General features: G+C 48.3%; 1 protein-coding gene across 1 annotated transcript; it reads left to right on the forward strand.

The window, feature by feature from the left end:
* Positions 1-3,451: 3,451 nt before the first annotated feature.
* On the forward strand, positions 3,452-58,009 carry BOC (BOC cell adhesion associated, oncogene regulated). Its single transcript, XM_033053007.2, is given in 21 exon segments — positions 3,452-4,020; positions 13,013-13,148; positions 34,773-34,940; positions 35,311-35,393; positions 35,395-35,590; positions 43,266-43,412; positions 43,707-43,850; positions 44,267-44,560; positions 45,373-45,645; positions 46,155-46,453; positions 49,100-49,259; positions 49,813-49,923; positions 51,137-51,343; positions 52,134-52,315; positions 53,434-53,539; positions 53,727-53,849; positions 54,500-54,721; positions 55,100-55,326; positions 55,905-55,984; positions 56,619-56,812; positions 57,793-58,009. Coding segments are annotated over 20 exon segments (3,462 nt in total). The 5' UTR covers positions 3,452-4,020; positions 13,013-13,087; the 3' UTR covers positions 57,978-58,009.
* Positions 58,010-58,936: the final 927 nt, after the last annotated feature.

A 58,936-nucleotide genomic window follows, 5' to 3' on the forward strand; every position in this document is an offset into this window, starting at 1 on the left:
CAATATATGTATCACTGCAAAAAAAGAGAATGATACCTTGGTGGAGCTGTGTTTCTTTTATATTGTTTTTATCATGTCTGAAACACGAGCAGTACTAATAAAACTATCATGCTACCAACCCCTCCCTCAGAGGGAAGAGCTAGCCCTGGTTCACTGCAATTTTTTTATTTCAAAATACATATGTTATCCCTTGTATGTGCTTGGGTTCGTGCATGAGGGGTAACATATATATTCTGAAATATAAGAAACTCCTGTGAACGTATGATATTTCTGTGTGAAATCAGGATGAGCTTGTCACAACCAAGTCTATGTCCCTGACTTGGACCCTAGTGGTAAAACTAAACTGACATCAAGTTGGTTTAGTTTGCGCCAGTAGAGATTTCCTAATATAGGCAGGCCCCATCTCTTGTCCTTTCATCCCACCCTCCTCTTTAATTTGGCTGAGTTCTGATGACTGAATCACTTTCCCCTTTGTTTCTCTGATTTCTTTCCTAATCTTCTAGCCCTGAAAGATGCTTAGTTCCTGAATCCCTATACAAATACACTTTCCTTTCTAAGCTTCTCACCAGCCAAACAAGGTTTTATTTGTTTATTTAATTTGACATCCCAGAGAGAAATGATCCTGTTTCCTATGGATTATCGAAGTAACAAATAGCTTTACAAGAGGGTAAACAAAGTAAAACTCCTGCTGAAACTTCTTTGAACTGGGGGCTTTCTGTTCACATCCCTTCATAATGTGAGTCTTTTCCCTCTCCTCTACAGAGTACATAGATGACTTTCTGGTCACTTTGGACCATGGCCACTCCTGAAACTGAGCTAGTCATCAATTCCTCATCCATCCTTCCACAAACTTACCTTGAATTTCCAACAACATGACCAGACAGCTTTGAACTCACTCTATTATGGAGCATTTTATTGATCTTGTCTTTGCTTCACAGCACAATTCCCCTCATCAATTTTTCATTTTTGCAAAAATGCAGGGTTAGAGGAACCTGGCAGTGAGCCTGGGAGCCTCCATGGAGGTAGGGATACCACAGCGATTTTTATTGGGAGTTTTGCTAACTCAGGCAGCAGACATGATACACCTAAAGCAGGACTCTGCAACATACCTCCTGCAATGTACATTTCTGGAGAAAAATAGACAAAACAACAAAACTCAGGTATGAATCTGGGCTAAAATTCGTAAGGACTGAGAGCCAGAGCTGCTGAAGAGCTGCTCCCAGGACAGCAACCCCAGCAGTGTGCAGCTCACATTTTTTCAGGGCACTTAGGTTTGGTGGCTGGGGCCTGGCTGGCTTCCCCCCACCCCCAACATCCCTTTCTGTTTATTACTCCTGCTGTAATTGGGAGGCATGTGTGGATGAATTAAACATAGCAGGACAGATGAGAAAACTCTCCCTCTTAGCTGGCTGAATGAGCAAATTTAACTGAGCCTGTTACCCACTGAGTATCGTGCCGACATGCCAGAGTCCGGTTTCCTTTGAGCTCGCCCTTTCATGCGGAGTCCCTCTGTGCCCCCTGCCTTGCTCCTCACAATATCAAACAGCTGGAGTTTCAGCGGCCCCAAGGAGAAGCCTTTGCATCCAACAGCAGCAGCAGTGGGAATTTTGTCTGAGATCAGAGAGCAACAGGGCCAATATGGGCAAATTGGTAGCCGAGGATCAGGGGGGCTCTGGCATTTCCAGAAGGAGATGGGACACCCCCACACCCCAGCCATGGGCTGTGCTTGGCCAATGCCCAGAGTAAAAGTCTCCTTACGCCTGAGGAACTGGGGTTAATGAGAGGGTTTCGGCTTTCACAGTACTTTGAGCTTCAGAGAGGCCAGTAGCATCCAGAAGTCGGTTCTGGCGGGGAGTTTGAAACAAATGCATGCCAGTTTAGAGCAGGCATCCCCAGTTCAGCAACAACAGAGCTTCCTGAGAGCAGGACTGCCACTGGCTTGTCCAGGCATGCCAAGGGGACAAGCAGCACCCTGTTTTGTCCCAAGGCATTTGTTTTGGGAGGCAGGTGAGAAGAACAGCATATGAAGGGCACTGCTGCATCCATGTATTCCCTCAGTCTCAGGGTTAAACAGCGAATGTAATCCTGCAGGGCTGCAATCTTTCCTTTCATACTGTTGAACAAGCCCTGGGGCATTTCTTTGCACAAGGTAGCTCTAATTTCTGCTCCCTCACCCTTTTCTTCCCACCTCCGTAAGCCTAAAACTAGTCAGGGCTAATTCAATTCCTGTTTTAATTTAGGAGAGTTTATGACTTCTTTAAATTAGGAAACCAGCATTCTTCAGACAAGGCAGGTGCTAGAGGTCTTAGCACTTGTAAAAATTAGGCCACTTAGTGAGGTGTCTACATATGGATTTAGCACCTGAGGAGTGTGTTACTGAGCAATATATGGAAAAACTTGGAACCTTGGAAACTATTATTTAAAAGGTAATTAGAGAGCAAACTTAACATTTCAGTGGAAGGAAGTTTGTGTTCAACCTTACAAGTCTATGTTCAACCTGATAAGTTTACCCATTGAAATGAAAGTTGAAGAAGCCATCAACACACTCTCCCTTTGAACTCAAAAAATCCTACAGAAAAATCAGTTTTAATATTTTTCGTACCCATGTAATAAAACAAGGAAGTAAGAACCCCAAATACAAATAGAGAGATCCTATTAGAATGCACTAAATCCTTTGCATCATCCTTATGAGCAATGAGTAAACCAGGAGATCAGAACTCTCCTGAAGTGCCACTAAGCAGGAATAACTCTGAAACCCAATGACGACATGATGAAAAACTTCAACTCTTTCACCTTCTTTTTTGAAGACTGAAGGACTTCACGTTTAGAAACTACAGATCATGTTTGTTATCCATGCTCTTCTGTACATAGCAAAAATGTGAGAAATCTATCCTGACCTTTCAGTAACATAATTGTTTCAAGGTAATCTTTACTGAAGGGCCTTGAGAGACCGAAGATTTCCCTGCACTCTGGGTAAATTTAAGTTTTGGGGCATCTCCCTTTGGTGCACGGAGACGCAGTGAGGAAAAAGCGGTGGGGTTTAATCTCAGGGAGTGGTGTCACTGCTTTTCCTAGAAACTTGTGCCCGAGACACTTTCCGTGAGACCAATCACCTGCTAGGAAGCGATGGTTGGAAGAAAATACCTTTCCATCCTTTTGGTATTTATTACACTTATGACCGCTGAGGCTGGGGCGAGATGGCCGCCCAGGAGGGGCTCTCGGGGGGCTTCGTGAACCGCTGGTGCCACTCCAGCCTGCGGTGCCAGCCCAGGACCCCCGCAGCCTAGGCCAGGTCCGCCTTCCCCACCCACAACAACAAACTCTCCGTCCCAAGTTTCCCGCCTCCCGGCCCGGGAGCGTGGGGCGGCGGGGAGCGGCCCTGAGAGCCCGCGGCTCCCCGCTCACAGCGCTGGGGGACGGGGCTCGGCCGCTGCCCGGCTTTGGGGAAGGGGTTTTGCTTGCAGTTTTCTCCCTCTTCTGGCTCCTCCTCTTCTTCCCTCCTCCTCAGGGGGAGGGGAAGAAGGGAGGCTCTTGGGGCAGGAGTAGCCAGAGCAGGGAATTGTTTGGGAGTTCAGTCATCTAAAAGCCGTCTCCCGTATGGAGGGTCTGGCTTCCCGCATCCCGGCGCCTCTTCCCTCCTCCTCCTCCTTCTCCTCCTCCTCCTCCTCCTCCTCCTCCCGCCGCGCCTGAGCTCAGCGCGGCCCCCCATCTCCAGCGCCAGCCCGCAGAAAAAGCACAACCACCCCCCCAAACCAAGGGCCCCCTCACTTTCCCCTTCACCCCAAAACAGGCCTTTCCCCCTCTTTCTCTTTTTTTTTCTCTTTTTTTTTTTTCTTTTTTCCCCCCACCCTCTGTGTGCGTGTGTGTATGTGTGTGTCTCTGTGTGTGTGTCTGTATCTGTAGTGAATTCCCCGCAGATCCGGCCTGGAAGTTCCCAGCTCCTGGACTTAAGCCTCTTTGTTGCTTCCCTTCGTTGGGGCATCTTTGTGTTTCCCCCCGCCTGCTCCACTGGAGACCGCGGTGAGTCAAAGAGAAGGGGGCCCGGGCCTGGTGGTCCTGGCGAGGGCTGGGAGGTCGGACGGTGGTGGCGGGCGATGGGGCGCAGGGCTTTCGCCCCGTCCATCTTCAGGCAGCGGCAGAGTTTGGGAAGTTGGTGTGGGGATGTGAGGAAGGGAGTCTGCCGAGAAATATAAGAGACGTGACGAGGGAGCAGTGGAGACCCGCTGGTCCCCACGGGGACGGGACTTGTGTTCGCGCAGGCAGGTGAGACGTGGGGTCTCGGATGTTTCCCTCCAGCTCTTCCTCCTCCCCGGGTCGGACAGGACTAATGGAGGCCCCAGGGCACGCACTCGCTCCGCGGTGCTCCAGGGCTCTCCTGGAACTTCCCCAGAAACGTGGTGCACGACCTTGCCCAGTCCTCACTGCTTGCTGGCTGGGCGAGGAGACACGGTGAGCAGTGGAGAGAGGGAGAAGCTGTGCAGATCCATCCTCCATTGCTCCAACTCTTGTCAAAAGTTGCTGGGAGTTTACAGGCAAGAGCTGTCTCTGGCAGATGCGAAGGCATTTCGGTTTGTGCTCCGTGAGGGGCTGCTGCTGCAAAGAAAAGCGAGGGTGGGTAGTCTGTCTGCAAGTAGAATTTTTGTCTTTTTCTGTGGCCATAGAGTTTTTAACCCTGGTGTAAGGATGAGGAGTGATTTGGGTCAGGGGAAGTAATTTTCTGCCCGGCAGTGGGATGTTGTAGGATTTGTGCACGCATGCCTCCCTGCTTGGACTGCAACTTTGGCAGATCGTCTGGATGGTGACTGTAAATACAAAATGTGTTGGGGAGAAAGTGGGATGCTGAATTTGTAGCTGTGTCCAAACAAGACTTTATCAAGTGCTCTGAAGATACTAATACTTACTTTAGAAAATAATAGACTTGTAACCAAAACCCCTGGCTGGTAGAAGGTACTTAATACAAATCTATCTTTGAGCATTTCCCCAACTAATTCTAGTACCCCAAGTGTTATTTCACAGGCATTGTGTGAAAAGCAGTTCACATCTATTAAAGCTGGGCTTTTTTGTCCTTGTTTGTTTTAAAGAAACTCTCTTGACCTCTCTGCAGCATTATGTGAGTGGGATAACAGGAATCCATACACACACTCAGCACCCGTGTGTAATTCTCAGCATGTCTTAAATGTTTTTCTTGGTGCACAATTCTCTTAATTTCTACATTGCTACCATAGTGTCTTTTTGTTCATTTGCAATCTGCCATTAAAATTTCTTTTCCCATGGGCTAAAAAACTACCATGGAAAATATTAGAAGAATGTAGGCGTTTTGTGAGTAGAATTTTATCTTAATTTTTCTTTTGAAACTGACTCAGTGAGCCCACAATTAAGAGAATGGTTCCTCTCTATTTATGGCTGTATGCTTATATGGCAGACACTTCAAGTTACTGGATTGAATACTAGGGTTCATGTCTTGGGGAAGGATTTCAGCAGAAACACATCATGGGTTTGCAGTGAAGATTTGTTTTGTTATTTAAGTGACATAAAGAAATGAAGGTGAAATAAATTCCCATGCTACTAGGAGTAAATAGGACAATTAGGAAAAGCTGTGAGCTCCCTGCTGGGTGCATGATATTCTCTGACAAGAAGTAAATGGAGTTTTGTTCCATGTCCTTTTCTTAATCCTCTCCTTCAGATACAGTTACAGGGACTCATCCTGCATATACCAAGGAGAGGAGGTGCCTGTAGATGTTTGCTCTGAGGGTTGAAGTCAGATACAGTCCTCCCTACTTCCTGCTGGGGAATGTGAGGCAGGTTCATCTGAGCAGTGCACAGAGGTCCTGTGCAGCTGGGAAAAGCAAGCTCTGTTTTCTCCCACTCATGCTCACACACCCGCACAGGACCATTATTTGAGAGTTATCCCAGTACAAGTAGCTGAGTCCACACATTTCTCCTCTGCTTGGCACAAGGAAGAAGTATTGGAACTGCATGATTCTGCATGTGTGTGCTCCAAACTAGCATGTGTAAGTTGTATGAGTTCTATGTATCCCTGCAGTCTGCAGAAAGCAGCTTTTCTGTGCCTTCTACTCATGTGATACACAAGCACAGAGCGAGAGGTTCTTTGAGATTGCAAAGTGAAACCCAGTGTCTTGTGTTTGCAGAGGTCTTTCCAGCCCTCAGAGTGTGAGACTCCTGGCTTGGAATTTTGCTTCATTGAAGGACAGGTGAATCATTGCTCAGTCCGCTTCACTGCTTGAAATTCTGCTGTGTCCTCAAAACTAACACCAGACAGATCCCTCCAAATCTTCAGTACCAAACTGGCAGCCTTGCAATGCCTTCAGGATGCTGGTACAGCTCCTCCTGGGACTAGGGCCAGCAGAATTGCCTCTTTGGGAGCCAGCTGGAGCCTCCTGCCAAGCAAGAAGCATCACGGGCATGGCTATGAAGCAAGCAGCCTGCTTTGTCCCCACTGTTGCAGAGGAGAAACTTCCTTTCCTGAATTAAGAAAAGTTATTAATTTAGGGCACATCTGAATTTTTGTCTTGTTAGTGAAACACTTGACTGAAACACCACCAGATCTACCTACCCATGTTTCCTGGCCTGTTCCTGAACCACATGCTCTTAGGAGCACAGAAACCTTGCAATCTGATAACAAGCATAGGAAAAAAAACAGCTATTGCGTCTTCTAGCGGGGATGTGGGGGGGAACATAGGTGACAGGACAGGAAAGGCACTTCAGTTGGAAGCATGTGTTTGAAAGTGGAGGTGTTTGGGCTGGGTCTTCAGCCCATGCACGTGCCCTATTGTGAGTTTGAATTTTCTCCACAGCCTGTGCCTTACTGTTCCCATACAGAAAATGGAACTGGACCCTGTGCCAATGGGTTGAGCGCTGGAAGGAGGGCCAGATACTGCTGTCTGTGTTGTCTCTTGCCAGCTGACCTGTACCCAGCCTCTTGTCTCTCAGAGCAGAAACTCAGGTGCCCTGAGGAGAACCTTCTTTGTTGTGCTGAGCCTCCTCAGGACTGCCACAGAGCTGGAGAGGCACCTCTGTGCCTCCAAAATCACTCTCTTCCCAGGCAAAGGCAGGCTGTCTGCCAGCATCTCACCTTGTGTGCCTCATGAAGCAGGGGAGCAATGACAGGGAAAAGTGTGTTGGGGACCACACTGGTTGTTTTAGCCTAGGTTGGCCTGCAGGTGGGTTTTCAGAGATTTCAGCTCTGCTGGGCTCAGTTTAATCATTCAGCCTGCAAGGTGTTACAACAGCAGTAAGCCAAGGTAACTCCAGGTTAACAAAAGTTCCTTTGGCAGTAAATAATGGTGGGTTGTTCATTTTAATATCTGATGCCGAGTGCCTCAGAGTCATGAGGCACAATTCCCTTGGACTTCTTTAATGTGCAGAGGTGACTTTGATATGTTACTGCTGGCATGTTACAGACCAAGGCTTGCAAATCTCTTGGTTTTAAAGTGTTACCTCCCAGGCTAAAAAATTTTGCAGTGTGAATTCTGCAGTTAGGATGGGATATCCCACAAGGAAAAAAAGTTCTCTTGCAAAATCTTTGGAGACTTCCTGTTTCTGGTTAGACTGAAAACATCCTGAGGGAGAAATACCTGCTGCCAGTGTGTTTCTGGTGCTCCTGTGGTCAGTCTCAGTTTAAGAGGTTGTTATGTAGTCCCAGTTCCTAGGCCACAAGAACGATTTAAGGTGAATAATAACTAAATGAATTGCAGGTCCTTAGGTAAAATGTGGGGTGAAAATCATCTTTCAGGTTTCTAAATGTACTTTGAGTAATTGTTCAATGTAAAGTGTCCTCATGCATCTTTTTCTGTTTCCTAATACTCAGTTTAGTTCCTCTTGGCTCCAAATCATACGACATCGTATCTGTTTCTTCATTGGCTGATCAAGTGCTTGAAGCTGATTCTCTGGAGGGAATGCTTGCCAGAAGTAGGAAGCTTTCAAAATTTGCTTTGTATGCATATTTGTGCACGAGTCTTCTAAAATCTCTCCACAGGAGCATGTGGCTCCAGCAACACAGCTGTTTGAATATCCATGGGAAGCTAAGACAAAAGGAGTGTGGATGCAGTGGAAGCAAGTTGGCTGGAAAAGCTCAGAAGATATTTATTGCAGGGAAAAGAAACCACTTGATGCTTACACAGTCCCAGAGCTGCTGCGGGTGGTGCAGAGCTTTCTGCTTAAACAGAGAGCAACAGATTCCTGCCCTGAGGATGTTACATGCTCCTTTTATTGAAATGGCCTCTCTTCCCTGCAAAGGGACAAATGGGATGGAAGGCTCAACTCTGCCTGATGGGGTTGGTAGCAGAGCACCTGGACTGGGTGCCTGTGAGGGGCTCTGAGGGCTGCCATTGTGTGCTGTAGGAGCTCTTGAGTGAGAGGCAGTGCCAATTTATTTTGGCTCTATGGCATCGATGGAGAGAAATGTGCGTCAGGGAGCGTGTGGAACGTGCTTGAGCTTCTTTGACCTCCTTGTGGGCAGTGTGCCAGCACAGAGGTGAGAGCCAGACTTTATCCTTGTTTTCTGCTCAGCAGCTCTTTAGAGGCTGCTGCCCTGCATTCAGTCATCTTCCCTGAGCAGCCACTAGATGTGAGGATGGCGGCTGCACCTTGTGCCTGTGCAGAGTGTTGGAGGCTTGCTGGGTGAAGTCCACACCACAGCATGTTACCCCTATGGAAACTCACTGTTGTCAGGTTTGCAGAGGTTTTGGGCTGTGGTGTCTCTATATGTATGTGTGAAAACCAGGTGGTGTTTTGAAAGGTGGTCATTTTTCATTAACTTCTGTGCCTGGCATAGGCAGTAAATCTTTCACCCTGAGTCCTGCAGCAGCAAATGCCATTTTGGCTCTCCCAGGTCAACTCTGGCAGAGAGATTAACCAGCAAGTTTTTCTTTCATGCACAGCCAGAGACCCAGGGCCCTACCAAATACAGGGACGTGTTCATTGGTTGTAATGTCAGCAAGTCTGTATATAAGTTTGTATATCTGAAGACTGTGCATCAGGCCCTTCTGCTATTCTTTAAATCATGAGTGCAGAGGAAAAGGGTGTAAAGATCTCTGTTAAAACTGTGTTGTCAGATTTCAAATACCAGAATGAGGTTACTTTTTATTTTCCTTTCAGTTGACAAGAGGACAGGGTAGACAGAGCCTGTGTTAAGTTTAGTATGGTTTAGAAAGCCTGTGGTAATACAAACATACTGAGGTAGTCTTTGAGAAATACACCTCAAGTATGAACACATTGGCCTGGAATACAGCATTTATTTGCAAAATTCAACTTCTTCTGATAACATCACTGTAATTTATCCTGGTACTCTTAGGGAGAGCAGCCACCTTGCTTAGTGATGCCAGGGTTTTAGGGTGCAAGCCTGGGATGTGAGACCAGCTTCATTTGATTCTCCTCTACATAACAGATTTCCCCCCCAAGTTGGGGCAAGTTGCTCTTTGTCTCAGCTCTCCACCTGCAAAACTAAATGGCACTTCCCTGCCTCCTTGTGGTGTTGAGGATAGTTCTGCTGGAGAACAAGAGAGACCATAGATTTGCTGGCCCTCAGAAAACCTCTTGGATGAGCACCAGATTTGATTTCAGCAGAGAGCCTTGTGCAGCTCTGACAGCCCAGTGGGTGGCTCCTGTGGTTGCCTCTGGGGACATGTGCCCCTGCATGCTGGGTGGATGTGGGCCTGTAGGGGCTGCAGCATGCTTTTGGTTTGGAGAGCAGGCTAGTGTGCTGCCATAGCAAAAGCTGTCTCTGAGCATGACCCTCGGGGAGCCTCATGTAGGTAGCAGCAGTGCAGCTGTAGCGAACTTCTGGCTCCAGCCACTGGTGGTACAGAGAGGCCATTGTAATCCTATGTGCTGCATAGTGTACATCTCAACAGGCAAAGTGGCTCCAGGGTTGGTTGTTTTTTTTATTTTCCTCCTCCTCTCCATCTCTTCAAATCTACTTTATTAAGTTCCTCCCCTTAAATTGAAAATTTGGCCTTATCTTCAAAGAAGCCCTTTAGTGCCAAGCTTTTAAAGGTGGGGAGGAGGCGAGAGCAAAAACATCACATCCATTAACAGCCCAGTTGCCAGAGAAAATGTTTTTTAAGACATAATCTGAAACCTTAGTGTTTGGGAGCCAAAGCTGAGATTGAATACAAGTATGGGCCTTGTCCCTAGAGAGTGGCAGCGCTGGGAATATGCTGGCACAAAGACAGACCATGGAGCGAGGATTCTTGTGCATGCACGCACACAAATAGACAATTAGTTGGAAGCCAGTAGTGTTCTGGATGCTGAAGAAATTTAATCCAGTGCCTTCTGTCCCAAATTGCTCCCTGAGCTGTAGCATTCTCATTGCTTCAGCACTTCTCTGGATGGCAGTCCCCTCTGGAGCAAGAAGATTCCTGCCATTTGTTGGCCAGGGTGGTAAAAAGACTAGCTGGTCCAGCTTCTTTAGACCCTGCTGCTGTCAGTGAGAAATTTTTTTGGGGCCCCTGAATAGTAATGGGCATATGATTTTTATGGGTTTTTTTTTCCTCCAGAAGAAAACTGCTTGTTTAACAAACCCAAGCACTGTCAGATTGAAGGGTTTGGTTTGATTCCCAGTGTCAAGAGATGTTTTCAGAAACATTCTGGGTGGGATATTTCAAAAATGTGGGCTGACTTTGATGATACGGTGGAGAGTCAATGAAACTTGTGCACTGAGACCAGCTCCCCTCATCACTTTTCAGTACAGGATCATGCTTGGTGGTTTTATGGGACAGTCCCACTGTCACCAGTGTAACAGCTGCCCAGATTAGTCCTGACCACCTACTCCTGCATGGAAGTGGACCCTGTTTCCTAAGTGGCTATTCAGGCATATCCTGGCTTGTAAGCACCTGAAGTGCAGCTTCTAAGTCAGAGTCATCTGGGCAGAAAGAGAGGAAGATGGCCCCAGTTATCCAGTTGTAAAGGGGTTTGAATCCAGTGAGGAGCACCCCATTACTAACTTCTTCTGGGCATGGCCAGCCAGACCGCAGCAGAGCTGGACCCTTGCAGGAGAGGGCTTGATATCTACAAGCTTTTGAGTCCTTGTGGGGACTTCACTACCCCTCAGCTGGCCAAGCAGGGTATCAAGCTTGCAGCTGTCAGGCATTTCTGCAGCTGGTAGGGTGAGACAAGCCTATGAGAAGCTGGTGCATGAAGACCTCCTCAGAGAGGCATGCCAGCTGCTTTAGATGTGTCCATCATCACCTTTTGTCACTCTGAGTTTGCCCTCGGGGTATCTGGGACTGGCCTGAAGGGAAAAAAATGTTTGCTTTGCAGCAGATGAGGAGCTGAGTCCCTGGTTCCATGCCAGCTTGTGCCTTAACACCTCTGTAATGCTGTAGAGAAAGAGTCCAGGACCATGCAAGGACTGGTTGCCTTTGAGGACCTCGCTGCTCTGGGTGCCTGAGGTGCTGAAATGTTCTAAGAATAGTTTAGCTTTTGTCACCCCATCTGCAGATCCTGCCAGAGGTGGCTGCTCAGGCAGCAGAGAGGAAGAAGGTCTTGGGATTATGATCAACTATGCTGGATGACCATGCAGCCCATTAGTTTGCTGATGGATGCTGAGAAAGAGGGTCAGGACCAAAGGTACAGAGCTGGAGCTGCTGGAGCCTGGGTGTGTTTTCTGACCCTACTCATCTCTTGGTAGGCAGGTATGGAGCCATTTTGTGGAAGCCTTAGGGAAGAGTGATCTCGTTTACATGGCTACAGCAAGACAAGCCAGCCCTGTGTCTCACAGGGCAGGCACCAGTCTACTCCTGCTCCCACTGGAGCTGGCTGGGTTCGCCTGGTGTGAAATGTGCAGTACGGGCTGTGGGATCCTGCTGACAGCATCATGAAGCCTGTGGTCTTTTCTGGAAGGAAGGGTCTGCTACTTACATCGTGTAGCAATTTAGGCAGGAACATAGTTGCTAGATATACAGTTGTCCTGTTTGCCTCACAGTTGCCTGGGCTGCAGGTTTGGGAAGAAGGAAATAGGAGCACAAAGAGAACAACATCAAGAGTAAGTGGCAGGCTGTGTTTATCATTGATGCCTGACCCTATAATCTCTCTGGGGATTGTTTTGGACATCCCTAACCTCTGAGCCACTTGAAAGAACCACCTTTAAAAAAAATTCCCAAACTAGTGACCAAGCAAGCAAGTGCAAATTTCATCAGCCACAAAAATGTAAGTATAACCCAGTTTTAGTATAGCCTCAGCACTGAAGATAAGTACAGGTTTCTTGACTCTCTGGATGAAGGCCTGAGAAAGGCCTGCTATGCCATCTTCCCCCATCACCATATTCCAAAACCTAAATTATTATTTGTATTACAGTTGTGTCTACAAGTTTTAACCAAGGTTGGGACACAGCTATGATTGATACCATGTTAACTTGTAATGGGAAATTGTTCCTACATCCCCATTCAAAATAGTGAGGCAAATGTGGAGATAAAAATAGAGCATGAAAAGGGCACGTGTGCCTTGGAGTGACTCGGCAGGTCAGGCCTGGAGCTGAGTACAGACCCCATGGTGTCTGATACTCAGTCTCATGCTCCATCCTCTGATGTGCCCTGCTCAGAAGAGGTCAAAGTCCAGTGTCACTAAACCTTGATAGAAGGTTGTCTGCCCTGCGGCTGAGAGTTGTCCATAGCAGAGTCTCATCTTCCTTAGCTTCGGCTAACATCAGTGGCTACATGTGCTCCAGTGAGTGATTTCCCAATGGGGTACTTGGCACTGCAGATGGTGTTGGTAGTGTCCTGCTGCTGTGCATGCCTTATATTGGGGCAGGCAGTGGGTCTTGTGGAGCTGGGGAGCTGCAGTCAGAGAGCAAGAGCTTGTGGCTGAAGGGAAAGGAAGGGAGCCAGTTATGGCTTTAATTCTCTCCTGTCAGCTAGTTTTCAGTTTCGGCATTGTGCTTTGAAAGGTAGCTGGGAGAGGAAAGTGCCATCGTAATAACTGTGTTTTGCTTGCAGCATGCAATCTCAAGTTGAACAGTACCATTACATAAATATTGTGTACCTTCTTTTCACAGGGGGTCTGGGACTGTGCTTCTCCTGCTCTGGAGGCACTGCCTTTCAGTGCACAAGCCGAGAATAAGCTGTAACAGATGCTGCCAAGGCCAAGTCCATGGCTTGTATTGTGCCCAGGTGCAAGAGGAAGATGTTCAGGTCAGCAAAGAGGTACCTTACATTGTAAGGAGCTGCAGGAGCAGCAGGAAGGGACAGCAGGGTTACAAAGAGTTGCTCTTCCTGAGCACATTGAGCCTGTATCTGGGGACATACAGGGGTACCTGAATGCTAATCTAACTCCTGCAGTCACAGGTAGCCCAGTAGGGAGCAGCTATGTGGATGCAATGGCAGGACATTAGCAAATCGTGGCTTGATGTATTAACTGGGAACTGTCTCTCAAGAATGATAGGATTGCTTCATTGAAACCTGGGCAGGTTCTTTCCCTCCTTTCTTGTCTGACTTAGAGCACTTTTTTAGGGAGCTGGTGGGGAATCAGATGGATCCTCTTCTGGTATCTATTTGCAAATATCTGCAGACAAACTGTCTAAAGGGGGCAGCTCATGGCCATGCCCTATTGCTGTCTGAGTAACAGCCTGAACTGCAGTCAGAGGCTTTTTGCTCAGAGGAATGCTTTGAAACATACTGTTTTTAATGGCACTCTGTACCAGGGCCTCTTTGTGTCTACATGAAGAGAGACTTTGCTCTACTCTGCAGGAAAGGGAGCCTATCTGTAGTAGGACTCCTGCATTTGGCAAGTGTTTTGATCTGCTCTCTGCAAGCTAAATAATTGAATTACAGAAGAGATCTCAGATGAGGTGTTTGTGCCCTTGCAGTTAGTGCCTTGGGAGTGGAAGAGTGGTGGGAGATGTCAGACAGCTGCACAGTTATGGCTTTTTCTTCTCTGTTGATCCCAGGTCACTCCCAGTGCATGCAAGACTGTGAAGAGGCCCCAGCATAGCTGCTGCTTTCACTGCTGGTCAGCTGAATTAGACAGGGCATGGGATGGAAAAGGCATTAAAAAATGGGTTAGTGTCACCCATCCCTCCTCATGCTTACTGAGAATAATCTATTCCTCTCTCCCAGCACACAGCCCCCTTTCAGTTTTGCCTCAGACCTCACAATGAAAAGGGAGAACAGGATTGCAGCTGAGAATTCTAGCGCACCCCTGTTGCCTGTGTGCATGCTGCCTCCCAAAGGATGTGGGTGCCTCTGCCAGGTCCTTGCACCCCCTTTTCTCCCTGTTTTCTGCCTTTCATTTCCCCTCCTCTGCCTGCGGTCCCAGTGCTGCCAGCAGCAGTTGCTGGGGCTGAGAAAGGCTTGTTGGGCCATATCCTGGATGCCCCTGCCCTTACTTGTTTTGGGGAAAGCTGGTAAGGAACAACTAGGGGTACCTCCTCAGGCACCAGCCCACTGCTGCAGAGATGCTCCCAGCCCTGGCTGACCCGAGGCAAGTACGGCATGCTGCGTGTCAGAGCGGGCCTGGGGAGCCCTTGCCCAGGCACGGTGGCTGCCTGCAGACACAGGCAGGGCTGCTGCCTCCCCACAGGTTATTCTGGAGAAACGTCGTCCTTGAAATGAGATCCATGTCTCTCCTTCCCTTCTTTCCCCTCGTCTGGTGGATTGGGGCTTGAGGGTTCAAAGGCAACGTGTTCAAGTCCCCACCAGTGTTTCTGATCTTACATCATTTTGCAGGCTGGGAGGGTTTTTATGCTGACCTGTCTCCTTACAGGCAGCCAGAGAAGCAGCGGACACTGAACATGCTGAGGTGCCAGCACCTGCAACAAGCATGTAGGAACCAGGCCAGAAAGGCTCAGTGAGATGTTAATGAGCCACAGATGGTCAGCTTTATCCTGGAGTCTGCCGGTTTAGGCTTCTAGAGCTTTCTGCTGAAGCAATATGTGAGTAAAAGCTGATGGTAGGTAAGAGCTGGGAAGGAAGACCCTAAAATAAAGATCTTTTAGCATATATGGGGGACCTCAAGAGATATCTCTGCTAGAGGCTCACTGTGTTTTTTCTGAAGGTCTCCTTAGCTATTTGGACTACTTGTGGGCTGCAAAAAAAAGACTAATTTTCTGTGGAAGAATTTTGTATTGGATAGGTAAGATCAGCAGAGGTTTATCTGTGGCTGTCACAGAAGAGGATCTCCAGATGCTTTGCTTGAGTACCGAGCCCCAAAGGCTGCAATGGATGTATTCCTCTCTTGCACAGGGCACGATCCTCCCAACAGATGTTTGTTATCAACAAAGTAAAGCAGAGAAACAGAAAAACTTCAGCTGGCAAGAAATGCAGAGGGAAATTTTAATTGTTTCTCTGTTGGGCTTGCAGAGGGAATTCTCAAAGCTGCTTTCTGTCCCATTGTAACATTTCATGTTTATATAGTTTATCTCTTTAATGAGGAACTATTAGCTGCTGCAGCATGTTGTGAATGTGACTATATGAGTACCACTTGCTTTACCCATCCCAGGGCAGAGTGTGCCAGCTGCACAACTGGATCTAAAATCATGGAGCAGCATTCTTACAAAACTGAGTGCTTTTCTTCCTGAAAGAGTCTATGGTATTTTCCAACTTAAGAAATGGTGAATAATTTCCCTGGTGGTAACTCTGAGATTGTATTTCCCTTAGATAGGTGAGTTTTCACAGTTGCCAGAGGGAGGTGAAAAGACCTTACTCCTTCCCACTCCCTAAGCTGCTACTGTCTGTAGTAAGTGGCAGTATTTAATGTAATTTGGAGGGTAGGTACTGCCTGAGTTGATCTACAGATGACTTAGTACTGAACAGTGAAAGGTTTTTCTGGGGTGTTTAGTGCTTTGGGACAGTTGCAGATTTCCCTTCTCAAAGAAAGCACTGACAGTCCCTGTAAGCAATTAGATATAAGTGTCCTTGAGGCAGAAGATGGCTTTTGCAGAGCGCCTGAGTTCTTAAAGGAGTCTCTGTGCAATAAAGGAATCTAATACCCCTTATGTTCCTTTACTGAACAGTAATATAAGGATTTGTGGAAAATCCAAAGAGTTCTAGATTTATTTTTCCTGGGAGGCAAGCAAATGTCGGGTTTGCTGTCTCCTTCTAGAACACTGCTGAGCGAGTCTTTGGAGTAGACAATCTAATCTTTTCTATGAAACATTTGCTAATACCTCTCAAGCAAAGGTGATTTCTGTATTGAAAAGACTTTCTAAAATTATGAAGCAATTCACAACACAAAAGCTTCTTAGTTGTTTGCAACAGAAGACAAGGTAGAATCCTTCAGATTATTAGCATAAAAAGACTTAGGTTTTTAAAATATCTTAGGCTGAGCAGAATACATTGATAGATGGGGAACAGATTAGAATCTCCTGTCATCACCCCCAAAGCCCAGGAGCTGGTGTCACTGTTTATTCCTGGTCTCTTTACTGCTTACAGTTTTCTCCAAAAATGACTAAACATGTTAAACAAGCATTTGGTTTGGGGTTTGAGGTTTCTTTTTTTTTCCCTTCCCCTGTTCTAGGCCAGACTGACCACAGTCATTTATTTGTTTTGGTTTTTTTTCTCCTTTACTTCCAAATGCAGTCACATAACAATAGTCTGGAAAAAAAGTACTGGAAATTATTTGTTCATGAATTTATTTCCTTTTTTGGGCTACAGTGTGTGGGTTGGCATTTGGGTAAGGAGGCTGGGAGCTCCAAGCCATCTCTTTCAAGATTGAAGAGGGTTTAAATGGAAACCATCCTGTTAAAATGAGAAGTACTGTAGAAAGGCAGCCTTTCTAGAGCAAGCATTTCAATTGCTCCATGTGCAGAGCCTCACTTCACACTTGGGGCACCTTTCCTCAGCTGAACTTTATTTGCTATTTGTGTAATAGCAAGGTCTTGTACAGACACTACTAAACAGGTTTTGTCTGCAGCAGGCAGGCAGGCAGGGACTGACTGGAAGAGAAATGTTCCTCTGGTCTTGGGCTTCTTTAGAAGTGGGTGATTGTTTGCTTTCCTTAACAGTCTGCTAATAGGAGGTAGTGGGTGGTGTTGCCTTTCTTATTTATTTTATGTAGGATGTCATGACAGATGGTGATTTTTACTGTTGTCCCTCAGCTGTAGAAACTGCTTTCTAAACCAAGCTAGCTATGATGGAGGCATCATAGCCAGATGACCTGTGAAAGAGGAAAGCCTATCAGAGACAATCAGATTCCCAGCTGACTCTATTCTGTCATCTCTCTCCTGAGGAACAGAAAAATAAATGTTTTGCAGACAGGATTAGGAGACACATTTTTAATGTCTGGATCTTTGGGTCTTGGCAGGTAACACATCTGTTACAAGGAAAATTAAAAATCACCAGGTGGGACAACAATGACTGAGTGACTGTGCTGGTCAGGAAGGTGGCTGTTAAAATATCAAACAGTACAGGCAGTGAAATCACAGTATTTTATTGCTGTTTCAATGGATTTGGTCCTTACAGGAGAGAAAGCAGAAGCAAGTGGAATTTAGGCATACTGGAGAGGGGACATAATCTGATAAAGGCTAGACCAGTCAGCAAAGTTTTCAGATCGCAGGAAATTTCCTCAAAGTATTTATTTATTTATGGCTTTGCTGAAAAATTTTCAACCAGCTGTGTTTAAAAATATAACAGTAATGAGATACTTAAAAAAGGAGTTAATCTCACCCTCTCTGACATGCTGCAGAGCACCAGCTGTAGCACAAGCAAACCCTGGGGAATCCAAGTGGCCTAGCCATGCAGCCTTTGAGCTAAAGTCACACCTTGGGAATCCAAACCCTGGAGGGAAGCACTGGCCTGTGGCAGGTCATGGGGATGCTGGAGGGTGACCATTTGGCCATCCTCCAGGGGCAGGAGGTTTAGCCTACGCAGCTCTTCAGCTCCCCGTATCTCCTCGGTTCTCTTAGGCCCCAGCCACTTGTTCTCAGTCAGCAAGACCCAGTTTTGTCTGAAATACTGAGAGGCCTTGAACTGTCTCTGACACCCCCAATGGGGAAATGCTGGAATGAGAAGGAGGGGAAACCAAGGGCTTTTGTACTGAAGGAACAAAAAACATGCTCTGCGTGTCCCTGGGTTCCTCTATTACAGACTACAAACCAGACTGGATTTTTTGTTTTGCTTTTAAATGCTTCTTTAGCCAATGTGGTTTTTTAAAATTATTTTTTCTGTCTGTCTTTTTGGGAGACAGAGCCAGTCTGGGACTCTTCATTTGATCCATCCACCCTATCCACAAAGCAACACAAGCCATCTTTTCGAGGCTCATTTCCTCTACGATTCCTTATGGCTTTGCAACGGCCAAACCTTTGTGTTTGATATCAAAGTGGAAAGGGCAGGCCAGCTGTGCTGTGTCCTCCAGTCCTGTGCCAGCAGGACTCAGTGCTGGGTGCAGGAACTCTGTGAGAGCTACAGCTGTGAGAGTGGTAAAACATTTGTGTGGTGATTGGCAGAAATAGTTTTGAGGAAGCAAATGCCTCCTCCTCGGATGATGGCACGGCACATGGTAGACTGGAAAGGCAAAGCATGTTAGTTTTGGTCCCAGGTGGAGGATTTTGCTTCTCCTGTGTGGAGAAGTCTTGTCTCCTTTGGTTTTGCCTACTGGTTTCAGCTTCAAGATGCATATCACAACAGAAAAATCTCCTCTCCCCTGTTTCCTTTTTCCACCACTGGTAGCTAATCAAGATTTGATTTTAATGACTTCCCTCTACTCTCTCTGTTTCTTCTCCCCCTGCCCCACACATGCCTTTTTTATATTTTTTTATGCATTTATTTTTGGCAGAAGTTGAAACACAAGAAGCATTTGGACCAAGATGAAAACAGTGGAGGAGCGTGTTGGGAAGTGCAGTGCTTTGTTCTGAGTTCAGGGAAAGAAGAGGGGAAGCGAGGGGGGACGGAATGTCATTTCCCAGATGGGGACCCTCCCAAAGATGTTCTTGCTTCAGAAAGCAGTGAGTGATTTTTGAGGCTATACCAGGTTTAAGCCTTTGTTGACTTGCTTCTGCCATCCAGGGAAACAGCAAAGTCCTGCACCAAAAGTGGGATGGTGTTATGTGGCCCAGGTGATGTGAATGGTGTCACGCCAAAGTCTGCTGTTGTGACTAAATGCCGTCAACAGTCTGAGGTGCTTGTTCTCCTGTTGGAAACTCTAAGGAGTGGATGATCAGTCTGTACTTGTTTATGAGTGAGGGTCCAACACTAGTGTGGTTGCTTTTGGAAAAATGAGATCAGCATGTTCCTTACAGAGGTTAGGACTGCTGTGCTGTCTCCTGCCCTTCCAGAAGCACCTGGTTGGATTTGGGATGCTGCTGTCCTCTGCTTCAGCTGTTCCCATTGCAGGACAGGGAGCACTTTTGCCTTGTGATTCTTGCGAAGCACCTTGTCCTGTGACCAAAGGAGCCCTGCAATGCTGGGACTGCAGTGGCTGCAAGCCTCAGGTAGCTTGTGGTTAAGGTGGGGACCACTGGCTGGTCATAGCACTGGTTCCTCCCTTCTGTTTTGACCCGGTCTCCAATGTGAAAAAATTACAAATTTGGAAGGTATGAAGGGTGGAAAACCTCTACAGGCATGTATTTAGTGCCATATTTATAGCTCCTTGGGCCTTAAATATTGCATTGTGTGTGTAGGGTGCTGATTTAACTCCCCAAGGGCTGTTTCACTGTAGCAAATTGAGGGTGAGGGTACAGGAGGGGAGCAGAGAAGGCAAAGTTAAAGCAACTCTGCCTCTTCATTATTATCTCTTCCAGATTATAAATACTTGGAGCACTTACCTCAGGACTCTAGAGGAGGTCATTTTTCTCCTGATGAAAAAAACTTCAAGGGTTTTTTGTCTGTGGTACTGGACTGTTTCTTAGGATGGAGGTTCAGCCTTTTAAATCTGGGTGGGATTCTCCTGTGGAAGGCCACCCTCTTCCATCAGAGTTAGAGTGAACCAATGCTGTATGCATAAAATACATCAAGTCCCTTTGTGTCAACTCAGACAGAGTCACTATTCACCACAACTAAACCTGCAAGCCTCTTTTTCTTTAGGACTAGCAGCTTCTCTGGGCCCTTTGATCTCTCACGGTCCTCCTTCTCTAGCTAGGAGGATGAGAACAGCTTTCCTAACCCCCCTGTGAACCTCCTGAACATTAACACAGTTTAGGTACAAAGGTGTCAGTAATTTCGGGCTGCAGAACCATGAACTTCATCCTCCCAGCACTTTTGGCTGCAGCATGAGAGTTTTTGATCTCTGGTGCAGAATGCAGCTGGCCAAGGAATGGTTATACCAATGGTATTGTGGGTGCATCCGTGGCCAGTGACTAATAGAGAAGTAATGCATCCACTGCTGCCCTTGAAATGCCCTGTGTCTCTCACACTTCTTTCAGATAGCCAAGAGAGGCCTGTTCTATAGGAAATTAGTACAATGCCACTCTGGTATCATTGTTGGGATAAGGTGTAGAAGAATAGGGGTGTGTAGACAGAAGATGCATGTGTAGGATTGCTTGTAATGGATTTCAGCTTTATTTTTGACATGTTCAATCTTGAATACTTTCCCATGAAGGTCAGCAGATGTGGTTGGAAATTCCATGTGCACGTCTCACTGCACAGCATGTCTAAACTTGCATATTTTTAATCCATTTTCTTGGATCCCTTAAGTCATCCAGGTACCCTTTCCAGCAGTCTGGTGAACCATGGGAAGGAAGCACTGACTGATGGATAGGCACTTAGGTGGGAAGCAGAGACCAGTGTTTCCCCTCCCTTGCCCAGTGCTGCTAGGCACCCTTGGCTTCAGGACTGGGATCAGCTGGTTTGCCCTCAGATCTTTGGCCCTGGTCTCTGGCTTCTCGTAAGCACCGTAAATACGACTGCAAGCTTTTAGGTAAAGTGGGACTAAAATGCATGGTACCAGAGTTGTTGGGTATTGCTTGCTATCTTGGAGGACTCCTTTCAGCCTGGACTTTGGCTTTATTTCAGTAGGTGGTTGCCCAGATGGTTTGCATGTGTGTGGTGCAGGAAGGTGTCCACTGAACCCACAGAGACTGCTGTACTCACACCTGCCCAGTTCTGCAAATCCTGCTGGATGAAAACATTTTGAAGGTGTGAATTGCTCATTGTTTATCCATCCTGGTGGTGAGTCTTCATCCCCTTGGCTTCACTAGTGCTTACTGAGGGGCTCAGTTGGCCTGTGACTGCTGAGCATGGGGTATTTGCAAATGGTGCCACATTGGCTCTGCTACTTCTCCTCCTCTGTTTACTTAGTTCATGGCAGCTGGATGTTTGAATGTTTGCTTGACAAACACTTTCCCTGAAGTCTCTGATTGCAGAAAGTTTAGTCTGACGAACCCCAGTAAATTATCCTGTTTTCTGTTGTCAGTGATATCTCTCTGTCTCCCTTAACCACAATATTTTGTGTATGGTGCAAATTCATATTTTCTCCTTGTTGCAATCAGCATGCCCCTCCCTGCTTGGTTCAGTTACCAAGGCAGTAACCCCAAGATGCTGACATCTGTATTTTACTAATCCAAAAATCCTGGGGCTACCAGGAAGCAGTGCAGATAACACTACATACTTGTCTAGCACCTTTCATATGAGAATCTGAAATTGTGTGACTCATGTTCATCTCGTTACTGCTTGTACCAGCTGGAGTCTGCTGTTCCTGTTTTTGCAGCCTGGAAAGCTGAGCCACAGGGTAGGGGTATATTTTGTCCAGTAGAGGAAGCAATTCCAGAAATGTGGCATCATAACCTCCCAGACTATGAGTTTCTATCTCTCTCTGTCTTGCTAATTTGCTTCCAAAAGGGAAAAATATTAGAGTGGGATGGTTGGTTTTGAGTGATACTTTATTTGCAATGATCCATGTCTTTATTTGATGTCTCAGTAAATTGCACCCAAGAATAAAAAAGCAATCACAAGATTTTTCCAAGGTAAGCTACCTTACTTGGCTGTGATCAGGAGTCCATAATGCAGTTCTCAGGAAGAAAACTATCCAAATACTGTCTCTTGTTGTCAGTTTGGTGGTTTGGAGCGATGTTGAAGGACAAGTGTTCATGGCTGGACCACAGAGGGTAAAGTTCATACTGTGTTTCAGGGATGGTAATAAGACTTGTGAAAACATGTCTGCAGGTGTCTGGGTGGTCAGGCCGGGCTGTTAATCCATCCAGCTGCTGGTCTATTTTGGACAGGGTCCAAGACCAGGTAGGACACTGCTGCTTTTCTTACAGCCTCCAAACACAACTGAGGACCTTCCAAGCAAACCTGGGCTGGTTTATGGTTTTGGGGGGAAACCACATGCAAACCATGTCAAATTGCTAGATTCTACCCCAAACGTTTGCAGAGTACATAAATTTCTGTTTCATTTTGCTTGGAGATGACTGAGAGAGGGAGGAAAACCTGCATGGACCCAGTGTTGCTGTAAGGCCATAGGTGATCTATTCCTAAAGCCTTCCAGTGCCATTCCCATGGTCAGACCAGACTGATGAGGGCAGAATAATAAATGATATCCAAGCTAGCATCTCCTGGGAGCTTGGGTTTAAGAGGAGGGATATTTTGTCTGAAATCTTTCCAGAAAGGGACTGTTGGGAGGGGGATTAGTGTAAATGTGGACCTTCAACATATGTCATCTCAGTCAAGGTGATGGGCAGTTGGGTCAGGGTTTCCTGTGCTGTGGGGCCATGAAGCATAATGTGCATGGAAAATAGAAACCCTAAGAAAGAAAGAAAAGGGGGAGAACTGCATGCCCTGGAGGGTAAAAGTGCATTAATTTTTCACATGTTGTGTCAGAACACACTAATTTTTGCCTGGGAGGAAGGGCAAGCACATGCAAAAAGAGTCCAGCTCACTAGGAAAGGGGTGGGGAAGTGTGGTGCCGAATAGCTCAGAAAATGTGGCTGTAGGACTGTCCCCACCTCCACTTCCACGCAGGGCACAAGACCCTCCAGCAAGCATGTGCCAGGGCTTTGTAACGAAGTCACCTTGTTCCCTTGAGCCTAAGGCACCCCTGGCTCCCCACTCCGACTCCCTTCTCCCATTCCTTCTTCTCGCATGTGCTTTTATTCATTCTGTAAACAGTGTATGCCAAATCCAACTTCACAGCTGGCGCTGCTCCACGTGTTTGTTTTCTATGCCTGTGCAGCGCTCGCCAGCTCTGCTTGCGCCAAGGCTCAGAGGTGGAGGCGGCGGGGGGAGAGCAGGGCTGGTGGGGAGGGAAACAGGAGCAGGCTGCTGCTTGCCAAGCCCTTATTTGTTTAAAGCTTAAGCCTGTTTGAGAGAGCTTTTTTGGAGTGAGGGGTAAGTGGCAGGGGTGGGATGTGGGGGAATGGAGAAAGTAAACTGTACGTCAAGGAAAGCAAACTTTACAGCTGGAATTGCCGCTGATGCTTGTTGTGTGAAAGGCCTGGGGAGGGGCCTTGGGCTCTGAGCTTGTGCTTTCAGCCTGGGTTCGAGTGTGAGTGGGCAGGAGTGACAAGTGGGGAGCCAGTGGCAGGTCTGTGCTGTGCCCAGTCGTCACAGGCACTGCTGCTTGACAGGCCTGGCTGTGGCACTTGCCAGTGTGTCCTAGGAGCTGGCTGGGGCACAGGCAGGTGAGTCTACCTCCCCAGGCTCTGAGGCAGCAGCATTTTGTCCTTCCTTTTGTTACGGAACATCCCCTTGTTGACAGGGAGAAGCCATATGCCAGCCCTGCCCATCTGTCTGTGCAGGGCGACCTGAGGTCTTGCTTCATCTCCTGCCATGTTTGGCTTGCTGTCCTCAACGGGACCATCATTTTTGGAAAGGCATGTTTATTGTTGGGATGATAAATGGGGCAAATCACATGCAAACACAATCTTTAAAAAAGCCTAAGCAATGCAACCCTCTCCTCTTCATCTCTGGGAAAAGGGGAAATCTGTCACCCATCCTGACACCCCATTGTGAGTGTGTCCCCCATGAATTTTCATCTCGGGGTGGGCCCCGTGGGATTTTGGAACAGCATGACAGCTGCTGATCATGGCACAAAGTAGGGCTCTTGCTCAGCCCATCTGGGTTCTGGCACTCAGCACTAATCCCCGCACCCCACCTTAGGCATTTGGCACAAGCCAGAGCATTTTCTATAGACAGTAATTTCTGTCCCGTTGTTTTGCTAGCCTTGAGCTTCCTCTTGTGTTTTTTGGAGCAGTGACATGTCTTCTAGGGGAAATTTGTCCCAGCAGAGAGTTCTAGAGGTTTTTGACCTGCTCCCATAACAAAAATTATTATTGTTAGTGAAAAGCAATTTAGTGACAGCTATGGAGAGTAAAAATTCCCATTTATTCCCAAATTTATGAAAGAAAAAAAAAAAGTCCCCAACTTTTAAATACCATCTTTAAAGGACAAGAAAAAGGGGCTTGTGTTCTTTTGCATCCCAGCAACAAGTCATTGCTGAAAGGAGTGTAAACTAGAAGGCAGTTTCTCTTTATGGTGGTGATGGGGATGTCTCTAAAGCCAGCCATCTGGGGATTAAACTTTGTGTTGACGTTACTGGCAAGTACTCTTTTGTGTGCTCTTCTGGATTTTGATGTCAACTGTGTTAAACTAGCCTTGTGCTTGTTAATGCAGTTTCTGGGCCTGCTCCCATTGAAGTCATGGAAAAGATCAGGCTGATTTTGGTGGCAGTAGAATCAAGTTCTCTGTTATAATCCAGAGATGTGTTGTTTTAGCAGGTATTCTGTGGCACTGGTTTATGTTTATGATAAGCTTGGTCAGTTTTTTACAGCAATAGCTGTAGGTACCCTTGCTCTTCAAGTACACACTGGAAGAATGTTCAGAGCCTAGAAAAGCTACCCAAGTCTTTGCTCTGCCAAAAGCTACCCGAGTCTTTGCTCTTCCAAAAGAAAAAGTTCCCCATAGCAGCTTCCCCCAAGGAAGGCTTAACAGTGTCAGTGGCAGTTTCTGTGGACTTCTGGTTTGTGGTTTGGTGGTTTTTTTTATTTGTGTATTTGTTTCACTCTATTACTGTTTCTAATTGGACATGGACAAGATTTTTCTATTGTTCCTAGACAAAGTTTTTTAAAATTTTTTTTTAGTTTAGTACTTAAAGATAGGCTCATATTTAAGCATATGGAGAGGTGGCTGTTCTTAAAAAGCATCCATATCTGCTGTCTCTGGCTTGTGATCTACTCTGTGAACAAGAACTTCTGAGTCTCAGTTTGCAGGTGGCTATAGCTGACAAACAGTGATATGTGCTTGCTCCCCAAGCACTCCTGCTGTGCTCCATGCAGATGCTGTCTGGTAGGGTTTGTCCACCACTCCTCTGTGCTTTGGTTTATATTATACAGAGAGAGGAGTCTTTCAGCTGGTGGTTACCAGCATGAATGGATGCTGGGATATTTATTGTCTGTCCTGTTGCAAGCTTGACCCCATCATGTGACAGAAACAATAAAATGGAGATGGGGCTTTTCAGGGCAGCTCCGTGTCACACCTTTGCCATGATTTGTGGTCTTCCCATTATTGACCACTGCTCTGGCTGCAGAGAGGCTGTAGGGTGATATTAGGTAGCCTAGGATTTGGGGGTTTTTTAGTGTTGGTGCCACATCAGTAGCAAAATGGTTGTTCTGGTCAACATCTTGATGTCTTGTAGTTGGGGAGTGAGAATTGGCTCTGTGGTTTTCCCAGGAGCTGCTGGGGAAGTGATGCAGAGTGAAAAAAGCTTTGGAGAAGAGCATCCTGTTTGAGATCCCCATGGAAAAATGCTGTTTCACTGGGACCAGAGCATATTGTGAAAGTGTATCTGTTGATTTAAGTTTTTGTCTTAGAGCAGCAAGAAGTTTCTGGTAGAGAGCAGGAGTGTTTTTCCTGCTATTCTGAGCCGGCCACATTTAAATTAAGTGGAAGAGTGTCAGCTGGGGAGAGAGAATTATTTGAGAGGTGATGATGTGAGTGAGGTGATAGCCCCTGCTCAGAGGAAAACGGGGACAAGGACTTGAGCCTGGATACATATGTGGCAGGTGAGCTGTGGCATTGCCATATCCTTGCCCTGAAGCAGTGGAGGCAAACACAACATGCGGAAATCTGCCAAAATCCCAACTCCTCTATTTCTTCTTTCTTGACCCTCTCATCTAAATTAAATTTTCTTCTTTTTCTTTTCTGTCACCTTTATTCCTCACTTCCCTTTAGTATCTTTGAGGGCTTTTGTCCTGCATCACTTCCCCTGCATCTTCTGGGCCTGCCTTCTCTCTGACCTCTCCCTAACCCAAGAGGCAATTAGACTCTCAACATCAGATTTCAAGGTTTGGAGTTTTTTTGTTTGCAAAGGATGAGAAGGGAAAAACAAAAGTAGTCCCTGAGTAATGCAAACTACCCACAGACACATCTGTGCCTGTGTGATGACAGCTCCTGGTGGGAACTGCCCATGGCTCCCAGCACCCTCCTCCACTGCAGCTGCTGACAGGGAGTGAACAACCTGAGGCCTGGCTCATGTTGATGTAGGATTCAGCATGGTGGAGCCCACACCAGAGCCAGCTGCATCAGCTGCCACATGCCACCCCTCCTGTGGGTCCCGCTGCATCATTTGCCAGCAGAGCCATTCCGTGGGCTTTTCTTTCCCAGATGTACACTTTTACTTATTCCCAGCTCTCTGTTACATACTTTTCCTCTTTGTCCAAAGAGCAGAAAGGTAGTGAGGGTAAATTTTGTTAGTGCTTGTATCAAGCATCCGAAAGTAACTAACTCCTCTACCCAGTGGTGTGAAGTCTAAAGACATTGGGATTTTTCTTCTGTGTTTAATACAGCACCTGCCTGCAGCTCTCACTGCATTGACACTGATCTTCAGCTTTAGTTGTGATGGGGATGATAAAGTGAATATTGTTTTCATATGGCAAGAGATAGAATACTCAGGCAAGTAATACAGTGCACTAAATCGTTTGCTTCTAAGGCTGAAGGTGTGTTTTCACATCATACTGATATCAGTAGGTGACCCTTTTCCTGCTGCCTCCTCTGAAATATTTCTTACCATGAAGATTCAGTATTGTCCCATAGTGAAGCCTCAGAAAAGCAAGGCTTTGTTGCTGCACCATCAGCTGAATTTGTAGCAGTTGTGAGGAAAACTGAGAACACTCCAGAGCAGATAACTCATCACAAGTGTGTATGTAACTACATAGATGTGGTTTTCAAGGGGATCCTGACCCTTTTTTCCTTGCCTTGGCAAGGGAGTAGATTGAGCTGCACCTCTGTGGGGCCTTGGTCTCACACGGCCTTAATAGCAGCAATTCTGCTGGTTCTCTGACATTTGAAGATCCAGCCCCTGAATGCAGACCTGCATCCTTCTGTAAGTGCTGCAGATGTACACCCCTTTCAGATTCCTCAGCTCTCTGTACTGGGACCTCAGCTGCAAGGCAGGAGAGTCTACAGGTGGACCAAGAATGAGAAGGGTAGAGAGTGCAGAGGAAAAGTTGGTCTAAAACTGTGGCAGCTCTCCCAGTTTGGGCGTGAAGCTGGACTAAAGGTTTTGATTGGAGAGGCGGCATGTCCCAGCCACGGGGGCAGCCCCGGCAGCTGCTCCAGGGCCACTTTCTCCCTGCACGCACTTGGGAGAAGGAGACAGAGAGCAGCCAGTAGTTCCAGGCTTGTTGCAGCAACAACATCTGTTTCCTAGGTGCACTTTGTTTCTGAAGAGGCTGTGCAGCACGCTCCATCTGCGCCCTTCTCTTTTTTTTTTTTCTTTTTTTTTTTTTCTGCTTGTGCCGCGTTCGGGGAGGCTCTTAGAAGAGGCAGGCGGTTCCCGAGGGGACCCTGCGCCAGCTCCATGCCAGCGCTGGCTGTCAGGTTCTTTGCACCCCGAGCAGTATTGTCAGCATCTTGACAGCTGGCCGGCTGCATGCTTATTAGTTACTACTTTCCTCTTACCCTCCACCTCTCCTTCACCTCCCTAACCACCTCCACCCTCTCCCTTCCCCATTCCCGCTCCTGCCCCATCGGCTGGCCAGCCCTTCGGTGTGCCCCCAGCCTCTCCAGATTAGAGCTCTCCAGGGACTTCGTCCTTTTGAAAGGAAGAAAGAAGGAGAGGGGTAAAAAAAAAAAAAAAAAAACCACAACAGAAAAAAAAGGAGGGGGAGAAGAAGGAGAGGAGGAAAAAAATTTATTAAAAAAAAAAAAGCGAGAGAAAAGAAAGGGAACAGAAGAATGAAAACAGACCCAAGGGGCAATAGTCCCTCGAGCCATTTCACTGCATTACAATGAATATGGACTCTATTAAGCTCCGTTCTGCCTGTTAGTGTTTCCCAGGGCAACACAGCTCCCATATGGCAAGCATGCAGCAGATTAGGGTAGGCCTCCGGGCTTCATTGAGGGCCCGAGGCTTGACTGGCAGTTGAACCCCATCCTTCCCCCCCCTCCTCACACTTGACACTGCCTGTGTTTATCTAAAGCAAAAAGGGCCCGGGTGGGAGAAGGGGGCATTTGGGGGGTTATTGTCCTGGGCAATGGGAGAGGGCAGGGAGAGGGGTGGGGGGGTGATGAGGGAGGGAGGTGGGATGGAGGAGAAAGGGGGTGGGGGGGGCGCAGCCCCTCATACATATTCAGAAGGGATCTTGAATGGGCAGAGGAGAAATAAAGCAGATGGAATTCATGTTAAAGAACAGCCACAATCGCCCTCCAAAAACAAGGAGAGAAAAGCGGGCAGCCTTAAAGGAGCGCAGGGAGCAGCGTTTATCCAATTAGCAGGGTTGTCAAATTGAATTTACTCAGAATGGAGGGGGAAGCCGGAGGAGGGGGGGGAGGGGGAAGAGGGAAATTAAGTGTCTAGGGCAGGGGGGGAGCATGATATTGAAGAAAGGACGTGGGTTTTCTTTTTTTCTTACACTTTAGCCTTGTCTTTTCAAGGACTGGAGCTGCTTTCAGGGCACGCCAAGGGGCAGCAAAAGCTGATGTGTATACACTGTGTTTTAGCACAGGGCTCCTCTCCTGGTAACTGTGAAAAAAAGGACGTGTATCCTGTGGGGCAAGGCCATCCTTGCATCCGTGGCCTGCCTGGACTAGAGCTGTCCCCTCTAGGGATAGCTTGGCAGGTCCAAGCACCTGGGACCGCTATGCCATAGGCAGCGCCCAAGGTGAGCCACGCTTGCTGCAGTGCCACCGCCACAGTGACACTGGGAGCCCGTGGCAGGTATGAAGGTGGCATTTCGTTTTTCAAGTGGCCTCCTGCTTGCTGGCTGAGCAAAATGCCAACGTGAAAGGCTTTGCTGGGTCTCAGCAAAGTCAGCCTGATCAATGCCAGCTGGAAAGTGACGCTCAGTTCAGAGGAGCTGTTGGATGGAGAGGTGCGAGCAGCTACAGGCATTGGGTCCTCAGGGATACGAGCAAAAGTCAGACAGGCTATGAGAAGGCTTTGGATCCTGTTGCTAATTCACAGCCAGCATGCCCAGTTCTCTCCCTGGTGATGCTGCAGGCTGTTGTGGAAAGGAAATGCTCAGGGAAGTAGATTCATCTTGAGGAAAACAAAAACGTTACAAAGGTGTTTGCGTGTTTGATTTGTTGCTGGTTTGGTTTGCGTGAGCAGGTCTGTTCAAGGAAAAGAGATGTTTTACCTGCAAGTTTAGTTTATTTTTAAAAGAGGTGTCTATTGCTCAGGACTTGCTTGAATTAAAACTGTGGTTCATTTTTAGGGTCAGTTGCGGTTTTTATGAAAACTCACTGATCTGTGCCAGGTTTTATTCTGGATATTTTCCTTCTGACTATGAGCATAAATTTATCCCAGGCTTTCTCTGCTGTGGCTTTTTGATGCACTCTCTCAGCTCACAAGCAGGCACTAAGAGAGTCTTTTTTGCCTAATTACATTTAAAAAGGGAGGAGGGGACTCCCTCATATAGTTAATCAAGGGCTATGTTAGAGGACCTAATGCACTCTGAAATCAGCGGCTCTCAGTACTACAGAGGGAAAAAACAGGCAAGCTTTTATCACTGTTTCCACAAACACTATGCTACCTCCTTGACTTCAGACATGGTGATATAACACTGAGTTCTGCCTTTCTGCCCTCTCCTGATACCAGCCACTTCCCATTTGGGATCCTGCCACTCCCAATGGCACCTGCACACCCATCCCCATCAGCTACCCATGCTGTTCTGTGGGAGGGGTAGTTCTGTCCTACACCAACCTCTCCTTTTCCCAAACCCTTTCAGAGGAAATGAGCATAACTTCGCAGTTTGAAATCAATACTTTGAAATGGGGACGGGGGTTGAGTAGAGATTAATTTTGCCTTGTGGGATGTTACTGTTTGATGGGTTGGGGAGAAGCAGTCAGGGATACCCAGATTGTTGTTCATGCCTGGGAATCATGCAGGGACTTCGCAGCTGATCTGCTCAGATATGTCACCTGGACAGTATTTTTGTTGCTAGAGGATTACAGTTGTACAGTGGGATTTTTCAGAGGGGATGGAAAAGATTTGGGATCCAAGAACAGCTTGGTTGGTGGGATGGAAGTTCCAGTCAGAGAGCTTTTGATTTCCAGCCCTGCCTGCCGAGAAAAGTACATCTTGTATTAAAAACTAATGATTACAAGTAAAACTGGCTCATAATACTGTGTAAGACGTTGCTTTTTCTGAAAAGCTGAGGTCTCAATGTATGAAACGGAGAGCTGGGAGTACTACTGTCCCTACTTGACCTGCTAGAAACGGAGAGCAGCTGCAGTGAATTCTCCAGAGTCACCCAGGGTGTCCCCAGCTGGTAGCTGGACTGAAGTTGCTGCAGCCTTTCCCTCGGTGCAGAGCAGTCCCTACCCCTTCACCGTTCTTCCCTTGCAGGAAGAAGTTCCCAAGGTCCGTCTGCCTGACACAACCCCAGACCACTGCCATGAGCATCGGTGGCTTTGCGCAGCTCCCAGTGCCTGTGCATCCCCACAGCCTGCCCGTGGGGCTGGGGTGTGTGGTGCCGGGATGCTGCCCCAGAGCTAAGGCACAGGCTGGTTCCTATTTGGGAGCCTTGTAAATTACAGGCAGTGTGGCAGTAACAAGGGCTGCTTGGCTGGCCCTTGTTAAGCAGGAGGGGGCTTGGGGCTGTGAGCTGCATTTCCTCAGTAAAACCTTCAGTTTCTAATCAACAAACACCTCTCCGACAGCCTGTGCTTAATTCAAATCCCTTTTTCCTTTCGAGCTTTGTCACCCCCCCGCGCAGGCGCGGGTCTTTCTTCCCTTTTATATCTTCACCTCTAGTTATCCTTTCTCGCTCCGCTGCCTTTGCAGTGCCCTCCATCACCGCAGCACAGCTGGGGCTGCAGGCAGGGGCCTCGTTGGGCTTAGGTGTGTGGTGGGAAGCCAAGCCGACAGATTTTACACCCCCACCACCCCTCCTTAACTGATTAGGCTCTTGTTAATTTTGTTCTCTTAATGGCCCCTCTTTTGATTTACTGGACTGCCTGAAAGGGACTTAGAGCTCCACCGACAGGAAATTGTTATTTTAACCTGGCAGGAAAGAATTTAAAATAAATAAACAACTAATATTTTTTTTGTTTTCCCTCCCTCTTGAAGCTCTTTAAATTACTTTAACTCTTTCTTTTCCTAGCTGGCAATTAAGCAGGAGCTGTCAAGGCTGGTGGTGTTGGTGGCTGCAGAAGTATTGGCAAGCTGGGGCACCTCACAAGGTACCTGCCTTGGGGAAGGGAGGCAGAAGAGCAGGACCCTGTCATGCAGCAGCCCTGCAGCCACTGTCTGGGACCACCACCTCTGGGAAGTCAGCTGGAGTGCCTGAGGTCTCCACTCCCCACCTCTGCCTCCTTTCCCACTGCAGTCCACTCTGGTGCTGCTGGGAGGGACATGAGGCAGATCGAAAAGCTGCCTGATTTATAAAGTTCCTTGCTTTGCACTATTGCAGGCTGCTTAAGGGCAGCATTTTCAAAAGAGGTCAGCTCCCATTTAGACATCGAAATAAGTTGGTTGCCTATTCAGGAGAGCTCAGCATGTCAAGAACTGAATGCTTTTGAAAATCTGGCTTCAATTGTGGAAGCTGAGAATTTCAAAATCTGGCCCTGGATCCTAATAGTTCTTTTGAAATTGATGTTTTCATTCATTTTTTCTCATTATTTTCATGCTGGCCATTTACTTTTTGTACTTCAATCAGCTGTGAAAGAAATGGCCACATGTCCCTATTTAGAGCTTGTACTCTTGCCTGGAGGTTTGGGGAGGTACCATACATACACTTGTTGCAACACACCTTCTCTCGTCATTTTTTGCCCAATAATGTTCAATCTGCCCAGTGCTGCAGCCAGATTTTTTGAGCTCGCTTTTTCTTCTCCCCACCTATTGCTCTTCATCTTTTCACAGACCTGCGGGCAGCCAGTTCAGTCATTGCATCAATGTGCCTGGGTGGTCCTAGCACACTAAGGGTCTCGTGCACAGTTCTGCGCCTTTGCCCTTCTGGCCAGAGGCTCTGTGCAATGCAGAGCTGCAGGGAGGTCTGGTTGGGAACGTCTTTGCCTACCCCCTCCCTCAGCCTGGGCTCCAGGGAGCAACTCCTTTCTGTCCAGCATTTTTCCATCCTACTGCAAAACCCATCCAGATAAGAGGAGTGAGTCAGCTTTGCTCTGTAGGCTTCCAACACTGATGAACCAGACAGTAAGTGCTACCCCAAAATGTTTCTTCTACATCAGTGAAAGACTTTCCATCTCTTAGGGTGTGAGGTGTTTTTAAGCCTGAACTACCTCAAAGTCTTTTCCAGATGAGTGTAATTAGTAGGACCTTAACTTGTGCATCAGCAGTGGTGTCGACACTGCATGTTCTGATGTGGACAGACCCAGGGCAGTTTTAGAGCCATCATTAGTGGTGACTTGCCATGGTGGCTGTGGCATAATGAAGGGTGCTTTGGTGGCTGTCTTATGTGGAGAAATAAACTTGAACACCTCAGATCTTGTACAACACTATGCGCTGGTTCATGGGGGAAATTTTAAGACTCTTCTCAGGTGAGGAGAGTGAATACCATGAAAGATGAGGTGTGTGGGAGTTGCTGCCTTGTCTCTTGGATACTGGAGGTTATCCGCAGGGATTTTCACATGTGGCCTGTGAAAAGACTGTGGCCTGCAGTAGCTGGAGTATGGCCTAGCTATTTTCTCTGGATCCCTTCAGGATATGCCCAGTGTCTGAGCTCCTGGATGCCTGGAAGCCACATTGGGCCATGACAAGCTTGACTTGATGTACTCTGCCTCTCATCAGGGCTTGTCATCTTGGCCTCACAGCTACTCTACCCATGACTGTTTAACTCCTATAAAAAGCTACCTTGTGTAGAGCCAGTTCACTGAACTCATACTGACCTGCAAAGGGCCATGTAACGATGTTTGTGGCCTTTCCAAAATTCCAGCAACATGTATTTTTACTTAGTGTTTCTTCCTTTTGAAATCACCAACTCAGAGGAAGCTTTTCTTCTCTCTTCTGAACTTTATATTAATGTCTCTTCCACAACTTCTCCTTCGGGCAGGGCTCTGGGATGTGGGGGTGAAAGGGACAGCTTGTGAGGCTGTCAGAGGGATAGCCAAATTTGCAGGGAGATGTGCAAGCCAGCCTGCTGGATTCTTGCTGTCACAATATAGGCCTCAGCGTGGCTGCACTGCACTTCTGCACCTTTGCTGTCTCCAAAAGCCAAGCGAAGTGATTTGAGAGTAGCTTGATGATATTTCTCCAAATGCTGTGGTTTCCTTGCTAGCAGTAATCAGCCTTGCCTTGAACAACTCACCAAGCATCTCAGGGGGAGTATGTGTCAGTCCTTACTTCAGGAGTTAGGAGGTTTAATTTTGAAGGTTATGCCTAAAGGGACTTGTACTCTCTTTTTGACTGAGACGGGTATGGAGAGCACATGCTCAAGGAAAGGAGGTGATGGCTCAAGCAGTGACCATGGTGGAAGTAGGAAATACCCACCCTGCAGAGTCAGGGGCTCCTCAGGGTGGTGATTGTGGCTAAGGAGCCGATTGCTGCAGGGAGAGCAGGCAGTATAACTGCTGCTTGGGCTGGGTCCTGTGGCTGCTTTGTGTTTGGTCTTGGGCTTCTTCCCTGTAGACATGCCACAGGAGCAATTCTGCAGTGCCTTAAGACTTGCAGGTCATCTTAGTGCTGCAGCTGAAGGGAGCTCAAAATCCTGCAACAATGCCAGTAGAGGAAAATCTCCTCTTGCCTTCAGCGTGTTGCTTTTGATTAAAGATTAATTCAGTCTCACATCTGAGGTGTCTCTTGGGGCAGCTACTGTGGTCTTTTATCCCTCTGACTTGACTTGTCTGCTTTAGTGTTCCTTCATGAGTCTCCAAAGCAGCTGCTGCAGTGTGCAGCTCTTCACAGCAACCTAGCTTGTGACAGGTGGTCTTACATTTCTAGTTTTTTGGGGCTAGTTGATGCTTTCAATTACGAACCTGGTGGTTTGTGTAGACTTAAAACAGGTGGTGTGTTTCAGGCAGAACAGTTAATCTGAAGTATTTTCATAGGTTGAGTCTCTTAATTAGAATGGACTTGTACTGCTCATTTATTTTAGTGTTCAAAATAGATTATATTTTAGACATAGCCAAAAAGTGGTAGCATCACTCAATGGATATCTTCAGTGACATTTTGTTGAAAATGTTTGTGTTTTGCTCCTGAAAATTGCCTGTGTGCATCACTGTCATTCACTGTGCTTAGTATGAAATGGGGAAGGGGAGTGTGTGTCTATGTATGTATGTGTACTTGAGGATGGGATGTCCTGGGAGACTCCCAAATGTGCCTGGGGGAGAAGCTGGAGAAGAGAAATGCTTGCATCAGCATCTGTGGTCTCCTCAGGCCACTGGCTTGGTGAATCTGTGGCAGTTCAGGGATTTTGGTAGAGACACCAGGCAGGGCTGGAAAGCAGACGGAAACCTGAAGATTTCATCCGTCATATCTCTTGTCATCCACAGGAATCCTCTGCCACAGATCCACTGCATCCCCTGAGGCAGCTTATGGGACCCTTCCCTGGGCGCCCCAGGTCACACCGCATGGGATGGCAATGACACGTGGAAGAAAGAGGCCCATGTCCCCCATCCCTTGCCTCGTGCTTGCAGCTGCCAGCTGTTTTGCCAGACTGAGTGAGTGTCTTTTCTTACCCATTATGGTTTGCCGTGATGCTGTTTAGTGTAACCATGCCTCAAGGACAAAGAGGTTTCCTCTCTCTGCTGTGCCCTGAGTAGCCTTGACTAAAGGTCTAGGTTCAAACCCTCCTCCAGCGGGAGAGATACATTCGGAGTGGAACATTTCTCTCAGGCAATGCCAAGAAAAAATGGGGGTGGTGTACATCTCTAAAAATTAGGGTGGGTGTGTGAGAAGTCAGGGGGATGGTGCAACACAAGGAGAAGCTGTGAGGAATGCAAAATATACAGCACTGCAGCTTTTTCCTCTGTCCCTTCTATTGCTGAGTCTCATAGAGCTTTCTTATTCTCGTTTTTTCCCTCTGTGCAGGTGAATCTCTGCAGGTCACAGTGCAACCCACTTCTATTGTCCAAAAACTTGGAGGCCCAGTCAGCCTGGGCTGTGTGGTGGACCCCCCCCCGAGTGAACCTCACCTGGAGACTGAACGGGAAGGAGCTGGCTGGATCAGACGAGGTGCTGGGTATCCATGTGGAGCGAGGGAAGCTCATCATCACAGCTCTCAACAACCGCACCGTGGGCCGATACCAGTGCATCGCCCGTGTACCTGAAGGAGTCATTGCCAGCGTCCCTGCAGTGGTCACCTTGGCTAGTGAGTAGCTTTAGTTCTTCTCAGCCCCTGCTTTGCTTGGGCCATCACTCACACATCCTGAGAGGCTCATCTTGTTCGTACTGGCATCAAGGGACGACTCCTTTGGCATAGGCCCTTTTGTAACATTTTTGATTGTGGATTGGCTGACATGGTGTGGCCCAGTCTGAATCAAACTGTCCTCCTCCTGCATGGTAGGCTGCAGACCTGTCCTGCAGGGAGAAGATTTTGCAAGACAGGGGAATACCTGAGCTATGGGGTTTGTAGTTGGTTTCCTGACAAGTCAGGCTGCGTCCTCTGGTTCCTGACTTGATGGAGTTTATAGATAGTACCTGCTGGTACTGATGGCCCAACTGCTGCTGGAGCTGCTGCAGGACTGCTGCCAGGACAGGGTCAGTGTGTGCTAAGTTTTACTGCCTTCCCAAGACACAGCTCTGAGCAAGGGACTTTGCTTCTATCCCTGAGCTTATGTGATTATGTCACTACTGCCCTCTGGCATTGGGAGACATCAGTGTGGCCAGAGGTGTCATAGGTGGAAATTTTTCTTACAAGCACCTGATTTTGGCCAGATGTTGTGTACATTTGGCCAGAAGGTCCTGTATTTGAATGCATCTGAGAAAGAGCAGTGGAGAGCCCCACCTTCACAGAAATCCGTAGTGTTTGGTGGAGCAAGTGTGTGCAGAGGAGCCTGCCATTGCCTTGCAGTGACAGTCCCTGAGTGTAGAAAGAGCTTCATCTTTCCCAGCAAAAGGGAGTTTGGGACTAAGTCTTAAGAAAATGAAGAAGTGAAGATGTTTGTGCCAAGTGGGGCCTGGCTTTGCTTTAAGCCAAGAACTATTGGCTTGTCACTGATACATTAATCAGGAGTGAAATGTTTAGGCCAGGCTGGATGAGAGGAGGAGGAGGCCAGGGAAAGCAAGGAGAGAGTTGCTGAACTCTGAGGCAGGGTGGGAGGGGGTTGTCACGGGGCTCAATCTGTCAGGGGATTTGGCCTGAGCCCCATGCTGAGATTAAGTTTCGGAGAGCACATTCCAGAGCAGAAAGGGGGCTGTGTGTGCTGGTGGCCTGATAGAGAGAAGGAGAGGAGGGGAGAGGTGGATGGGATTACCAAGGGTATGGTTTGCATTTAGAAGAGTAGGGTGTGCACAGCTCCTCAGCCTGACAGCTCTTGCTTAGCTGATCCCCTTTTCTCTTTTTTACTTGCACCTCAGCGCACCACCACCAGCTCTTACCTCCTGGGAAAAGTATGTATGACCTATCTGACTGCTTTAGTCTAGCATCAGTGGTGGATGGAAAACAGGTCCTGAAGCACCAGAGGGCCTCACTATGTCCTTCGGGACAAATCAAAGCCACTGAGTAGTACATCAGCCCTCTCCAGGAGCCAAATCACCTTTGCCTACTGGATTCCAACTGGGGATGTGCATGCAAAAGAGTGCTTGGCCATTGCTGTGGCCCGTGTTGTGGCAAATTCATTTCTGAGAGGAAGTCATTCAGTGGCGCTCACAAAACTGGAGCCAGAGGTTGGATGAGCAATCAACTAATCCATTGTGGAAAACCCCTGTGCTGTGCTCTGCCTTGCTGTGCCATGCTGTGCTGTGGCATGCTGTGCTGTGCCGTGCTGTGCTGTGGCATGAGTCCCTCATCCTCACGGGTAGCTGGGGATGGCAGAGGCTGTATCCCACATGTCTGGATAGCCTCGGTGATAGAGAACACCCAGGTGGCGAAGATTTAGCAGTCAATGAGTGAAGAGAGAGATAGGGCATCCCAATAAAGATGTGGGACTTAAGGTGTGGGAGGAAAACCTGGAGGGGTTCAAATATCCAATCTCATGTTCATGAGCTGGAGGCTGCTTGCAGGGCTGGTGAAGCAGTGGTCTGAAAGAAAAGGGAACACCACTTGGTGATGGGACTGAGTTTGAAAGCTGTGGTATCAGGTGTGCCCTGGGCTCTCTCTCTTGCTCCAGACATCCTCTACAGGACTTTGCTCAAGCTGATTCAGTGGCAACCATGAGAGGAAAGCCCCTGGCAGGTCAGCATTGTCGTTGATACATCTCCTCAGATAACCTTCAGGACTGAAAGAAAACTCCCTGAAAGTCTTTGTTCCATCCAAAAATTATTTTGGGGTGGCAGGGGGGAAACTGAAATTGGAATGTGTGAATAAAAGCAGTAGGGGGAAAGGAGGACGATGGAAATATCTTCAAAGCTTAGATTTATTTTGGAAGAGGACCTGGAGTCATTGGAAGAAGTGATTTGCTAGGTTTTGAGAAGTGTAGGTAACATTGTCCGGCCAACTTTTAGGCTATTTCCCCTCCCTTCTTTCGGCCTTCTTTGAAGGAAACACTCTGGAGTGCCCAAGGTTCTGTGTGCCCGGTCTCCTGGGACCTACTCTGCTTTCCTGACAGTCAGCAAGCAGATAACCATCGCTGCAGTGCTGGCAGCCACACCTGATACCACCTTCTCTCATCTGCAGCACAGGGATGCCGAGGCCATCTCTCTTCCCCCTGGCCCAGAAAGCTGTTTGAAACTTGCATTTAATTTCTTCAGCAGAGATAAAATAGCTATTGTATATCCAAGAGGTGGAGGGAGGAGGGGTTTGCAGAAGGGAAAGATTTCATAAAGTGACAAAGGGAGCAGCACTTCAGGCATTACTTGCGCACCTTTGAGTTCAGTTAGAGCTGAGCTGATGTTCCACACAGCCTTGGCAGCCCATGGCATATCAGTGCAGGTCACTGCAGGTCACACCTGCTGACCACTCCTCACCTGACCGTGGTGTACAAGGTCAGCCCTGCAGGCCCCAGGGCAGCACTGCAGTCTGGGACAGCTTGTATGGATAAAACAGGAGTATTCCTGGTTTTCCTAGCCAGGCTTTATGCCTTCGCATGAATGACAGCTGCAAAGAAGAGAGAGCTATTTTCTGTGCCTGATTATAGGTAGCAAAGATGCCATCCTGCCAGAAAGCCTTGCCCCAGCCCCTCTCCTGGGTAGAGGTGCTGTATGTAAAAGGCACAACTGCAGTGTGTTCTGGTGGGGCCAAGTAATTCCACCGGGGACTTGTATATGGTGCTGAGGGCTGGTTCTGTAACAGCCAGAGGCTTGTAAGGTCGGGAGCTCTTCGTGGACCTCACAGGGGAAACTGAAGTGCAGGGCTGGAGCAAAGCTGATGAGCAGAGGTAGTGAGTGCTGTGTAACTCCCAGCACTCATCTGTATGCATAGAAAATCAGGGTAGCAAATACAATGGCAAGCCTGACCTGGATAGACATGACATTTGAAAACTAAACAAAAAGAAAAATAGATGAGAGGTGCAGCAAAAAAACTACCCGTTCCAGTGTCCCTGTGGCCAGGGGTGTGGGATTGCAGGTACCTGTGTCCGGGAATGCTGTGGGCAAGGAAAGCTTGTTGCCCTGTTCCCTCCGTCAGTGCCATGAGTGAGGTCAGTCCTCAGCCTTGGGACAGCACGTGTGGAAAGCTGGGCCTCAGTGTGCGGTGCTTGTGGGCAGTGACCCTGCACGGGGTCAGGCTGGGCATCCCCCAGGAATTTGCAGCTGCTTTCTGAAGACAGCCCCATTCATTTTCCTTCACCCGGGCCTCTACTGATACTCCCCAGAGGCAGTGGCAGGAGGGAGGGAAGGAAGGAGATGGCTGCCTGTTGGAAAAGCATTTACAGAGCAGACACAGGGGCTCTGGCCCTGGGAGCAGGGGTGGTGTGAGGAGGGGAGAGAGGGAAAACACAGGTGGTGTTTTGTGAGCCAGAAGAGCTGTGGCATGAGGGCCGTGAGATGGGCCCAGGGTGGGGCAGAAGTGCTGTGGGGTGTGAGTTGGCAGGAGTCTGTCACACTGTGCCTGTCTCAGCAGGGTGAGAGGAATCTGGCGGTGACAGCACTAGTGCCCAGGCTCCTGTGGTGCTGGGTGGATGGGGAGCGAGAGCCATAGCCCTAGGCTGCTCTCACAGTTGAGGGAGGAATAGTGGAAGGTACCTACGTCCAGGCTGGAGGACCCTATTCCTGCCTATTCCTCTTCTCAGGCTCCCTCTTTCACTCTTTCCTATGACAGTGAGAACTTTCACCTTGGGGGCTATCATTTTATTTACTTTATTTTATTTTATTTACAGTTATTTATGGTCTCCCTTTCATTTAATCAGCTTTGTCTCGCTGGCCTCGTTACTTGGCCCCCAGCCCTAGGATTCAGCTGGTTTCCCTCCCCAGTGACAACAGCACAGTCGGCTGCAGAGCTGACCCTCCCTGCACCCCAGTTCACCCCATCACGCCTTGGAGCTGGCTGCAGATGGACACAAGCAATGGCCTTTGGTTGCACTCCCTCCTAAACAAAAAAAGCCGGGGGGAAAAAGCCCTCTTATCCCAGCACGGCTGGGATTGGCAGTGCTCAGTCTGTCTATCCACAGCACCTCCCAACAATGACTGGTAGATGAGGACTTGCTTCACTGTGGTCAGGCGTGTCTTTTAAGGACAAGAGCATGGGCTGGCATGCTGGGTATTGCCATATGAGAAGGAAAACCCAGCCAGTGAGAGGGGATGTGGTTTCTCCCAGCTGCAGTGGTTCTTAGACTCTGGTGCAAATTGCATGTTAGATGTGGGGCCTGGCTGCTGCTGTCTGGGCAGCTGAAGGGGCAAGTGCTGCATATCCCCCTGGCATGGATCCTCTCCTCCACCCCTCCCTGCTGTGGGGGGACATGCAACTCAGGGTCAGCCTGTTTGAACCCCCCAGGACAAAGCTGGTTGTCCCAGCTTGGCACTGTGCCCTCTGTTTAGCTGTGCTGGGGCCAAATGCAACAGGATGTGTGTGGGGGAGCTTGTTCCATGCACAGAGGGGGACAGGGGTAACCCTGACCACCCTTCACCAGCTCTGGCTAAAGGGTGGTTCTACATGCCCATTCCAGCAGCAAGCGGGGCAGTTGAGATCGCCCATGGCCAAAATCCACTGGCAAATAAACCAGTCTTGTTCTCTGTGGGGAAGCAGGAATTTAGGAGAGAAGTTTGGCAGAAAGCTTGTACACTTGGCATATGAGAAAGTAGTTTGTCCCAGTTCTGCTATTTTTCCCCTCTCTCCTACCAGTTTCACTCTGCTTCTCCAGAGGCACCCCAGCCACCCCAGGATCCCTTTCCTCTGTTCTTTTCCCCTCTGTCCACAGTTTCACCCCTTATCCCTTACTTCTGGGCTGAGGGGAAGCCAAGAAGAGCTGCAGGTCCTGCACCCTACTGTGGGGCTGCAACACCCACAGCTATGAGATGTGGGCTGACCCACCATCTGGAGGGGCTGCATGTGAGAGGTCCCCATGTCTGCCCAGCCCACAGTCATCCCAGGGAGTGCCCTGGCACAGGACCATAATTTTCCATCTTCAAGATGGTTCTGCTATGCCAGGACCTTGGGTCTGCTCTTTTTCCAAGCTCTTGGGCCCCTTCTTCTCTTCAGGGTGTGTGTGCATGTACACGTACACATCCAAGTGTGTGTATGCAGATCCCGACCAGCATTGCTGGAGCCTATACCTTGGCTCTAAAATCTTAATTTGGCTGTGATGAATCCAGACCACCAAGGCGCACATTAATTTTCCTGATGCTCGTTTATATTTTGTTGATCAGAGAAACATGCACGATGTGGGCAGGCAGACACTGGGCTTTTGCCACTTCTCCACCTCTTTCCATTTCTGTGGCTCTCACTATTTTATTCCTTAATCAAATATAAAAAGCAAAGAGGAGAAAATATGCATCATCCTTCCCCTCCCCAGCAGTAACTTTCATTGGAGGAGGAGTGTGAGGCGCTGCCAGCTTTTCACAAGTTAAGAGTTAATTTTCATCTGGCTTTAATATCCAGTGGAAACATGACTCCCCTCCTCAACTTGTCTTTAAGGATTAGTCACATTTCTGAAGTTCACCCGTATTCCTTCTTTTTATTTTTTTCTTAATTGAACAATGCCAAGAAATTCCAGAAGTATTAAGCATGTTCACTGCAAATCATTTTTATGACATTGCAAAACCTCCCCTTTTCTTTTCAACCTCTTCCCCTTCCCTCAGATCTGGGCCCGGGACCGCTGGCTCTCCCAGCAGCCACCCAACAGCCCCTCCGCACCGCGCTCAGGGAGGCTTTCTCCATGCCTTGCCAAGAGAGCTGTTTTTTATTTAAACTCCATAAAGGATCTTGCTTTAATCAGAAACTCTGCTTGAGAAATTTCATGTCACTTTTCCATGACTGTGGGTGGGAGACGCTTGGAGCCAGAGTTGTCTTTTGCTCTTGGAGTGCTGTTGCATTTCCCAGAGAACAAACCCCGCATTTTTCTGCTGACTGGGGCTGCCAAGGGAGGCTGCCTGCCACCAGCCCTCTTGCTGTCCCCCAGTTCCCCAAACTGCCCAAGGTCACGGGTGCCATGTTCTGGGATGGGTTTCTAGGGGCAAGGGAGCTGTTGACAGCATGTGGCCATGCCGTGGTTGTAGATGCAACACACTGCCTTAGAGTGGGATTTCGCAAAAAAGTGTGGTCTCATCCAGATTTAGTGGCATTCCATTCAGGTGATCTGTTAGCCATGGGTCCTGGGAAGAGGCACCAACCTGAGCCTTGATGTGACTGTATGACCTGTCACCTGTGACAACCAATTCTGGGATGTTCCATTTTCACTAGTGGTCACCTGGGCTGATGTATAGCATTGTAAAAATGCACGAGGGACTTTTTTCCTGGCACAAAACCTCCTCCCTCATAGCACAAGCTGGCTGAGACAAACTTCAAGCTTGCAGTGCCTCGGCAGGATTTGCCATAATGACCAGAGAGAATGGAAACCAGTTTTCTCTCTGGAAAGTCTGGTGGGTCCAGGTTGGCATGCTTGCTGCCCTGCCAGATCTGTGGGGTTTTGCTGCAGTCCTCTCCTCCTGCTTCAAAAAAAAACCAGGGAAAAGAAAACAAAAAGTCAGGTACCCCTTCCTCTTAGTTCCTGTGCTTCCAGTCCTGCTGACCACATCAGTTTAGCCAGGGTGGGAACTCCCATCACAGCCTGAGGTTCAGAGGGATGTGGTGGGACAGGGTTTTCACAGCTGCTTTAGGGAAGGAGCAGCTGTGCCATATAGAGGAGGAGCTGGCTTTCCTTGCAAGTCCCTGTTCTTTTAACTGGATCTTGGGCACACGTGAAGTGTCGTGGTTAACCAACTTTCAGCTGTGAGATGTTTGATGGGAGCAAGAGTGCTCGGTGCAGAGATGCTGGTTTCTCGGGTGTGGGAGGAGCTCAGGGGATCACACACTTCCTCCCACCTGACATCTGTACACCCTTGAAGCAGACTGGGCTCCCTGAGCTGTGACTGCAAAGTCGGCTTTTCCGTAGCAGGACAGCAGCTGTGTGAGAAATAGCAGGCGGCAGAAGGACCATTTTTGGCCACCCTTCAGTACTGCAGTAAATTGGCTTATTTTTCACTCTCAGACCAGGATTTTTCACACCCAGTTTCCCAGCTCTGAAGCAGGCAGTTTCTCCAGAAGCTGTGTTTTAAGTTACTCATTTTGCAGGAAAAAGGAGGGAAAAAAAAACCAAACTGTGAAAGCAAGCCGGTTTCCCTAGCTGCTGGGGTCAGAGTGGTCCTCTGCCAGCACCACGATGAGATAGGCCTGAGTCCATGGGGAGAGGATGAGCTGACACTGAGATGTTTAACCAGCCACTGAGATACCTGGTCTTTTGCTCTCTTCGCAGATCTCAAAGATTTCAAATTCGATGGCCAGCATGTGATTGAGGTGGATGAAGGGAACACAGCTGTGATTGCCTGCGACCTGCCCGAAAGTCACCCCAAGGCTCAGGTCCGCTACAGTGTGAAACAGGAATGGCTGGAGACCTCCCGAGGTGAGTGCACAGGGGTCTGTTCCAACGGGTTCCATCACAGGACTCTCCGTTTCATCCTACTTTATCAGCAGTAGCTGTCCCTACCTGCTTTCTCCTTGTTGCTTTGCCACCTGTCTGAGCACAAGTTAGTTTAAGGTTCTTGGCATGGTCTCCCTGATGTCCATGTTGCCTAGGACATCATGTTTTTTTCTTTCCTCCTTGTCTGCCTTTTCTTCAGGACATTGCATGTCTTCCAGGAGGCTGGACAGGAGCATATTTTGTGACCATGTGCCACTTTCTCTTCTCTCTCTACAGATAATTATCTTATTATGCCATCTGGGAACCTTCAGATTGTTAATGCCAGCCAGGAGGATGAGGGGACTTATAAATGTGCTGCCTACAACCCTGTGACACAGGAGGTGAAAACTTCAGTCTCCAGTGAGAGGCTCCGTGTGAGACGTAAGCCATTCTCCCTTCACTGCACATCTCACTGCACTGGAGGCTCTGACCAGTGCTATTGCAGCTGGTTTTCCATGTGAACCATTATAATTTGCTGAGAAAACTCCTTTCCAGCAGCAGAAGGCCCCAAGGTCTGCTCCTGGAGTATGTGTATGCAGCCCTGGGATTGCCATACTTCCTTAGGATTTGTTCTTAGTGGTGGGTGGGCAAAGGCCCATAACTCTTTGCCAAGGTGGCTTTGTTGTGTACACAGGACCCTTACAGAATGTCTCTCTTGTCCTGCATTGCCGTTTAGCTCCCCCAGGCCAGGAAAACAGTGTGCCCTACCATTATCCTTACCTACCCAGTGCACAGGGTCCTCTCCCACCAGCCACCTTCCTTCCCATGCACTTCCTTCCTCCATCTCTCCTCTACAGGCTCCACAGCGGAGGCAGCCCGGATAATCTACCCTCCTGAGGCTCAGACCATCATTGTCACCAAGGGCCAGAGCCTCATTCTGGAGTGTGTGGCCAGCGGGATCCCCCCGCCGCGGGTCACCTGGGCCAAGGATGGCTCTGGTGTCTCTGCCTACAACAAGACACGCTTCCTGCTCAGCAACCTCTTGATTGACCCCACGAGCGAGGAGGACTCAGGCACCTACAGTTGCACGGCTGACAATGGTGTTGGGGAGGCCGGGGCTGCGTTCATCTTCTACAACGTGCAGGTGTTCGGTGAGTGCTGCTGGAGCCATTGTCTCAGGAAGGGCTTGCACATCTCATCTTCTAGGGGAAGATAGTAGCACTGAAGCACTCTTACTCCCCCCAGACAAACCACAATGTAATGCAATCCCCTGCTTGTGGTTCCAGTTTCCAGGAGACCAGACTAATTCTTTCTTGAGGGTAGTAGTTTCCTCCTTCTTGGCTCCCACCATGGGCTGGAGATGATGGATCCTCCCTTCCTTTGCAGAAGCTCTGCTGCTGTCATTTGTGGCACTGCTTTTGTTCTACTACTTTCTAGTGGAAGCCTGGTTGCTTTTTAGACATATTTGACATTGGCATAAGGAAGACATTAGAGTGTCTTGGTTTTGTTCTGTTTTGTAGGGAAGTTCTCTGTGGAGTAGAAAATGTAAGGGATACTACACCTTAGATATTTCTACCACACATACTTCTCATTCTCACAATTTTTAGGGAGGCTAAGTCTGTGTTTCACAGGTTGCTCATTAGGTGCTGATGTGTTGTTGTGGCACAAGAACAGTCATTGCAGAGTAGCATTTCAGCTCAGAAAAATGGGACTTGTAGATGACTGATGTCACGTGAGAGGGCAGATGACTTTGGGCTACCCCCCTTTGCAGCTTATGTGGATGCTGAAGGGGAGGGGCATTGAAGCAGACCCATGTGGGCCCCACAAAGGGAGTGGGACTTTAGGGTAGGGAAGGATCCATCGCTCTGCTCTCATCACTGCCAGAGACAAAAGTACAAAGCCATGACTATGCCATGCTCTCAGCCAAGTGGCACTCAGCAGTCTGTGTTTTTTCCTCTTACAGAACCCCCGGAGGTCACCATGGAGCTGTCCCAGCAGATCATTCCTTGGGGCCAGAGTGCCAAGTTCACGTGCAGGGTGCGAGGGAACCCGCAGCCCTCGGTGATGTGGCTGCGTAACGCGGTGCCGCTGTTGGGTAGCCACCGGCTGCGGCTGTCACGCCGGGCGCTGCGGCTGCTCAGCGTGGGGCCTGAGGACGAGGGCATCTACCAGTGCATGGCTGAGAATGAGGTGGGCAGTGCCCAAGCCATGGTGCAGCTGAGGACAGCCCGCCCAGGTAAGCCCCTCTTTCCAAAGGGTCACAAGCCTAACACACAGAACAAGGACAGGGGAAGAAAGTTGGTGTGTTGCCCTTGCTTCCTGTTTAATCTATGTTGCAAGTGCTGTTCTGTCCGAGGTCTCCATATCTCCCTGTGGGAACACACAACACCTGTTTTGGTTCTAAGAGCAAGGTGTGCACATTTGGGCAATCTCTACATGAGAGACACAAGACATCTGGGTGTAATGCCATGACTTAGCTCTGCCTCTGGGCTTGCACTGACCAAGAGCTTAGAAACTTAGAAATTTACCTAGGGTAAGAGATTCCTTGGACCGTGTTGAACCTACAAAGGGGTAAGAGGGACTTCAGAGACAGGGAACCATGGAGTTTATAGCAAGGGAAAAAGGGATTGTTGCCAACACCTTTTCGAGTGGCACAGCAGGCAGCACCACACAAGAGGCTCACAGCTCTGCTTTAACCACACATTGGGATGAGTGTTTACCCTGCTGTGACACCTTGTCTTCCAGGAGCTCCACTCAACCCTGGGCAAGATGCCCAGCTGTACTCGGCTCAACCTCCAACACCGCCTTCCAGGGACATTGCCTTAAAGCTACCCTTGGATAAAGCTGGACTGCCAAAGCCTGGGACAACCCCTCTATCAGCATCTCCACAGTGTGCAGCCAACAAGGAACTGGTGACTCCAGCTGAAGCCCCCATCATCCTCAGTTCTCCACGGACATCCAAGACGGACAGCTATGACCTGGTGTGGCGACCCCGGCCTGACAGCAGAGCCCCCATCCTCTATTACATGGTGAAACATCGCAAGGTATCACTGTTTTACCCTGCTTCCACCTTCCCTCTGCACCATTCCATGGGCAGGCTGGTGACCTCACCACAGATTTCACGCCTCATGAGCAGGAGCATTGGGGCAGGGCACCCATCGATCACTGATGGCACTGGTTAGTGGGACTTCCTGATCTGCAGCCTCAGCTGTTGAGGTGTGATGGATACAGAATGTGACAAGCGGTTTGCTGATCTGTCCAGGAAGAGCCCAGTTGCAGTGCCTGTCTGCATAAGTATGGAGAAGGCACATGCACACACTTCTCCAGTAGGTTCCTCGTCCAATACTTAGTTGTGTGCTTGCACAGGTAGGGAGCCCTGAGGGCAGGTTGCACAACAACTTGCTCTGGAATGCTTTTGTCTTGGCACAAGCCACGGGGACACCTCTGTCTTGAATGGCTTGGGCTGCAGGACACAGAGCAGCAGCCTCTGCTGCATGTGCCTGCCCCACTCAGCAGCACCAAAACGCCCATGCTCAGTAAGTGTGAGGAGCCAGAAGAGAACTGTCATAGCCATCCTAAATCCTCTAGGAAGGTCCTTGTCCCCCAGTTTTATTCTGGAAGCTGGAAGGCAGTGCACTGTGGAATACATCACTTGCAGGTGGCACAGTGTGAGCACATAGTGCACAGCCAAGTCTTGCTGGAGCCCAAGCCAGCACTCCCTCTGGGGTGCTTCACGGCACCACAGGCACAGTGCAGGCACAGCTATAGCCCAGCAGTTTCTTTAAATGGTGAAATGTTGTTGAGGCAAAAATTCTGCTTGTGAGGTCTAAAGTATCTCTTTCCATTTTGCTGGGGATAAGTGGAAAAAAGGAGCTTGAATTTATTTGTCTGTTGCTTTTCTTTCCTTTGGGTAGGTGGGGAATTGCAGTAGAGAGGCAGGTTTTTCCTCAAACCCCAGAGGGTTGGCATATATTCCAAAAACATGCCAGATCGCATGTTTGGGATTTCCAGCCACTGCAAGGCACTGTTTTCAAGTACATGTGAATATGTGTCTATTTTCTTGGAATTGTGTGCTTTTGTGATGATACAGTGTAATGGAAGACTGTCACAATCCTTGATTTCTTTCTAAAAAAAATTTAAGATGAGGATTTCAACTACCCATCTCTTTAAAGAGCTCTTTAAAACAAAGGCAGAAGATGCCAGCACAGGAACACAATAGGGCAAACTTAAATACAAAACAAAGGCACCAAAAGCATCCCCAGACTATTGGCTCTGGTTATCTGCCAAGAAGAGATTTATTCCCCAGTGGTGTATTACATAACTACCAATTCTGCTCGCGATCTTAACTTGCAGCCTTGGACTTTGTCCATATTTGATTTGTTTTTCAGCGCTTCACCTGGAAGGGGCCATGGGGGAGTGAAGGTCACCATGGATCACTGCAGTTTGCAGTAATATGTTTTCAGTGTAGTCCAAATTCTCAGCTGGAGACTCTTTCTTGGGATGCTTAAGGATTGTGTGGAAAGGAATTAGTCCTAATAACCCTTAAACGAGTTTAGAAAGAGTCTCTTTCTGTCCAAGATCCTTAGGATCAAGTTATATAATGATCTGGTTTTGATGTTTCTGACTGGAGAGGGAAGGAATTAATTCAGCAACAAAAGAAAAGGGTCTTTGTGTAGAAGATGGCTGTAAGGAAAGTTAGACCTACTGACAGGAGACCTAAATTTGTACTGGGCAAGGTTCTACCACTTCTCTAGAAAATATCTGTGCATGTCTCTTTTTACACTGTTCCTACACTGCCCCTGAACTCTGCAAGCAGTCAGAAGCCATGCACCCCTTATTTTTATTTCTTAAGAATTTCTGTTTTCCTTTCCTGGATATTAGCAGCCTTTAGGGCTCCCCTCCGTGGCTTCACAACTTTGCAGGCTCAGGAATAAAAATAAAACGTGGCAGGCATTAATCAGTCTGTGTCAAACGCTTGGAGAAGATGAATGATACAGCAGAGTCTTGGCATTTCCGTTCTGTTGCCTGCATTACTAATGCTCCTTTCAGCACTGGGTCACTTCAGTGTCCTGCCTATTTGCCTGCAAAAATATTATCTTTGCAGCTGGGGAGAAGGAGAAAGGTTCTACCTTCCCTCCCTCTCTGCATGGGGCATCAGGGTATCACCAAATAACAAACTCTGTTTCCAAGCTCCAGTATTATGGTTCTTCATTTCAACTGCACAGTGCCAGGGATGAGGCTGGATAAAATTCAGTAAACAAAGTTGTGTCTAGGTACCTCATCCTATGGAAGTGCCCAGTACCTAAAAGAGCAACTCTGCAGCTGGGCTGCAGGAGAAATTCGGCTCCTAAAGCAGCTCAGTCCTGTGGCTAATGCTGCATTTGTGGGGCATACCCACTTGGGAGATTTGCACACATTGAGGAGTGATAGTATCAAAGGGAAACAGAGGACAGAACAGGGCTGACTGAACCCTGGGGTCAAGAAAACATTCTGGGGCTTGGGTGACTTGTCCTGCTTATACTTGAATTGCTTTGCAAAATCAGGCTGGAAACATCTCCCTCCTTTGCAGAGAGAGAAGGGAAGGTAGATATGGTTAATACACAACTTATTAAAAAAGTTTCTGAGCTCAGTACCCACAATAAGCCCAGCCTGCCCCAAGCTCTGTAACCCCTGTGTTGGTCTCTCAGCAGGTCACCAACACCTCGGATAACTGGGCCGTGAGGGATGTCCCAGCCTCGCAGCACCGCCTGACCCTCACCAGGCTGGAGCCTGGGAGCCTCTATGAGGTGGAGATGGCTGCTCACAACTGTGCCGGCGAGGGACAGACAGCCATGGTGACCTTCCGCACCGGTAAAGGGCACACCTTTTCCTGGGTTCCCCTTTGCTCAGAGTCAAGGGAGGGCCTCTCTGAAACATCCTGACCCAGCCCTTGAGGCACAAGGAACCAGCCTTAGGGCAATGGGAGTGTTTTCTGCTCTGGAAACCCATCTGCCCTCAGCTTAGAACAACTGTCAGAAGGGAGAGTGGAGGGTAGGATGAGGAAGATTCCAATCTGTCTTCTGGGTAGGTTGTAGTAAGTCCCTTCTTCTCTTGGTGCCTCAGTTGAACACCTACAGAACTCTAGAAAATGGGTCTAGCATAAATGTCAAGAGATTGTTTAATCCATTCTCTGCCTGGAGACAGGAATCTAGCAACATTTCAAGAAAACAAATTAAAAACAAATCTGCCCCTTTAGCTTTAGTTCCTGCCAGCAGGCTGAGTGCTTTGAGCTCCTAGGGCTGTTAGAGTCCAGGAAATACTTACCTCCGCATCCTATCTGGAAATCTTTGCTTTCCTCATCACAGCTAAAGTTAATTCTGAGTGCATCTCCCTATTATTGATGCCACCTTTCCCTTCTGCACAGGCCGGCGCCCAAAACCAGAGATTGTTGCCAGCAAAGAGCAGCAGATCCAGAGGGATGACCCAGGCACGAGCACTCAGAGCAGTAACCAGGCCGACAACAGCCGTCTGTCCCGTAAGGCTCTCCCTGAGCTGGCAGTGGGGAGAGTGTAGGGTGCTGGGTCTCTTGTGAGTGGCAGTGGCCAGACCATGCTGGGGTTGAAGTCTCATCTGGGTAAATCAAGACTGAAGCGCTGGATGGGTGATTTCTACCTCCTGACAAGGAGATGTCCTTCTTGGACACCCCTGCTACTGCCATTGGCACACCGTTCAGTCCTGGAGAGCAGGCAAATATCACTGCCTGGCCCCACCTTTAATGCAAGGACATCCTAGCAACTCTTGTCTCTTGCTGATTTCTGCATGGAGGGTTCAGAAAGTCCTGTCTTGGAATCTGTGACTGTGGGGCACAGGAACAACAAACTACACTGCACCAGTAGGTGCTGATGGAGTGTGAAGGAGGAATGGGGACCAAGTCCCTGCATGTCCTCCTCTCTTAGCCAAGCCCAAGCAAGAGGCAATTAGTTCCCATTCTAGGGGTGCAGAGTGCTCCGTTTGGGTATATTGCTGCACTGGAGAAACATCAGATCCCTTACTGGTCAATCTAATTTGTTTTTTCCCACCTTGTCTCTATCATTACTATTGCCTTTATAATTTCTGTGAAATTCTTTCCTTCAATCCTAATCCTCCTGTGAAGTCCCATCCTTCAGTCTCCCCCATACTCATTCATTTTTTGTCTTTATTTTCATATCCATAGGTCCATTCATCTCTTTCCCTCCTATATTTTGATTGTTTTCCTGTCAATTTGCATTTCCACAGTTCAGAACTTTTCCGTACTTCCTTCTCAGCTGTTTTTCTGTTTCTTTCAATCTCTCCTGTTTCCATCTCCTACACTTGGTTGTCACCAGCATCAGTCTCCCCCTGCTTACCACTTCCACATCACCGAGGTTTTTTGCTCCAGTCCTGCTTCCACCCTTCTCACTGCTTTCCCTCCCATGATGGGTGATCACACCTCAAACCTTGTCTCATCCTATTTGAGCTGGGAGTGGAAAAGGAGCAAGATGCAAACAGGAGTAGAAGCTGCTTGTGGGCACAAACTGAAAAGCATGAGGTTTTAGGGATGCCAGCTCTAGTGAAGAGACAGAAGGAAGAGAGCATTCAGGAGTTGCAGAGCATGTGGCTGGGTGCAGTGCAGGTAGTCCTTCACCCACACACCTCTGAGCTACAGGATCCTCCAGACAGGATGAGAAGAACATGTTTTACATCCTGATGTCCTTCTGGGTCCCTTGCAGCTCCAGAGGCACCAGACCGTCCAACCATCTCCATGGCCTCGGAGACATCTGTTTACGTGACCTGGATCCCCCGTGGGAATGGCGGGTTCCCCATTCAGTCTTTCCGTGTGGAATATAAGAAATTGAAGAAGTTGGGAGACTGGGTCCTGGCAACCAGTGACATTCCTCCCTCTCGCCTCTCTGTGGAAATCCCAGGCCTGGAGAAAGGTAGGCAGGTGCTCTCCTCCCTGCTTCCTGGAGGTCGGTAGGATAGCTGCAGGGTCCCTGTAGGATGGTTAACCATCTGTCACATCCTGCTCAGCCCTGGCATGTGTGAGTAAAACAAAGCTTCCCTGACTCCTGCCATAGGTGCATGGGGAAAAAACTGCAAATTCTTCTCCAATTTCTCCAGCTGCAGTGACCAGCATAGGTTTGACCTCCCTCTGGGAGGCTTAGGCATGCTTTTCTGTATTACAGGATACAGTTACTAAAGGCATTTGGTTTTGCCTTTTACGAGACAGGACGGAAATTTCCTTAGCCACAGGCAAGACAGATGGGTACACAAATCCCATTGCATTTCCATGAGAAAAGATTTCATCACTGAGCTGGACAGTGGGAAAAAAGGGAATATTAACTACCCCAAACTAAAGACCAGTAAAATGTAGTTTGGGTAAAAGTTACATAGGCTTTGAGCTTTGAACTGATGTTTATGTACTTAATTCTGATTGAGTATAGAAAGAACGCCTTTCCATACCGGCTTTTAGGTCAGGATATTTTTTCAGGCATTTCTTAACCCTCTGCACACCTTCCTATCTGACCTTTGGACCATCCAAACAGGAATTGGGGATGGTAAATAAAAGCAGGCTCCATCTAGGACATGGCTGAAATGTGGCCACTTTACAACAAACTTGCAGTAGGCTCTCTGCCTTCTGAAGATGTAGCCCCTCTTCACAGTTAGGGCCATGCTGACAGAAATCTTGGAAAACTCCAATCCCTGCACCTGTTTTATTTCCCATAGGCACATCCTATAAATTCCGTGTCCGGGCACTGAACATCCTGGGCGAGAGCGAGCCCAGCGCAGCGTCTCGGCCGTACGTGGTGTCTGGGTACAGCAACCGCGTCTACGAGCGCCCTGTGGCCGGGCCCTACATCACCTTCACAGACGCCATCAACGAGACCACCATCATGCTCAAGTGGATGGTAAGGTTTGTGGGGGTGGAGAGTGCTGCAGGGGAGAAGGTGTGAGGGTGCTCCTTGCCCAGCTTACACCTCCTCCAGGTTACCACACTTGAGCTTGTCACCAGCACAAATGGATCTGGGATCCAACAGCCACCTCCACCAAAGGAGAACTGGGCTTGGGACACATAGAAGGGCAGACAGCCTAGGAAACCCTTTCTGTCTGAATCCAACATTGTATACAGAAAAGTTTCAGTAGATAACCTCGAGTCTTGACCATTTTGCTTGATAAGCACAGTTCAGCAATGCATGGGGTGGGTGGCTGCTTGCTCTCCATTAGCACCTCCCTCTGTCCTAGTACTTTCCAGCAGATATTTCCTTCACTCTCATTTGCTGGGTAACAGTCCTAAATGCTGATAATCATTTATAGCAGTTCACTCCAGAGGATTTGTAGGAGTGGGTAGGATTTTTTGGATCACAAGCCCAGACCTAAGTGTTCTCTACAACTTAGAGCTTATTTGGAGGGATGCTCTCCTCTCCTAGCTCCTTCTAGTCAGAAATTGTCACAAGGCAGGACAGGCACAGCTGTTCATTTAAACTCAAACAGTAGCTGATAAAATCATGGGTGAAAGACAGCAAGAACCCACAGAGCTGGGACAGTGCTGCCCTGGGTGTGGGGAAGGAAGAGAGCTGTCTTTAGAAACACAAAGCTCCTGCAGTGACCAGTTCATGGCTACACCCAGTTTGTCTGGAAGCCATGAGCCTACCATGTCAAGATGATGGTGTGCTTGCCCATGCCCAGCTGAATCACTGTTGTTCAGGAATTTTTTTCTCTGAATGGGTTCAGGGATTTTTTTTCTCAGCTGTGGTTGCTGAGAGGGAGCAGAGCACTGGATGCCTGGAGTGACAGGCCCAGATTCACAGCTTGTCTGTTACCTGAGAGAAGCGAAGCTTGAGAGTAGAAAGTAGCACTGAGCTTTTGCAGAAGAGCCTTCGTTGTGCAAACTAATGCCAGCATGAAGAAGATCCCTCTGCTAGGTTATCTTCCTGTCCCTTTCCATTTATCCCAGCTGCTCCTCACCTAATACAATACAAGCATGGACATCTCTGCTAATTTCTGCTCACCCTTCCATTCTCTGCAGTACATCCCAGCCAGCAACAACAACACTCCCATCCACGGGTTTTACATCTACTACCGCCCCACTGACAGTGACAATGACAGTGACTACAAGAAGGACGTAGTGGAAGGTAAGAGAAATTGGGAGACCGGTCCTAGCTTCTGGTTCCTACTGGAAGACATCACAGCCAAAAGGAGCCCTGTGTACAAAAGACAGCATTGTCCAGGCTACTTTACTGAGCACTGCTGCAGAGCTGGGCCAGCTGCTTGTTCCCTGAGGAAGTTAAGAGCTCCATGTGCTCTTTGTTCCCTCCTCAGGAGATCGGTACTGGCACTCCATCAGCCACCTGCAGCCAGAGACCTCATATGACATTAAGATGCAGTGCTTCAATGAAGGAGGTGAAAGCGAGTTCAGCAATGTGATGATCTGTGAAACCAAAGGTAAGCATCTTCCCGGGGCAGCTCTGGGAGCACAGCCTGCTGCCTTCTTTGCCTACAGCTGTCACAGCAAAGATGGCAGGAACCATCCCTGCCTGACATGCATCACCCAAGCTCCAGCAAAGTGGTGGAGGCAGCACTGGAGAGAAGAAAGAACACAGGCTCATCTGTGCTGTTGATCAGTGTGACCGGTTGCTGCTCACCCCTTTGCAGAGTCCATCACTGTCCCTCAGAGCAGCAGTTACCTTTTGTTTTCCTAACTAACACATAGATGGTGAGTGGAAACAGAGGGGCTGGCTTTCCCTTGCTGTGCTGAACTCCATGTTGCATTAGAAGCAGGCCCCATGTTGTCTTCAAAGCTGCTGCACTGTCATGACAGGAACAGCACTAAGTCCAAGTGTGTGCTTCAGAGAAGATATTTTGGATTTACTTTTGCTTCAGCAGTCCATGAGCAGATCTGGTAGAGCTGTGAGCCAAGAACAGAGGCCTTGTCTGTGCTGCCATATGCCTAGGAATCCTGTCATCCAGGAATGCTTTTTTAAAGCCACCATAGAAGTCTGGCCACTCCATAGCAGCATAAACATCCCTGGACTGGGCTGCTGTGCCACCTGCCATGTCTCTGTCTAATGTTCTCTCTTTTCTTCCTTCCACAGCTCGGAAGTCTCTTGGTCTGCCAAGTCGTCTTCCACCTTCCACAGTGCCCCCCCAGCAGCGTCCCCCACTCAGCGGTGGGCACAGTGGCCTGGGGACAGGAGCCATGGTGGCTCGTTCCAGTGACTTGCCATACTTGATTGTAGGCGTTGTGCTGGGCTCCATCGTACTCCTCATCGTGGCTTTCATCCCCTTTTGCCTTTGGAGAGCTTGGTCCAAGCAGAGTAAGGGTTGTTTCTTGGGGGCTGATTTACAGGATCTGGTTTGCCTGTGGATTAATCTGACCCAAATTTGTTGCATCAACACCCAAAATGTGAGGGAATTCTGGGAAGCAGGGAAGGGATGGTCAGAGGGCAAGTCCCAGACGTGCTGTGGAACCCCATAAAGACAAAGACCACTGTCCCTTGTCCTGCTTGCCGTGTTGCAAAGGAACCTCTGGGACTGAGAGCAAAGGGCCCTTTTCCACCATTTATCTCCAGGAGTGCTTTGGGTGCCAAAATAGCTACCTGATAGGACAGCCCAACCCTATACATGCTGAGTTTCATCAAGCTTGACTTCGCCTCTCATTTTTGCCTCAGACTTTCTTTTCCTTCCCTCTGCAGAGCAAGCCATTGACATGAGCTTCCCAGGAGCTGGGCTGCTGGTGTCGTCCTGCCAGTACACCATGGTGCCTTTGAGAGGCATCTCTGCTCCTCGTGCCAATGGACATCCCTTTGTTAATGGGCAACCCTATGCCAGCAGGGCACATCTGAATGGCATCTGCACTTCTGCAGGAGTGGGGTACGCAAGCACCAAGCCCTGTGATTACAGCCCTGATGAAATGCCACAGGTGAGTCCAGACCTGGCATCAAGAGCTGGTTTGTCATAAGCTGGAGGCCACACTTGAAGTGAGAGGGCTTTTTCAGGCGTGACTGGCACACTTTGCAGCATGTAGAAGTGGCAAGGCTGGCTTCCCAAAAAAGATTTCCCCTTTGTAGTGAAGTCTGAGACATGGGAGGAACTGGAAGGTCTCCAAAACACTGGTGAAGGGGTGGTTTGTTGGGCCAGTGCCTCTTAAGTATGGAGGACGCAGTGAGAAAAGGTGACGCTTATGAAAGAGTCCCTGTGTCCCCTGAGCAAAGCTCACAGGGACTGACAGTGCTGAGGACTCTGTAAAAGGGTAACCAGCAGTGCCAGAGCTGGGACTATAAATTGCTTATTCCCCGTTGATTCAGCAGTAAGTGTAAAGTGAGTTTTTCAGTGCTCAGTTCCACTGCCCTCAGTAGCAAAAGAAACAGTTTCAGTTTTTTCTGCCTACTGCTGTAAGAGCTTCAGCAGTCTGCCCCAGGACTAACTCAGCAGATCAGCACCTGCCTCTTAATGCTGCTGTGGAATTGCTTTGCTAAGGATCCTTCTCTGTCGTTACAGTCACACGAGGAGACCAATGCCTTGCTGCAGCCAAGAGTACTGCAGAACGGGAGTGCCCAGCAAGACTACCAGCCCTCTAGGTTAGTCCTGGCATGTGGAGAGAGGGAGGGTGGAACAATCCACTGGGACTCACAAGACTAGATGCTCACAAAAGCCTGCCCTCAATACACTCCTATCTGTCCCTACTCTTGGGAAACAAATCCATGCTCCAACACTAGGACACCTTGGTCTAAATTCTCTTTGCACAACTCTTAGGATTTCAGGAAAGAATTTAATTTAATTGTAGAGGTGGCCAAGACCTACTCCCGTCTGTCCCCTTTTCTTCCTCCTGTTTCTAAGTGGGAGACTGAAAAGCAGTATGAAAGAAGCAAACATCTGTGATTGATGCTGATAAACAGTTGCCCCAGAATCTGCCTGGTGTCCAGTTGCGAGTGCTTTGTGTCTCACTGTTCAGACATCTTCATTTCCATGCTCCCTGTGAGGCAGTATTCCTCCCGGCCTAGGTGGTACTCACCAGCTGCTGGATCATGGATACCAGATCCCACATCACCTCATTCCCATCCCACAAGTACTTTCTAATTTCTGCTCTTGCCCTCATTTAGGAATGTTGTGTGTCACAGCAGTTGACGATCTGGCTGAGACATGACACAAGTTACATCTTTCAAGGAGAAAGGATCTGTAAACAGCACTAAACCTCTTTGCCTGCTTCCCCAGATTGTCCAGCTCCAGAACAGAAGACAGCTCTTTCCTCTACAGTCTCCCAGATGATTCCACTCACCAGCTTCTTCAGCCACAAGATGGCTGTCCTCACCTTCAAGAGCACTTTGTTGGCCTCCATCATCCAGTGATGGGAAGCAAAGTGGGAGGCCCTAGCCTAGATGCTCGACGGGATACCCTCTTCCACCAAGGTCAGTTGTTTGGAAAACTCCATCATGTTAGACTGCTCTTGAAGGAAAATCTCAATGCAGAGCCTTCTTGATGGCTCATGTTGAAGTGATGTGAATCCATCTCCCTAGAGCCTAATCCATTGATCCACCCCTGTAGTGCAGATCAGACTTGGTTTGTGTGATCATGGCATCAAATTTCCCACACAGACTTTCAGAATGCAGATCTTTCTCTTTGATCAGAGTTACCCCTCTGTAGGAGAGTGAAGGTGGCGATGGTGGGCAGGACGGTTGGGACAAACGGAGAGATATCTATAGGCAGGTCTTGGAACTTGTGTTTATTGCAAAAGGGCGTGGGTAAAGAGGGCCCTGCCAGGAGCTGCCAGTCGCAGCTTGGAGCGGGTAGAAGGAAAGTGGGGAGTAGTAAGATTCTAGAGGGCTAAGGGTTGTAAGAGGATGGTAAGGGAGGCAAGTAAGAGGTAAGAGCAGGAAGTAAGAGAGAACAACTAAGAGCGCGAGTTTCCCGTTACAATACAATAAATCTTCTTATGTGTTGAATATTCTAAACAAGATACAAATCCTATAGCATTTACTTACAACCTATAAGAATCATTGCATTACCATACTGTATTATACTTTAAAGTCTACAAACTACTCTTTGGACCCCTTCTGCCAAGTTAGCAGGATCTTTTCTGACCTTTGGACCTGCTCTCCAGCAGAAAGCATTGTTCTAACACGGAGGGATTACTTTCAGCCGGCCATTCTATTGTCTTCTAGTTATTTAGTAACTAAGGTTTGGTATCTCAAAGATGGCTTTCATTTCGATCTTGCTTATGGTTTCCATATTCTCAGAATCTTTTGCTAGGCAATCATATTTATAAGGTTTTCCTGATTCATCCTTCCCAACACCCCTCCTCATAAAGTGAGCTGTTGACTTGAAACCTCCCACAGCATCTCTCATTCCACTGTGCATTGTAATAATTTCTTGCTCCTTTTCCCCTCAGGAAGCCCTTGCTGCTTAGGCCTAGTGCCAGTTGAAGAAGTAGAAAGATTAGATTGCTGCCAGTCCAGAGGAGATCTCCATGCCCAGAATCCTGTGATCACATCTTTGGGTCAGGACCTACCAAGACATCTGAACAGCAGCCCTCCACCACTGAGACCCTTAGAGACTCATCCTCCCACCAGCTAGGGACCAAGCTGCCTTTTGCAAAAGACTTATTCTAAAGAGAAAAAGAGAAAGGGTATTTATTTTTGTATAACACCCCTATTTATATATTTATGCACTTGTATATAGATGTATATGTGCCTTTTGTAATGCTATGGAGACAGAAGGCATCCTCAGCAAGGTCACAGGAGGACCCAGGAAACAAGGCAGCAGCTCTCGGTAGCACCATCAAAGCACCCAGTGGCATCGGGGACACTGTGGGACATGGGTCCAAAGAAAGCTGCCGCCACCAAGAGCCAGCATCCTCTTGCAGCGAGGGCTTCACAACAAATAATGCTGTCAAAAGGTCTTTTCCTCTGCCCCCAGGAAGGTTTGTTCCAGGAACGCACTCCTGTGAATGAACTGGAGTTACGCACTCTGCCTGATCAACTTAAACAGCCTTTCACATACACGCCATCTGCAGCCGCCTTTATACAATATAAAGACAAATCCACGCTTTAACATCGAAAATAAAGGCTTTCGTCTTTGCTGTCTTTTGTCTAATCTATGCTGATTCATCACACAGAATGAGCCTTCTCTTTCGCTTGCAGACATAGAGCAAGCAGGACACTTGGGGAAAGGTGACATTTTCCTGCTGTTCGAGTTTTCCAGAGTCACTGGTGATATTTATTCTGGGGTCTTCTTGTTCCCTGTCTCCAGCTGAGTCTCTGGGTGTCTGGTTACCCAGCTGGCACTGCATGTCCTTACCCTTTGTTAGGCAAGGGCATGGTGCCAGACAGCCCCTTGTCTGGGGCTCCAGCCATTTCCCACCTCCCCAGGACACCACCTGCAGCTGCACAAGAGTTCCCAGCACCAGGTAGGTATGTTCCTCAGCAGGGACCCCCTGTAAAGGCAGGCAGGCTGCACAAGCACCGTTCACAGGCTTGTGCTAGGACCAGCAGGAAGTTCTTGTGCCTGCCTGGGATATGGCTGGGGCCCTGCTG

Source organism: Catharus ustulatus, chromosome 2, assembly GCF_009819885.2.
Source record: "Catharus ustulatus isolate bCatUst1 chromosome 2, bCatUst1.pri.v2, whole genome shotgun sequence".
NCBI lineage: Eukaryota > Metazoa > Chordata > Aves > Passeriformes > Turdidae > Catharus > Catharus ustulatus.